Source organism: Arachis hypogaea, chromosome 13 (genome assembly GCF_003086295.3).
Source record: "Arachis hypogaea cultivar Tifrunner chromosome 13, arahy.Tifrunner.gnm2.J5K5, whole genome shotgun sequence".
Taxonomy (NCBI): Eukaryota; Viridiplantae; Streptophyta; class Magnoliopsida; order Fabales; family Fabaceae; genus Arachis; species Arachis hypogaea.
This window is the reverse complement of record NC_092048.1, coordinates 30033499-30105360: the sequence shown is the minus strand read 5'-3', so window position 1 is coordinate 30105360 and position 71862 is coordinate 30033499. Positions and strand designations below refer to the sequence as shown.

General features: G+C 34.2%; 5 protein-coding genes, 2 non-coding genes and 1 pseudogene across 9 annotated transcripts; 4 read left to right on the top strand and 4 right to left on the bottom strand.

Annotated features, from left to right (window-relative positions):
- The first annotated feature begins 14098 nt into the window (after positions 1 to 14098).
- On the top strand, positions 14099 to 14206 carry LOC112739387 (small nucleolar RNA R71). Its single transcript, XR_003170325.1, has one exon. It is a non-coding gene; the product is annotated as a small nucleolar RNA R71 (small nucleolar RNA).
- Positions 14207 to 30413: 16207 nt separating this feature from the next.
- Positions 30414 to 36395, top strand: LOC112737901 (protein WHAT'S THIS FACTOR 1, chloroplastic-like; annotated as a pseudogene).
- Positions 36396 to 37933: 1538 nt separating this feature from the next.
- Positions 37934 to 40478, bottom strand: LOC112737902 (DNA-directed RNA polymerases II, IV and V subunit 8B). The gene is made up of 4 exons (XM_025788052.2): positions 39860 to 40478; positions 39075 to 39232; positions 38563 to 38651; positions 37934 to 38238 (listed from the first exon to the last, which is right to left on the bottom strand). Exons 1-4 carry the CDS (start codon positions 39933 to 39935, stop codon positions 38127 to 38129), a joined length of 435 nt encoding a protein of 144 aa, XP_025643837.1. The 5' UTR covers positions 39936 to 40478; the 3' UTR covers positions 37934 to 38126.
- On the top strand, positions 40140 to 44007 carry LOC112737903 (uncharacterized). The gene is made up of 4 exons (XM_072211562.1): positions 40140 to 40187; positions 41756 to 41917; positions 42084 to 42232; positions 43588 to 44007. Exons 2-4 carry the CDS (start codon positions 41776 to 41778, stop codon positions 43663 to 43665), a joined length of 369 nt encoding a protein of 122 aa, XP_072067663.1. The 5' UTR covers positions 40140 to 40187; positions 41756 to 41775; the 3' UTR covers positions 43666 to 44007.
- A 1558-nt stretch (positions 44008 to 45565) lies between these two features.
- On the bottom strand, positions 45566 to 45638 carry TRNAA-UGC (transfer RNA alanine (anticodon UGC)). Its single transcript has one exon. It is a non-coding gene; the product is annotated as a tRNA-Ala (tRNA).
- Positions 45639 to 45943: 305 nt separating this feature from the next.
- Positions 45944 to 49592, top strand: LOC112733276 (pentatricopeptide repeat-containing protein At2g20710, mitochondrial). Of its 2 annotated transcripts, none has more exons than XM_025782181.3 (3): positions 45944 to 46304; positions 46936 to 47609; positions 48156 to 49592. In XM_025782181.3, exons 2-3 carry the CDS (start codon positions 47259 to 47261, stop codon positions 49344 to 49346), a joined length of 1542 nt encoding a protein of 513 aa, XP_025637966.1. In that variant the 5' UTR covers positions 45944 to 46304; positions 46936 to 47258; the 3' UTR covers positions 49347 to 49592. The 2 variants fall into 2 exon arrangements, with proteins under 2 accessions (XP_025637966.1, XP_072067661.1); XM_072211560.1 differs by having other exon boundaries at positions 45998 to 46335.
- Positions 49593 to 53338: 3746 nt separating this feature from the next.
- Positions 53339 to 60560, bottom strand: LOC112737900 (pentatricopeptide repeat-containing protein At2g20710, mitochondrial). Of its 2 annotated transcripts, XM_072211561.1 has the most exons (5): positions 59937 to 60560; positions 57152 to 57565; positions 55567 to 56976; positions 54840 to 55446; positions 53339 to 54107 (listed from the first exon to the last, which is right to left on the bottom strand). In XM_072211561.1, the coding sequence occupies exons 2-3, from the start codon at positions 57446 to 57448 to the stop codon at positions 55702 to 55704; spliced, it is 1572 nt and encodes a 523-aa protein (XP_072067662.1). In that variant the 5' UTR covers positions 57449 to 57565; positions 59937 to 60560; the 3' UTR covers positions 53339 to 54107; positions 54840 to 55446; positions 55567 to 55701. The 2 variants fall into 2 exon arrangements, with proteins under 2 accessions (XP_072067662.1, XP_025643836.1); XM_025788051.2 differs by lacking the exon at positions 59937 to 60560 and having other exon boundaries at positions 57152 to 57631.
- Positions 60561 to 64068: 3508 nt separating this feature from the next.
- On the bottom strand, positions 64069 to 66115 carry LOC112737899 (pentatricopeptide repeat-containing protein At2g20710, mitochondrial-like). The gene is made up of 2 exons (XM_025788050.3): positions 65696 to 66115; positions 64069 to 65512 (listed from the first exon to the last, which is right to left on the bottom strand). Exons 1-2 carry the CDS (start codon positions 65990 to 65992, stop codon positions 64202 to 64204), a joined length of 1608 nt encoding a protein of 535 aa, XP_025643835.1. The 5' UTR covers positions 65993 to 66115; the 3' UTR covers positions 64069 to 64201.
- Between the last annotated feature and the right edge of the window lie 5747 nt (positions 66116 to 71862).

The window sequence follows — 71862 nt, the reverse complement described above, 5'->3', positions numbered from 1 at the left end:
AATGCCAAAAAATAAAAATATAAAGATGTTGATCATCTTGAACTTCATATTATCAATTATCTCTGCCATTCTGATTATGTAAGTTTGTTTTTTAAATTTTTTTATATTTCAGAATTATTATTAGTATTGTTAAAAATTTAAGAACATATGTTTAAATGATATATGTTACAAAATTATACCTATTATTGTTAAAAATTTAGGAATATATATGTTATAGAATTATTATTATTGTTAGAAATTTAGGAATATATGTTTAAATAATAGTTTGAAATATATATGTTTAGATTTAGTTAGTAAATATTTTAATCAATGATAATGTTTGAATTAGACTAATATGATAGATTACTAAAAAATATATGTTTAGAATTTTTTGTAATAATTTTGGAAATTATAATTAATTAACTTTAGAGTTACGTTAATTGTTGTATAATTTTTTGTAATAATTTTGGGAATTATGATTAATAATTAGGTTTTGTAAAATATAATATATTTTTGTTCCGGTAATAATTATTTATTTATTGTTAGATATTTAATTGACATAAATATATTATTGTAGTTGAGGTTTTAATAAAGTAAAATATTATTAGTTAATTAAGAATTGGATTTATTTATTAGTTATTATTAAAAGTAAGTTAGTATTTATTATTAGTGATATAGGAATTATTCTCCAGCAAACTATGAATAAATAAATAAATAATTATGTAAGAAACAATTGAATAAAATTTAGAAAACAGTTGAATTATTAATATTTTGGAGTTAAATTATTAGTATTATTAATAATTATTATTATTCTAGATGTAAACAGTTGATTTATTAGTATTATTAATAAAATTTAGAAGTTACACGAGTATTATTCTGGAGTTTAGTAAACTGAATTTAGTAAAGTCAATTTTTTTTTTTTTTGGTATTTTCAATAATTAATGATTATGGTTAGATACTTAGTTAACATGTTTTGTGTAGTTAAATTTGGAAATTTTTTAATAATGATAGTTAAATAATTGGTAGGTTAGTTGTATTTATGCATGCATGCTAGTTACTAAATTAGCTAAACCTATGGTAAATTTAGCAATAGTCTAATAAATTAGTTACTATTATTAGAAAATTATTAACTTTTAGTAGTGATTAGTAATTATTATTAATTTACTAATAGTTTGTTATATTTTTGTAGAGTTCACGGAATGTGACATGTAACCACCTACTGTCTTCGGATTGGTACAATCATGTTGTGGAGGAGCATTTACAGTTTATTGGTTTTTATCATGTTTTTCAGATTGGAATAGTTCAATGTCAGAAAGTACTGGTAAATGCTTTAGTCAAGAGGTGGTACCCAGACACACACACATTTCACCTTTCGGTTGGTGAGTGTGCTATGACACTGGAAGATGTAGCTGTTATTCTTAGTCTTCCGACAAACGGTCTTCTAGTGATATGAGTGACTATGAGTAGTCATGAAACCTTAGAGGTTGAATGTTTACACCATTTTGGGGTTGCACCTAGAAAGTCAGACTATAAAAGAAGCTTCATAAAATTGGTGTGGCTTCGGAATTTAAAAGAACGTTTACAATTGATTGATGAGAATAGCATTCAGAGGTACGTGAAGTGCCACATTATGTTATTATTTGGGACGATCTTGTTTAGAGACAAGTTTGGGAAAGCTGTGCACTAAATATTTCTGCCTTTGCTTCGTGATTTTGGCAGTATTGAACAGTATAGTTGGGGATCCGCATGCCTAGCACACTTGCACAGGGCGTTATATAGGGCATCTCGTTTTGAATGCAAGGAAATCGATGGTCCACTGACACTTCTGCTAGCTTGGGCTTGGATCCGTCTACCACATCTTGCGCTGGTTCCTAGGCAACCCTGCAGTTTTCCGCTTGCGAAATAGGTAACATTATCGACTTACATCGTATCTTCATATTTAGAATCCAATTGTGTTAATGAAATAAATCATATTAGGTGGCATAACTGGGAGCGTGGAGATAGACGCTATAGATATCTTAGTCTTTCTCACTTTAGGAAGTCATTGGATGATCTTCAGAAAGGTCAGGTTTGTTTTCATTAAAGACGTATTTGTTTCGGGTTTAGTGTAATTATTATTTGACTTGTAATCATTTGTTTATTTTATTGTGTGTAGTTTGTGTGGGAGGCCTATGGTATTGATCACATTGAGCCAGACATAATTCCTACAGACATCTACATGCACTCAGTTGTGTGGAGCGCTATGGTGCCACTGGTATCATTTGAATGCATTGAGTGGCGTGCAACCAATTGGTTTAGGCAACAGTTTGGTTTCATTCAGGGAGTTCCTCATCAAGAACGAAGTCTGGACAAGGCATACAGGAAAGTCCTGACTGGTCCTAAGAATCTTGACTAGGCCACAGCCACGACTCATTCATTTTGGGTGATGCAGTGGACAAACAGGTATAATCACGTTCTTACTGAGCTTCCCGTGCCTCCACAGCATCCCTTAGAGATTAACATGTATTGGTACCGTACAAAATATGGCAACCACTTGAACTTTTCGGGTCTTGTGGTGCAAGAGAATAATGAGGGTAATCCAGTTAGGGATGATGACAATCAAGAGCAGGAGCCACAGTCACCACCACCTCCACCTCCACCTCCACAAGAACAACCACAGTCCTCGATCCCATATGTACCTCAAACACAGTTTACCCTGTCATACCCATTACATCAGCAGTATTGGAGTACTCCACAGTTTGACACAGGAGATGGAGCTTCTTTTAGCCAGTTACTTGGGTTCATGGCTGATGGAGGTTCACAATCTAGCCATCAGCCTGATATGATGACAGGTAGGTATTCCTTGGATGCGAACCATCCATGCTGCACTTCCTCGGGTACTTCTAGAGGGCTAGTATTTAGAGACTCTAGTAGGAGTGACGGTGGTCAAGGAATTCTTAATAGTCAAAACCCACGACGTGTTTCAATGGTCTAATTGAAGAAAATGCTAAGGCAATTAAGCAAGAGACTAATGACTATCTAGTAGAGCAACTAGATAATGAGGATGACGAGGAGGATAAAGATGAGGATATGGATGAGGATGAAGAATCCCACAATGATGACTCTGATCATGGTGATCATGCAGGTCCTAGTACATGTTTACTATTTTTGTCAATTGATTATATTATATTCGTATTTGGTAGCTCTGTTGATTGATTATATTATATTCATATTTGGATGTTTTGTTGTTTCATTATATTATATTCATGTTTGGATTGTCTATTTAATTAAATTATATACAGGTGAGGCACGAACTCCAGATGAGACAGGCAAATGCTACAATCTTAGGGTTGATCCGTCACATCGTAGTGCTAATCGAGTCACCCCGTCTGTGTTCAAGAGGGCTGCCAAAAAGTGCAAGAGTTTTGTGAAAGATGTAAACTGGACAATGAGAAAGTAGTTGTGGTGCACTTAACGTTTTTTGTGTATCATTTAACTTTTCTATATCTCATTTAACTTGTCTATGTATCATTACTATGCATGTGATAGAGTACTTGATAAAGTCACAAATGTCATAGAGTAATTTGATAAAATACAATGTTTCAAATATCATAGAGTGTTTGGATGAAATATAAAGTCGCAAATGTCATAGAGTAAGCAAGATGAAATGTCATGGAGTACTTGGATAAAATGTAAATGACATAACTCTACTGAGCATTATTGCCGGCACTTGCACCTCCTGATTGACGGCATCTAGCTACTACGGCTGTGGCCCTCAGCCCCACATTGCCTACATCGCCTAGGAACACGTAACATACGTGTGTCCATCTCTTTCAAGAAACACTTCATATTTGGGCGACCTTTGATAACTCGTCTCAAGAACGGATTTAGTATAAATCGAGGACCGTTGTAAGCAGGCCATGTAGTAGGATTCCTAAACCTAGCTCGGTATATCATTCGAACTTGGTCCATCTTATAAATATCATGAACATACACTTGTCAATCTAGCCGTTGATTTGCAAAATATGCAAACACATGTCGACATGGAATTCAGTCAATCTGGAACTCGCCACAGTCACATCATTGTCGACGGAGGTCAATGGCATACTCCACTCCACTTGGCATCTCACGCACTTCAAATACTTCATTCTGCCTGCGAAGTAATTAACCTGGATGTTTCTTGATGGAAGTTGATTTGCATGCAATTTAGAGGTCACAAGGTTGGAAAAAACATGTCCAGCATTAATCCAAGCTTCCGCTTCAGCTCTTTTTCGGGTGAACAACTCATTAAACATGTAGAATGTTGCTTTGACAAGTGCAGTGATAGGGAAATTGCATGCACCCTTAAAGACTGAGTTGATGCATTCCACTAAGTTCATGGTCGTGTGACCCTATCGGTAACCACCATTGAATGCCAATGCATATTGTTCGTGGGAGATTCGGTTTAACCAGTTAGTGTAAGCCTCATCCCGTTCTCGTAACTACTAGTAACGCAATTCGTACTCGCGAACCATCCTCGAATATCCTGTGCAATAAGAAAAACAAAGAGAAAAGAAATAAATGAGAAATACTGTTTAAAGGTAACTTTGTTAATAATGAACTTCGAATTACTCAACGTTACCTATATTGACGACAAGCATTTGAAGGTATGGTGCCTTGAACTTTCTCAAAAAATTCGACTCTATATACCTGATGCAAAACATGTGAAAAGCTTTACGAGGCGACCAAGATCCGTTACTGCGGGCCACAGCTGCATTGATGGATTTGTGTCGGTCAGAGATCAGTCCCACACCATTCCGAGTCACCACATGTTGTCACAGGTTACTAAGAAAAAAGTTCACCCATCAGAAGTCTTTCCCTCCACAATAGCAAATGCAATTGGGACGATATTATTGTTACCATCCTATGAAACTACAACCAACAAACGACCCTTATATTTTTTATACAAGTGAGTCCCATCCACCTCGATAACTGGTTTACAATGTCTGAATGCTCTAATGCAGGGGTAATAACTCCAGAAGACTCGATGCAATACCCGGATATCAGTTACCAAGTCATCGCCTTGATATGCAGGCATAGTCTCAAAATGGATAACTGTTGATGGCTCTTTATGACACATGGCCTTAAACCATATGGGCAAAGCTTCGTACGATGCTTCCCAACCTCCAAATATTTTTTTTCACTGACTTTTGCTTAGCTAAGCATGTTTTCCAATAGCTGATGGTGTAATTGAACTTCGACTGGACTTCCGTAATGAGTGATTTCACCTTTATCGAAGGGTCGATCTCAACCATTGACTTTATTGCTTCTGTAATTGTGTTTGAATCCAACTTCGAATGATCCTAAGAAATGGTGGCTCTGGTACAAGTGTGACTACCATTAATACCTCCTTACAACCCAACAGTACTTTCTGCTGATCATGCTAACCCTGATCAGCCAATCACAACCTAACCCATACTGTGTACACTACTTGGCATAAAATGTTAACAGCTCCGACTCATACACCCGGTAGTCTACACCTCTTCGGATGGTATAATCTTTCATCACTATAATAACAGTTTTCTTGGAACTAAATTTCATTTCCACGGCAAATTCACCATCTGCGACAAAAGAAATTTCTACCACAACAACAACCATACCATAAATATTTAATAAACAAATATTTACTAAGTGAATTAAAAGTAAAATCTATCTATATCTTATAAACGAATCATATCAAGAAATCAATACTAACATAACTAAATATTCATATGTCGAAGAAATGTTCACAATATTAATATTTATTTTAATATTAATATAAAAAATAAATACTCACTACATCAATATTAATATAAAAAAAAGTTTACATCAAGTTATTATCTCAATTTTAATAAAATAAAAGCATAAACACATAAATAAATAATAATTAATAAATACTAATTAATAGTTAACTAAATAAACACATAAACAAATGATAATTCAGTATATTTTCACATGTCACGTAACTATTAGGTCCATCGATCAATATAAATTATTACAAAATTCTAATCCTTCGTATAAATATAGGCAATTACATACCTGCATTCATATATTTCGGAAACTCCGGAGCATGCATGGCTTCTAAATTAAAAGTTCGCATGAAAGATGGCTCCTCAAACGGATGTTCGTTTCCAAGTACATTTGCCACGTCTATCACATTTGCCTCCATAGTGTCGTTACCTTGATCTTCGTCTCCGTCTGGACCAACAATTTCATAATTGCTTTCAAACTTTTTCCCACTGTCAATATTGTAATCTTCCCGTTCAATATTTCGGTCGGCTTCAGATTGTTCGAACTCAATATACAATTTAATGAACGATATTTGAGTGCGAATTTTAATGTACATTGAAAACATCTCTTGCATGCTCGCTTCATCAGTTATATATTTGGTTTGAAATTGAATGAATCCACCAAATACCGGTATAGGATACTGATGAACGGACCTTTGTGTGGTCTAGAATTTTACAATAAATTCTTGTTGCAAGTATAGTTTCTAAACCAACAGTAATCCTTTCATACAAAAGTTTGGTTGTCACAAGTAACAAACCTCTAATAAAATTGATAACCGAAGTATTTAAACCTCGGATCGTCTCTCAAGGAATTGCAGGGAAGTATGCTTATAATTGGTTATAGAAAAGTATGTTTTGGGGTTTTGGATAGGAAACAGGAAAAGTAAATGGCAATGAAATTCAATTGATAAAACGGTCTTGGCAAGGTTTGGTGGTCAAGGATCTCTATCCTTATCACTAACCACAACATGAGAATTGGCAAGAATTAATCCCATTAAATCATCCTCTAACTTAGTAAAGGAAAGTTAAATGAGCTATATCAATCCAAGCCTATAAATCCTAGCTCTCCACTAATTCAATTAGTGAGAACTAGAATTAATGGCTCCAATCATCAATTACTTGGACATTAGCAACTCAAGAGTTCCTAAGTTACCATCCCAAGCCAAGAGCATAAAAGTCTAAGTTAAAATCCTCCCAAGCATTTCATCAAACACTTGGAATGTGCAAAATAAAAACATAGGAAATCAATAAGAGAATATTATATCTAAACAGCCAATCTCAGCATCAATGAAAGCAGATGAAGGAAGAAGTAATAAACATGAAATACCTCAAATTGCATTAAAAGGGAATTGAATCTAACATGGAGAAATTCATAAACCAAATTGGGGAATTAAACACTTAACAAGAGAAATGAATAAACTAAGATGCTAGAACAATTAAAGTAGAAGAAACCTAGATTGAAGCAAGGTAAAATTCTGAAATTGAGAAGAATTGAATCTATAAACCTAAGACCTAGAGAGAGGAGAGAGCCTCCCTTTCTAGAAACTACATCTAAAACCTAAAATTATGTGAATGAATGATTGAATGATTGAGTGATGCCTTCCCCCTTCAATCCTTGGTCATTTTAGCCTTTTTCTGCAAAGATTAGCCTTAAAACTGGGCCAGAAGCCTCTTTGAAATCGCCAGGTGTGATTTTATTAAAGGAGTCAGCGCGGGCATCGACGCGTACGTGTACAGCACGCGTACGCGTCCCTGGAGTAGTGCGCGATCCACGCGGATGCAGCTGGTGCGCGCGCGCGTCCATAGGTGCATCCAAAATCCTTGGTTTTTCATGATTTCTCTACTTTGCATGTGGTGCACGAAATCGTGATCGTTCATTCCTTGGTAACGGCACTAAAAACTTCATGCGTACGTTCATAATTTTAGTTCTTTGTCACAACTTCGTACAACTAACTAGCAAGTGCACTGGGTCGTCCAAGTAATAAACCTTACGTGAGTAAGGGTCGATCCCACGGAGATTGTCGGCTTGAAGCAAGCTATGGTCACCTTGTAAATCTCAGTCATGCGGATTTAAATGGTTATGGTGAATTGATAATTAAAATATAATTAAAATATAAAATAGGATAGAGATACTTATGCAATTCATTGGTGAGAGTTTCAGATAAGCGTATAGAGATGCTTTTGTTCCTTCTGAACCTCTGCTTTCCTGCTGTCTTCATCCAATTATTCCTACTCCTTTCCATGGCAAGCTGTATGTTGGGCATCACCGTTGTCAATGGCTACATCCCGTCCACTCAGTGAAAATGGTCCAAAATGCGCTGTCACCGCACGGCTAATCATCTGTCGGTTCTCGATCATACTGGAATAGGATTCAGTAATCCTTTTGCGTCTGTCACTACGCCCAGCACTCGCGAGTTTGAAGCTCGTCACAGCCATCCCTTCCCAGATCCTACTCGGAATACCACAGATAAGGTTTAGACTTTCCAGATCTCAAGAATGGCCACCAATAATTCTAGCTTATACCATGAAGACTCTGATCATAGATCAGGAGGCTAAGAGATATGCGTTCAAGCTTTTTTGCATGTAGAACGGAAGTGTTTGTCAGGCACGCGTTCATAAGTGAGAATGATGATGAGCGTCACATAATCATCACATTCATCATGTTCTTGTATGCGAATGAATATCTTAGAAAAGAAATAGACTTGAGTTGAATAGAAAAACAATAGTACTTTGCATTAATTCATGAGGAACAGCAGAGCTCCACACCTTAATCTATGGTGTGTAGAAACTCTACCGTTGAAAATACATAAGAACAAGGTCCAGGCATGGCCGAGAGGCCAGCCTCCAAAACGTGATTAAAGGATCAAAAGATAATCCAAAGATGTCAAAAAAGATCTCTAATACAATAGTAAAAGGTCCTATTTATACTAAACTAGTTACTAGGGTTTACAGAGATAAGTAAATGATGCAGAAATCCACTTCCGGGGCCCACTTGGTGTGTGCTTGGGCTGAGCATTGAGCTTTCATGTGTAGAGACTTCTTTTGGAGTTAAATTCCAGGTTGTAACCTGTTTCTGGCGTTTATCTCTGCTTTGCAACCTGTTTCTGGCGTTTAACTCCAAAATAGGGCAAGAAGCTGGTGTTGAACGCCAGTTTGCGTCATCTAAACTCGGGAAAAGTATGGACTATTATATATTGCTGGAAATCCCTAGATGTCTACTTTCCAACGCAATTGAGAGCGTGCCATTTGGACTTCTGTAGCTCCAGAAAATTCACTTTGAGTGCAGGGAGGTCAGAATCCAACAGCATCTGCAGTCCTTCTTCAGCCTCTGAATCAGATTTTTTCTCAAGTCCCTCAATTTCAGCCAGAAAGAACCTGAAATCACAGAAAAACACACAAACTCATAGTAAAGTCCAGAAATGTTATTTTTAATTAAAAACTAATAAAAATATACTAAAAACTAACTAAATCATACTAAAAACTATGTAAAAACAATGCCAAAAAACGTATAAATTATCTGCTCATCACAACACCAAACTTAAATTGTTGCTTGTCCCCAAGCAACTGAAAATCAAATAGGATAAAAAGAAGAGAATATACTATAAATTCCAAAATATCAATGAAACTTAGCTCCAACTAGATGAGCGGGACTAGTAGCTTTTTGCCTCTTGAATAGTTTTGGCATCTCACTTTATCCATTGAAGTTCAGAATGATTGGCATCTATAGGAACTCAAAATTCAGATAGTGTTATTGATTCTCTTAGTTTAGTATGTTGATTCTTGAACACAGCTACTTTATGAGTCTTGGCCGTGGCCCTGAGCACTTTGTTTTCCAGTATTACCACCGGATACATAAATGCCACAGACACATAATTGGGTGAACCTTTTCAGATTGTGACTCAGCTTTGCTAGAGTCCCCAATTAGAGGTGTCCAGTGTTCTTAAGCACACTCTATTTTTTCTTTGGACCTTGACTTTAACTGCTCAGTCTCAAGCTTTTGGCTTGACACCTTCACGCCACAAGCACATGGTTAAGGACAGCTTGGTTTAGCCGCTTAGGCCAGGATTTTATTCCTTTAGGCCCTCCTATCCACTGATGCTCAAAGCCTTGGATCCTTTTTATTACCCTTGCCTTTTGGTTTTAAGAGCTTTTGGCTTTTTTTGCTTGCGTTTTCTTTTTCTTTCTTCTTTTTTTCTTTTTTTTTCACAAGCTTTTGTATTCACTGCTTTTTCTTGCTTCAAGAATCATTTTTATGATTTTTCAGATTATCAAATAACATTTCTCCTTTTTCATCATTCTTCAAGAGCCAACAATTTTAACATTCATAAACAACAAATTCAAAAGACATATGCACTGTTCAAGCATTCATTCAGAAAACAAAAAGTATTGTCACCACATCAAAATAATTAAACTAATTTCAAGGATGAATTCGAAATCATGTACTTCTTGTTCTTTTGTTTTTAGAACAGTTTTCATTTAAGAGAGGTGATGGACTCATAGGACATTCATAGCTTTAAGACATAGACACTTAAACACTAATGATCATGTAATAAAGACACAAACATAAACATAAACATAAAGCATAGTAAACGAAAAATAGAAAAATAAGAACAAGGAGATTAAGGAACGGGTCCACCTTAGTAAGGGTGACGTCTTCTTCCTCTTAAAGAACCAATGGTGTTCTTGAACTCCTCTATGTCTCTTCCTTGTCTTTGTTGCTCCTCCCTCATAGCTCTTTGATCTTCTCTAATCTCATGGAGGATGATGGAGTGCTTTTGGTGTTCCATCCTTAGTTGTCCCATGTTGGAACTTAATTCTCCTAGGGAGGTGTTGATTTGCTCCCAATAGTTTTGTGGAGGAAAGTGCATCCCCTGAGGCATCTCAGGGATTTCATGGTGAGGAATTTCCTCATGCTCTTGTTGAGGTCTATGATCTCTTGTTTGCTCCATCCTTTTCTTGGTGATGGGCTTGTCCTTATCAATGAGGATGTCTCCCTCTATGTCAATTTCAGCTGAATTGCAGAGGTAACAAATGAGGTGAGGAAAGGCTAACCTTGCCAAAGTGGAGGACTTGCCAGCCACCTTGTAAAGTTCTTGAGGTATAATCTCATGAACTTTCACTTGCTCCCCAATCATGATACTATGGATCATGATGGTCCGGTCTACAGTAACTTCAGACCAGTTGCTAGTAGGGATAATTGAGCGTTGAATAAACTCCAACCATCCTCTAGCTACAGGCTGAAGGTCCGGTCTTCTCAATTGAACCGGCTTGCCTTTTGAGTCAACTTTCCATTGAGCTCCTTCTACACATATGTCCATGAGGACTTGGTCCAACCTTTGATCAAAGTTGACCCTTCTAGTGTAGGGGCGTGCATTTTCTTGCATCATTGGCAAGTTGAACATCAGCCTTACATTTTTCGGACTGAAATCTAAGTATTTTCCCCGAACCATGGTAAGCCAGTTCTTTGGGTTTGGGTTCACACCTTGATCATGGTTCCTAGTGATCCATGCGTTTGCATAGAACTCTTGAACCATTAAGATCCCGACTTGTTGAATAGGGTTGGTGAAAACTTCCCAACCTCTTCTTCGGATCTCATGTCGGATCTCCGGATACTCATTCTTTTTTAGCTTGAAAGGAACCTCAGGGATCACTTTCTTCTTGGCCTCAACTTCATAGAAGTGGTCTTGATGGACCTTTGAGATGAATCTCTCCATCTCCCATGACTCAGAGGTGGAAGCAATTGCCTTCCCTTTCCTCTTTCTTGAGGTTTCTCTGGCCTTAGGTGCCATTAATGGTTATGGAAAAACAAAAAAGCAATGCTTTTATCACACCAAACTTAAAATATTTGCTCGTCCTCGAGCAAAAGAAGAAAGAAAGAAGGAGAAGAAGAAGAAAAATGGAGAAGAGGGAGAGAGATGTGTATTCAGCCAAGGGGAAGAAGAAAGGGTTGTGTTGTGTGAAAATAAAGAAGGAATGAGGGGTTTATATAGGAGTGGGGGAAGGTTTAGGGTTCGGTCATGGGGTCGGGTTTGGGTGGGAAATAAATTTGAATTTGTAGGTAGGTGGGGTTTTCGGGGAAGAGTGGATGGATGTGAGTGGTTAAGGGTATTTGGGGAAGAGGTATGGAGGTGATTGGTGAAGGATATTTGAGGAAGAGAGTTATGAAAAAGTGGGAAGAGGAGAGAAGAAGAGGTGGGGTAGGTGGGGATCCTGTGGGGTCCACAGATCCAGTGGGGTCAAGGACTTAGCATCCCTGCTCCAATTAGGCGTGCAAAACGCCCTTTGTATGCAATACTGGCGTTTAACGCCAGACTGCTGCCTATTTTTGGTGTTAAACACCCAAATGTAGCCTGTTTCTGGCGTTTAACACCAGGTTGATGCTTGTTTCTGGTGTCAAACGCCAGCTTGGTGCTTGTTTCTGGCGTTAAACGCCAGACAGATGCTTGTTTCTGGCGTTTAAATGCCAAGATGCTCTTCCTCCAGGGTGTGCTGTTTTGAATGCTATTTTTCATTCTGTTTTTGATTTTTTAGTAGTTTTTATGACTTCACATGATCATCAACCTAAAGAAAACATAAAATAACAATGGAAAATAAATATATATAATTAAATAACATTGGGTTGCCTCCCAACAAGTGCTTCTTTAATGTCAATAGCTTGACAGTCAGCTCTCATGGAGCCTCAAAGATGTTCAGAGCATTGTTGGAACCTCCCAACACCAAACTTAGAGTTTGAATGTGGGGGTTCAACACCAAACCTAGAGTTTGACTGTGGGGGCTTTGGTTGACTCTGCAGTGAGAGAAGCTTTTTATGCTTCCTCTCCAATGTTACAGAAGGAGATCCTTGAGTTTTAAACACAAGGTTGTCCTCATTCAGTTGAAGGACCAACTCTCCTCTGTCCACATCAATCACAGCTTTTGCTGTGGCGAGGAAGGGTCTTCCAAGGATGATTGATTCATCCTCATCCTTCCCAGTGTCTAGGATTATGAAATCAGTAGGGATGTATAGGCCTTCAACCTTTACTAACACGTCCTCTACTAGTCCATAAGCATGTTTTCTTGAGTTGTCTGCCATCTCTAATGAGATTCTGGCAGCTTGCACCTCAAAGATCCCAAGTCTCTCCATTACAGAGAGTGGCATAAGGTTAATGCCTGACCCCAAGTCACACAGAGCCTTCTCAAAGGTCATGGTGCCTATGGTACAGGGTATTAAGAATTTACCAGGATCTTGTTTCTTTTGAGGTAATTTCTGCCTATCCAATGCATTCAGTTCATTGGTGAGCAAGGGAGGTTCATCTTCCCAAGTCTCATTACCAAATAAATTGGCATTCAGCTTCATGATTGCACCAAGGTACTTAGCAACTTGCTCTTCAGTAATGTCTTCATCCTCTTCAGAGAAAGAATACTCATCAGAGCTCATGAAGGGCAAAAGAAAGTTAAATAGAATCTCTATGGTCTCTGTATGAGCCTCAGATTCCTTTGGTTCCTCAAAAGGAAACTCCTTATTGGTCAGTGAACGTCCCAGGAGGTCTTCCTCACTAGGATTTACGTCCCCCTCCTCCTCTCTGGGTTCGGCCACACCAAGTAAGGTTATGGCCTTGCACTCTTTTTTTGGATTCTCTTCTGTATTGCTTGGGAGAGTACTAGGAAGAGTTTCAGTGACCCTTTTACTCAGCTGGCCCACTTGTACCTCCAAATTTTTAATGGAGGACCTTGTTTCATTCATGAAACTTAGAGTGGCCTTAGATAGATCAGAGACTATATTTACTAAGCTAGATGGATTCTGCTCAGAGTTCTTTATCTGTTGCTGAGAGGATGATGGAAAAGGCTTGCTATTGCTAAACCTGTTTCTTCCACCATTATTAAAGCCTTGTTGAGGCTTTTGTTGATCCTTCCATGAGAAATTTGGATGATTTCTCCATGAGGTATTATAGGTGTTTCCATAGGGTTCACCCATGTAATTCACCTCTGCTATTGCAGGGTTCTCAGGATCATAAGCTTCTTCGTCAGAAGATGCCTCTTTAGTACTGTTGGATGAAGCTTGCAATCCATTCAGACTCTGAGAAATCATATTGACTTGCTGAGTCAATATTTTGTTCTGAGCCAATATGGCATTCCGAGCATCAATTTCTAGAACTCCCTTCTTCTGAGGTGTCCCATTACTCACAGAATTCCTTTCAGAAGTGTACATGAACTGGTTATTTGCAACCATGTCAATGAGTTCTTGAGCTTCTGCAGGCATTTAGGTGAATGGATCTACCTACAGAATGGTCCAATGATATCTTAGCTAATTCAGACAGACCATCATAGAATATATCCAGGATGGTCCATTCTGAAAGCATGTCAGAGGGACACTTTTTAGTCAGTTGCTTGTATCTCTCCCAAGCTTCATAGAGGGATTCACCTTCTTTCTGTCTGAAGGTTTGAACATCCACTCTAAGCTTACTCAGCTTTTGAGGAGGAAAGAACTTGGCTAAGAAAGCCGTGACCAGCTTATCCCAAGAGTTCAGACTATCTTTAGGTTGAGAGTCCAACCATATTGTAGCTCTGTCTCTTACAGCAAACAGGAAAAGCATAAGCCTATAGACCTCGAGATCAACCCCATTGGTCTTAACAGTATCACAGATATGCAAGAATTCAGTTAAAAACTGAAAAGGATCTTCTGATGGAAGTCCACGAAACTTGCAATTCTGTTGCATCAGAGAAACTAATTGAGGTTTTAGCTCAAAATTATTTGCTCCAATGGCAGGGATTGAGATGCTTCTTCCATGTAAGTTGGAATTTGGTGTAGTAAAGTCATCAAGCATCTTCCTTGCACCTCCACCATTATTATTGGTTTCGGCCATGTCTCCTTCTTTTTCGAAAAATTATGTCAGATTTTCTCCAAAGAGTTGTGCTTTAGCTTTCCTTAGCTTCCTCTTTAGAGTCCTTTCAGGTTCAGGATCAGCTTCAACAAGAATGTTCTTATCCTTGTTCTGTTCATGTGAAAAAGAAGAGAACAGAAAAGAAGAGAAATTCTCTATGTCACAGTATAGAGATTCCTTTATGTGAGTAGAAAAAGAAAAGAATAGAAGAAGAAAAATTCGAACACAGAAAAGAAGAGTGGGTTCAAATTTTTGAGTAGAAGAAAAGTGTTAGTAGATAAATAAATAATTAGAAGGAGATGAGAGAGGGAAGAATTCAAAAATCAAATAAAATAAAATAAAAATATTTTTGTTTTTAATTTAAAATTAAAGTTAGAATTCGAAAATTAGAGAGAGAATTAGTTAGGTAGTTTTGAAAAGGATATGATTGAAATAGTAAACTTTTAAAATCAAACAAAAAGTTAAGGGGTTAATTGAAAAAGATTTGAAAATCAAATTTTGAAAAGATAAGAAGTTAAAAAAAGATTTTTGAAATTAAGTTTTGAAAAAGATATGATTGAAAGATATGATTGAAAATTTAATTTGAAAAAGATTTTTTAAAAAAAAGAAATTAAAAAGATTTGATTTTTGAAAATTAAAGCTGATTACTTGACTAACAAGAAACTAAAAGATAGGATTTTAAAATTTAAAGATTGAACCTTTCTTAATAGGCAAGTAACAAACTTTAAAATTTTTGAATTTAAATGCTAGTAATCAATTCGAAAATATGAAACAAAAATAAGAAAAAGATTTTGAAAATCAATTTGAAGTTTTCGAAAATATGAAAGAAAAAGTGAAAAAGATTTGAAAAAGATAGAATTTTTAAATAGAAAATTTGACTTGATTCATAAGAAACAACTAAATTTTAAAAAGTTTTGAAAAAGTCAACTCAAATTTTTGAAAATTATGAGTGAAAAAGGGAAAGATATTTTTTTGATTTTTGAATTTTAATGATGAGAGAGAAAAACATCAAAAAGACTCAATGCATGAAAATTTTGGATCAAAACAAATGATGCATGCAAGAACACTATGAATGTCAAGATGAACACCAAGAACACCTTGAATATCAAGATGAACACCAAGAACTTATTTTTGAAAAATTTTAAGAAAAGAAAACATGCAAGACACCAAACTTAGAAATTTTTAATTTTTTAGACGCTATGAATGCAAGAATGCATATGAAAAACAAAATGCAACACACAAAAAGAAAATGTGAAGATCAAACAAGAGGATTCATCAAGAACAACTTGAAGATCATGAAGAATACAATGCATGAATTTTCGAAAAATGCAAGAGATAAATATGCAATTGACACCAAACTTATGACTTGACACTAGACTCAAATAAGAAACACAAAATTAATTTTTTGATTTTATGATTTTATAATTTTTTTGGATTTTTTCGAAAAATATTTTGGGAAAAACGAAAAAGAAGAAAAAAAATTTTTTTTGTAATTTTCGAAAAAAAAAAGAAATAAAAAGCTTAAAATTAAAATAAAATTACCTAATCTGAGCAACAAGATGAACTGTCAGTTGTTCAAGCTCGAACAATCCCCGGCAACGGCGCCAAAAACTTGGTGCACGAAATCGTGATCGTTCATTCCTTGGTAACGGCGCTAAAAACTTCATGCGCATGTTCATAATTTTAGTTCTTTGTCACAACTTCGCACAACTAACCAGCAAGTGCACTGGGTCGTCCAAGTAATAAACCTTACGTGAGTAAGGGTCGATCCCACGGAGATTGTCGGCTTGAAGCAAGCTATGGTCACCTTGTAAATCTCAGTCAGGCGGATTTAAATGGTTATGGTGAATTGATAATTAAAATATAATTAAAATATAAAATAGGATAGAGATACTTATGCAATTCATTGGTGATAGTTTCAGATAAGCGTATAGAGATGCTTTTGTTCCTTCTGAACCTCTGCTTTTCTGCTGTCTTCATCCAATCATTCCTACTCCTTTCCATGGCAAGCTGTATGTTGGGCATCACCGTTGTCAATGGCTACATCCCGTCCTCTCAGTGAAAATGGTCCAAAATGCGCTGTTACCGCACGGCTAATCATCTGTCGGTTCTCGATCATACTGGAATAGGATTCAGTAATCCTTTTACATCTGTCACTACGCCCAGCACTCGCGAGTTTGAAGCTCGTCACAGCCATCCCTTCCCAGATCCTACTCGGAATACCACAGACAAGGTTTAGACTTTTCGGATCTCAAGAATGGCCACCAATAATTCTAGCCTATACCACGAAGACTCTGATTGTAGATCAGGAGGCTAAGAGATATGCATTCAAGCTTGTTTGCATGTAGAACGGAAGTGTTTGTCAGGCACGCATTCATAAGTGAGAATGATGATGAGCGTCACATAATCATCACATTCATCATGTTCTTGTGTGCGAATGAATATCTTAGAAAAGAAATAGGCTTGAGTTGAATAGAAAAACAATAGTACTTTGCATTAATTCATGAGGAACAGCAGAGCTCCACACCTTAATCTATGGTGTGTAGAAACTCTACCGTTGAAAATACATAAGAACGTCCAGGCATGGCCGAGAGGCTAGCCTCCAAAACGTGATCAAAGGATCAAAAGATAATCCAAAGATGTCAAAAAAGATCTCTAATACAATAGTAAAAGGTCCTATTTATACTAAACTAGTTATTAGGGTTTACAGAAATAAGTAAATGATGCAGAAATCCACTTTCGGGGCCCACTTGGTGTGTGCTTGAGCTGAGCATTGAGCTTTCATGTGTAGAGACTTCTTTTGGAGTTAAACACTAGGTTGTAACCTGTTTCTGGCGTTTAACTCTGCTTTGCAACCTGTTTCTGGCGTTTAACTCTAGAATAGGGCAAGAAGCTGGCGTTGAACGCCAGTTTGCGTCGTCTAAACTCGGGAAAAGTATGGACTATTATATATTGCTAGAAATCCCTGGATGTCTACTTTCCAACGCAATTGAGAGCGCGCCATTCGGACTTCTTTAGCTCTAGAAAATCCACTTTGAGTGCAGGGAGGTCAGAATCCAACAGCATCTGCAGTCCTTCTTCAGCCTCTAAATCAGATTTTTGCTCAAGTCCCTCAATTTCAGCCAGAAAGTACCTGAAATTACAAAAAAACACACAAACTCATAGTAAAGTCCAGAAATGTGATTTTTAATTAAAAACTAATAAAAATATACTAAAAACTAACTAAATCATACTAAAAACTATGTAAAAACAATGCCAAAAAGCGTATAAATTATCCGCTCATCAGCATACTTTCTCTTCACTCCTTTGATCCATTCCTAGTCCTTTCCAATCTGAAATCACTAACAAAATACATCAAGGCATCTAGTGGAATCCAAAGAAGATTGAAATTATCAATTTAAGGGTCTAAAAGCATGTTTTTATATTCAGGCACAAATTAGGGAACAATCACGAAAACCATGCTATCTTATTGAGTAATGTGAGAAAAGGTTGGCAAAATACTCTAAATTTAACACAAGATAAACCCTACAAATGGGATTTGTCAACCTCCCCACACTTAAACCTTAGCATGTCCTCATGCTAAACCAAGAAGAAAACAAGGGGTATGACAATTATTCAATGCAACTAGACTATATGCAAACTACCTAAATGCAACTACTTATTATGGATATAAATGCTTAGGTCAAAACAAATCAACTTTTCAAGAGAACAAATGTAAGAATAAGGGCTAAAGCAATAGGAAGTAATTCCAACCCACAATTGTATTGAATTTTCAAAAGGTCTCACAAACTTGCAAGAATATAGAAGATAGTGGTGAATACATGTGATTGAGCATTCGAACCCTCACCGGATGTGTATCCGCTCTAGTCACTCAAGTGTTTAGGGGTTGATTCACTCTAGTATCCTCTAATCATATCTTCTAAAACTTTGCTCTTCATCTAACCAATCAACAAATACCTAGTGTACTAATGCAAACATCATGAGATCTTTTCAAGGTTGTAATGGGACTAAGGTAGGGGTGAGGATATATGTATGGCTAAGTGAGCTATAAATTGAACCTTTGACTAACTTAAGTTCTCACCCAATACATACACACACTCTATATGCTTCTAAAATCATGCCTAGCTACCCATGATCTCACTTTTGTATTTTTCACATACTCATGTATTTAAATGTTCTTCTATTTCATCTCGTATGCATTGATCTTTTTATTGAACTTAACATGGGGTGGTTTTATTCCCCTATACCAAAACATTTTTTTATGCATAGTAAATCAATGCATATGTTTTTCATAATCTCACATGAGTAGCACCCAAATTTTCAATATATGTCAACAAAACAAACCACACTCTCATCAACCAAAGTTCCCACATTTCTCCACACTTAATTGACACACAATCTCTATCTCAAGCTAACCAAAGATTCAATTGGGGTAATTAATTATTTTTCTACCTAAGGCTAGTGATGTGGTGACATAAAGAACAATTGGGGGTTAAAAGGCTCAAAGTGGCAAACAAAGGCAAATGAAAGGGTAGGCTATTTGGGATAGGTGAGCTAATAACAATTGATGGCCTCAATCATATGTATGTATGAATATACACTAAACAATGGACATATAGAATGAAGCAAAGCAAATATTACATTCCTAGAGAAGAAAACACACAAGAAGAAAAATCATGGTTAAATAATGTAACCATATAATCAGGCTCAAAATCTCACAAGTTGTGTGTTCTTAGCTCAAAACATGCTTCACAAAATATAAAATTCAAGCAAGTTCATCAACAGTTTCATCAATTGGGGTGATGCCCTATAGATAAATTCCTTGAGAAATCTCATTGTTTGACTAAGCTGTTTCTAAATGCAATGTTGTGATTGAGAATTTCTAAAAATTCCTTAGTTTATCCATTTTTTTCAATCAGAACAAATTTCATATATAAAAAGGGTCAACTAAGTCTCAACAATCCAAAATATATTTCTAATCACAACCAAAAGGCTAAAATGACTATATAAGGTAAAAGTGCAAATCCATAAGCTAGACAAAAGTATCCACAATACTAGTATATACAATAATCCATAAAGTGCAAAACAAAGCAAAATAACATAAACTAAAAGATAAGTGTCTGAAAAGAAAAGAAAAATGTTCACCACAATAGAGCTATCCACCGACGGCGACGACGGTGACCTCCCCACACTTAAAATAAAGCATCGTACTCGATGCTACTGCTCGGGCTCAGGAAGGGGGTCAACTGCTGCATCCGGCTGGGCAATAGGCTGTGGCTCCTCCGGGGGCTACTGAGTTTGAGGCTCCGCAAGGGGCTGCTGAGCCTCTAGAAGGGCCTGTGTCTCAGGAGGTGCCTCTGGATGAGCTGGCTCCTCCTCGTGCTGCTCCTCTTCAGAAGCGGAAGAGTCGGGGAAAGGGGGAAACTCAACGCCCAGCGCCACAAACATCTGGTCGACGCGGTCCAAGCGTCACATGATGTGGCGCTCAGTGTGCTCTATGAAGCAGAACAGATGCTGGACCACAAGATATGTCGACTGGGGTGCTGGTGGTGGTGGTGCTGCTGCTGGTGCGGAGGGTCGTGCTGCTGCGGAGGAAGAAGAAGGACCGGCTGCTTGTAATGCTCTGGTTCGGGCTCTAGAAGCACGCCGAGATGAGGGCTTCTCATGCACCCACGTCCCCCACGGAATAACGTCCTCCTCACCGTCATTCGGGGGTGGTGGTGATACGTCATCCTCTCTCCAAGGAGTACCGGCTAGCTCAGCCATCCTAGTGATCAGAGTGGGGAATGGGAGTAAGCCACGGATATGTGCTCGCCACATATACCTCCTGATCAATCTGGGGAAGTACACCTCCTTCCCCTCCATAACACATCCGATCAGGATGAGCATGTCGACCGGGATCCCAGTGAAGTGTGTGGTAGGCATGACATAGGAGGCAAAGATCTGCTGTCATGTCCGAGCCTCTCTGGATAGATGAGCAAACAGCATCCCCTTGGGTTTCTTATTATCGACATCCATCAACCAAGGGGCATCTGAGGTGGCAATGACACACCTCAAAGCCTCATCATCGAAAGTCATAGAATGTAGGGTGACCTCTGCTTGCTCATAGGCATCTGTGGCACCAGCCCTAGGTAGACACTGGAGGGCAACCTCAATAGCAGCCTCCGTAACCAAGATCTGACCGCCTCATAGGTGAACCGACTCAAGGATCGCTCTGAAGAAGTTGCAGTAAAATTTCTTGACCCAGGAGGTGTTCACCCGACCCAACTCTCTGTCAATGAAACCGAGACCCAGCCCCTGAATGCGGGCCTCAATGGGTTGCCGGAGGTCTGCGAGAAGGGCTAATTTCTTCTCAATGTTGAGGTTCTTCTTCCAATAGGACAGGAAACAGAGCTCACAGTACAGGTTAGGAAACCTGTCTGTATCAGTAGGTAGTAGCTGCTGATCCGCTTTATCCTTCTCTGAAAGCTTAGCATAGTAGGCAAAGGGAGAAGGAGTGGAGGTTTGAGGGTGCTTCCTTTTTCTAGAAGTAACCTTGGTCTTTCCGCGGTCAGCCATCCTGAAAACAGATAGAGCAGGATTGATAAACCGGTTTTTTATGGTTTATCTTGTGCTTAATTTAGTAGATTTTATCTATTATTCTCACACGTATTCATAGAAATCGCATGTTTTATATTTTCCTTCCTAATTTTGTGCTATGATTGAAAACATGCTTCTTTGGCCTTAAATTATTAATCTTTAATTCTCTCTTACTACCATTTGATGCCGTGATATGTGTGTTAAGTGTTTTCAGGTTTTATAGGGCAGGAATGGCTTAGAGGATGGAACGGAAGCATGCAAAAGTGGAAGAAATACAAGAAATTGAAGGAATTGCTGAGTTATCAAGCCTGACCTCTTCGTACTTAATTGACCATAACTTGAGCTACAGAGATCCAAATGAGGCAGTTTTAGTTGCGTTAGAAAGCTAACATCTGGAGCTTCGAAATGATATATAATTGTCCATGGTTGCCATGCAGATAGGCGATGCGCACGCGTGCATCACGCGTACGCATGCATTTGCGAAAGTTCAGCGACGCGTACGCGTGCATGACGCGTACGCGTGCATGAACCATGTGCTGGACGTATCAAAAAATACAGATTAAAGGCTGCAGAGTGGAGGAATCATGCATACACTTCTCATTCACATAATTTTAGGTTTTAGATGTAGTTTTTGAGAGAGAGAGGCTCTCTCCTCTCTCTAGGTTCTTGGGTTTCTAGGTTTATTTCTTCCCAATTCCAAGTTCAATATTCCTTTAATTTAGTTCTCTTATACTCTTATTTATTCTAGTACTTTGGTTTATCTATTCCTCTTATTGATTCTCTTCTTTTCCAATTTAGTTTATGAATTCTCCATGTTAGATTCGATTTTCTCATTAATGAAAATTGAGGTATTTTATGTTTATTGCTTCTTCTTTCATTTGTGTTCATTGATGTTTGTAATTGGTTGTTTAGATTTAATATTCTCTTATTAATTTTCTATGTTTTTATTTTGCACCTTCCAAGTGTTTGGGAAAATGCTTGGTTGGATGCTAGAGTAGATTTTTATCCTCTTGGTTTTGGTTGAGTAACTGGTGACACTTGAGTTATCAAACTCCTTTGTAATTGATAATTGAAAGTTGCTAATTGATTTGGATTCCACTAAAGCTAGTCTTTCTTTAGGAGTTGACTAGGACTCGAGTGATCAAATTGATTCGTCCACTTGACTTTCCTCCATAGTTAGAGGTTAACTAAGTGGGAGCAATGAACAATTCTCATCGCAATTGATAAGGATAGCTAGGATAGGACTTCTAGTTCTCATACCTTGCCAAGAGCTTTTCCAATTGTTAGTTTACTTCTTTTGCCATTTACATTTCTTGTTTCCTTATCCAAAACCCCAAAACATACCTTTTCATAACCAATTATAAGCACACATCCCTGCAATTCCTTGAGAGACGACCCGAGGTTTAAATACTTCGGTTATCAATTTTATTAGGGGTTTGTTACTTGTGACAACCAAACTTTTGTATGAAAGGATTCTTGTTGGTTTAGAAACTATACTTTCAACGAGAATATATTTGTGAATTCTAGACCACACAAAAATCCGTTCAGCAGGATATAAACAAAGAAGGCAAGTAGATGCAGTCATTGATGATTAAATAAGAATTTGTGCATAAAAGCATATAAGAGAGAAACAAGTCATCAACAATGCCATGGTTACTAAATGTGCGATAATTGGTGTTGCAAAAATTAAAATGCATGTTGTGTAACTAAATCAAGTTAGGAACCAAGTTGAATGAAAAGGGTTACAAAAGTGGAGTCTATCAATCATTGCAACAGAATGAGCCAAAGTCAAGGTGCAAAGCATATCACGGGAAACAAAACAGACATGGGAATGCTGACCAAAGCAGCCTAGGAACTGAGCTTGGTGTAAGATAGGTAGATCTCAAAACAAAAGTGCAAGTTCAAAGCCTAGGGTGCAAGTTGAAGAACAAAACAATTTCTAAAAATTTGGGCAGCATTCCAGCTGTAAATTGGATGGTCCCGAAAAATAAAAAGCAGCAAAAATTATATATGAGGCATTAAAGCATAATATCAGGCAGCAGCAAGTTCAATTTCACAAGTAAAGCGCAGCAAGCCAGCATGGAAAAACAGCATAGCAGTAACAAAAGGAACACAGGACATGACCACACAACAACCAAGTAACTGGCAAGAAGAAGGTAAACAGGAATGGAGCACTTATCAGACCTAGAATCCTCTAACCACAACCTAACTACCTAACAGCGTGCATTTCTAGCTAACCTAACAAGCAGAATTAATCAACTAACTAAAATTAATTAAGCAAAATTAGAGAAAAAAGAAACTAAAACAGAGAGGCAGTGGCGAGGCACGGAAACCTGGAATGCAGAAGTGGAATTGGAAAAGGGAAGGAATGAGGTGGCAATGCCGCCCAGCAGTGGTGGCAATGACGACTTCGCGGCGGCGCAGGGGGCTCGACGGCATGGACAGACACGGAAGAAAGAGGGCGGAGGAGGGTTGGGTGAAGAGGAGAGGGATTGTGATGGTGATGTGGGAGGGGCGCCGGCGGTTGTGGTGGCGCAGCAGTGATCAGAGGGGGTGAGAGGGAGATGGGCAGTGAGAAGGAAGAGAGAGAGAGGGAGAAAGAAAGAGAGGAGAGAAGGGAGAGGGGTTGCAGCGGTGATTGGCGCCGGAAAGAGGTGGCGGCGCGGTGGTTGCAGAGTTTTGGGGCGGCGGTTATGGAGGGAGGAGGGAGGAGAAGGGACGTTGGGGGGAGTGGGGGTGAATGAGGGACGCAGCTGCGCTAGGGCTCACGTCCCTGGGTTAAGTCATTTTGAATCCACGCGTACGCAGCTTGTACGCGTGCGCGCGGGTAGGCATAAGGGAGGATGGACGTCGACGCGCACAGCACCCCTAAGCGCGAACGGGGTTATACACATGGATGCGGACGCGCAATGTACGCGTCCGCGTGGGATGAGTGTGTGCGAAACGCACGCTTCCAGTGCCGTTTTCGCGCAACTTTCTGTTCTGATTGAAAGAGGGCAAAAGGTGCTTGCGATGCATGCGCGCCAAGCACGCGCACGCGTGGTGTGCCAAAAGTGCAATGGACGCGTGCGCGTCAAGGACGCGGACGCGCGAGGCTGATTGTTCCTCTAGCACGCCGGCCGCACGATTCCACCAGAACTCTCTATTCATTGGATGGGGGAGCAGGACTGCAAGCGACGCCCACGCGTCGCTCGCGCGCACGCGTGGGTGACCTCTCTTTTTTATGCAGAGTGCAGAATGGATGTATTTGTGCGAGACTTAACACTGATGAAAATAACAAAGTACTAATAATAAAATTGAAAGATCATACCATGGTGGGTTGTCTCCCACCTAGCACTTTTAGTTATTGTCCTTAAGTTGGACATTGGATGAGCTCCTTGTCATGGTGGCTTGTGCTTGAACTGATCCTTGAATCCCCACCAACGTTTGTACTTCCAGTAGCGTCCGGGATCCCAAACTAGGCGCATAAAGCCTTCAAGCAAGTTGAAGCAAGTGACAAGGCCCCAAGAGTGTTGACTGGTAAAATGAATTTCAGGGTCCCAAACCTTGCTTTTGCACCCGTCTTCGCGTTGATCATCATTGTTCCAACCGGGTGGCAAGCAATCTGAATTCTCACGGAAGCGTCCAAACAACTTCATAGACCCGCTCAATTGAGCTCGACACCAACCGTTGTATTTAGACTTTGAGCTTCCAACCATAATGGACCTAGGATTATGTTGCCAACCGCTAACCATCTCTCTTTTACTCTTAAAGCCACAAAGAGCCGTAAGTTGCCCATCTGTCTCAAGCAAACCATATTCCAGTGGGATTATAAAGCTTAGAAAGAATAGGTTTACCCATTTGAATGAAAGGGTGGATGGTGATGGCTTGGGGAGAGGTGTTTCCAGTGGCCTTACAAGCTCCACTCCCTTGTGCCCTTCTTTGAATTCTTCCACCTCCTTGAAAGCCTCTTCAACTTCAACCGTGCCCTGATCGAACTCTTCGAATTCTTTTCCGTCACTCAGGTCATAAGTTGGAGGTTGAGAAAAGTCTACCCCGACATCGTCTTCAAATTCACTTGGGGAAGGTTCTTCAAACTCAAAGGGTTCAATTTCGGATGCAAGTTCATTGCTAGGGGGGCTTGATTCATGAGCATCATCACCAAGGAAACTTGCCTCTTGATCTATTCCGTCCAATTCTTCATAAGGAACATGCCTTGGAGGTTGTGCACTATCCTCCTCAATATCAATTTCAAGCTTATTGGAGGAATACTCTACAACTCTAGATTCCCATGGAGGTTCAGCATCTCCTAAGTCTTCAACCACTTCTTCTTCTTCAATAATTACGGCTTTCTCCAATTGTTCTAGTACAAAGTCATGCTCCCCGCTGTCCACTGGAGTTTCTAGTATCTTCTTCATGCTACGTTTTCCATCAGATTCTCCGCATGAGGCCATGGGAGTTCTTGAGTGTCCAAACATTGGGAAGCCAATCAATTTACCGCTCGCTCCAGCTGATGAAGGGTTGCATGAAATTGGTCCACTATTTCCTTGAGACGATCTCTTGACTCTTGTTCCTCTTGGATAACATAATTAGGATCACCTGGCTCTTGGATTGATGAGTATGGACAAGGTGTATATGGAGGTGGTGATTTTTGGGAGTAATTGGATTAGAATTAGGGTGGTTCTATATATGGTTCATATTGCTCATAAGGTGGTTGGTACGGTGTATAAGGGTTAGGATCATATGAGGGTGTTTGGTAGTAGGTGGCTTGTGAGTATAGGAGTTCAAAGCTATGTTGAGGATGGGGTTTATAGGTATATTGTGGTGGGTGATGATTGTCACGAATATGTCCACCATAACCATTGTGTTGGCATGCATCTTGGAATGACTCTTGCTCATAGTAAGTTGGTGGAGGTTGTTGCTAAGAGGGTTGATCAAATCCTTGTGCCTCCTCCAATCTTTGATTATTCCAACCATGATGCATGTTATCATTATAGCTTCCATTCCCTACAACATAATTTGAACCAAACTCGTAACCAAAAGGGTGAGAGTTCATAGTAGCACGTGAAAAAAAAACTAATAAAAATAAGCAACTAAGTCCTAAAGCTAACAAAACTAACAAATAAGCAAAAAGCAAATATTTACAATAACCAATAATAAGGCACACGTTTGCAATTCCCCAGCAACGGCGCCATTTTGATGAACGGACCTTTGTGTGGTCTAGAATTTTATAATAAATGCCCGTTGCAAGTATAGTTTCTAAACCAACAATAATCCTTTCATACAAAAGTTTGGTTGTCACAAGTAACAAACCCCTAATAAAATTGATAACCGAAGTATTTAAACCTCGGGTTGTCTCTCAAGGAATTGCAGGGAAGTATGCTTATAATTGGTTATGTAAAAGTATGTTTTGGGGTTTTGGATAGGAAACGGGAAAAGTAAATGGCATTGAAATTCAATTGATAAAACGGTCTTGGCAAGGTTTGGTGGTCAAGGATCTCTATCCTTATCACTAACCACAACATGAGAATTAGCAAGAATTAATCCCATTAAATCATCCTCTAACTTAGTAAAGGAAAGTTAAATGAGCTACATCAATCCAAGTCCATAAATCCTAGCTCTCCACTAATTCAATTAGTGAGAACTAGAGTTAATGGCTCCAATCATCAATTACTTGGACATTAGCAACTCAAGAGTTCCTAAGTTACCATCCCAAGCCAAGAGCATAAAAGTCTAAGTTAAAATCTTCCCAAACATTTTATCAAACACTTGAAATGCGCAAAATAAAAACATAGAAAATCAATAAGAGAATATTAGATCTAAACAGCCAATCTCAGCATCAATGAAAGCAGATGAAGGAAGAAGCAATAAACATGAAATACCTCAAATTACATTAAAAGAGAATTGAATCTAACATGGAGAAATTCATAAACCGAATTAGGGAATTAAACACTTAACAAGAGAAATGAATAAACCAAGATGCTAGAACAATTAAAGTAGAAGAAACCTAGATTGAAGTAAGGTAAAATTCTGAAATTGAGAAGAATTGAATCTATAAACCTAAGACCTAGAGAGAGGAGAGAGTCTCCCTCTCTAGAAACTACATCTAAAACCTAAAATTATGTGAATGAATGATTGAATGATTGAGTGATGCCTTCCCCCTTCAATCCTTGGTCATTTTAGCCTTTTTTCGCCAAAGATTAGCCTTAAAACTGGCCAAAAACCTCTCTAAAATCGCCAGGTGCGATTTCATTAAAGGATTCAGCGCGGGCATCGACGCGTACGCGTACGCGTCCCTGGAGTAGTGCGCGATCTGCGCGGATGCGGCTGGTGCGTGCGCGCATCCATGGTTGCGTCCCAAATTCTTGACTTTTCATGATTTCTTCACTTTGCATACTTTCTCTTCACTCCTTTGATCCATTCCTAGCCCTTTTCAATCTGAAATCACTAACAAAACACATCAAGGCATCTAGTGGAATCCAAAGAAGATTGAAATTATCAATTGAAGGATCTAAAAGCATGTTTTCACATTCAGGCACAAATTAGGGAACAATCACGAAAACCATGCTATCTTATTGAGTAAATGTGAGAAAAGGTTGGCAAAATACTCTAAATTTAACACAAGATAAACCCTACAAATGGGGTTTATCAGATACCTATATAAAATATATGATATTTTCCTTGACCTTTCAGAATCTATCTTTTCACAAATCACACTTTTTAGTTATTCAAATGAGATTGTGAATGGAATAATAATATCTAACGGATTTTTACCAATAAATTTTACTCCTTCAGATGTTTGTAATAAAATCTGACCAAAATAATATACTTTTAATAGGACTCTATCATCAATTTTTCTCACTCACATGAATATAAACTTCACTGTAAATTTTTTTACCTCATACGAAATGATAGAGATAGATCTGGGTGGAGGAGTTGAAGGAAGAAGAAGAAGAAGGAGAGGAGATCTGGTAACTCGTATACGACTTACACACACTTATTTATATATATAACAAATGAGACCCAACGATTTGTATTGACTGATTTAAATAAAATATATAATAATCAAATTGGACGGTCCGATTTGACTTTTTTGAAATAAAAAAAAATTTGTATTGAAATTGGACGATCCGATTAGATACACCAAAATTCAAAATTTTCTCTCCCACACAAATCAGATCGTCTAATTTGTGGGCCTAAGTTTTTTTAACAAAGAAATCGAATGGTCCGATTTCTTCATCCCACATTCATGTCTAGTCCATTCTCCATAACTACGCACAACACACACAAACTTTGCATATCCAAAAAAATAAACCTCAAAATGATTATTTATTTTTTAAAAAAATATTTTTAAAATATATTAAAATTATAATTTAGTATTTTTAATTGATACTACTTAAATTGTCTCAAACATACTAAAATTATTAAATCCAATCTCAATTTCATAAATCTAAAAAAATTCTTCTAAAATAAAAAATTAACTCAAATAATAAAGTAATACTTTAATTCAGCGATGGAACTAAGGGAGCCAGCATGGGCCATTGTGCCCCCTCCCCAAAAAAATTTAAATATATATGTAACATTGTTAATTATTTATTTTTAGATTTTTTAGTTTATTAACCATATATTTAGTATAAATTTATATAATAATTTTGTATGTTATACTAATCTTTTTAATGAGTGGTTGAATGATTATTACATAGAATATATTATTTTATTTTTGTTAATTTTAAAATAAAATTAAGTACTCTTTTTCATTCTATATATACAAAAAATATTTTGAAATTAGAATTGGCCTAAAAATATTTTATGAAAATACAATTTCTTTTATATTTTTAATGTAATAAATACATACAAAAATTTAAATTTTTTTTATTATTATACGGTTTAATTATTCTTTTAATTCTTATAGTTTTACCAAATTTATAATTAAGTCTCTATATTTTTTTCTTTTAAATGGATTCTACACTATTTTAAAGTTTATAATTAGGTTTTTTCTAATATAAAAATATTAGATTTAACTGAATATTTTTTTCATAAATTAAAGATATTTATAATTAAAAACGTAATATATCTTTGACCATATATATTTTGAGAGGAATATTCTATTAATTTTAATATTTTTGACATGAAAAAGTCTTAATTAAAAAATTAAAATTAGTGTAGAAACTCAATTAAATATATATATATATATATATATATATATATAAACTAAATTAAAAATTTAATAAAATTATAAAATTAACAAAATAATTAAATCATATTATACTCTTAAAATGTATTCTTAGAATAAATTCATTATAGTAAAAAAACTAAAACTAAAAATATTATAAATTGAATATCAATTTTAAAAATTGGCCCCTTTAATATTAAAATTTTGATTTAGCCACCATTTTAATTATATAAATTTGTAATTTCTATTAGGATTTAGCTAACATATACCTATATGCCTATTTTTAGACACATAATAAAATTATAAACTAAAAAAATGTTTATAAAAAATAATATAAAATTTAAATTATCAATACATTTATTTTATATTTATTAAAATAAAATATTTAAAATTTTCTATTATTAACAACCTTAACTAATGCCATTATCACACAGATTAACTAAACCGTTTTTATTATACATAGATTCCGCTATTTTACTTCAATTAAATCACGTCGTCAATATAGTTAGTGAAAGTTCATTACTTTTAATATTGCGCATCTCCTGCTCGTGTCATCCTCGCGCCCCCTCGCCTCTCTCGCTCCTCGTGTCTCTGCTCTAGCTTTGCCGTCCTTTGGGTGCTCGTCATCGGCGGTTTTATTCCCTATCGAGCCTTATATTCTGCCAGTTTTTTTGCGTTGTAAACATAAAGAGAATGACCGTTGCAGTGCCTCTAGCTTCTCCATACTCTTCTCGTTGGAGGACCACCGAAAGTTACTTAATTGGTCGAACGAGCGATTAACCGATAAATCGACTGAACCGAACCGGTTTTTAATCTCCCGGTTCGCTACCCAAAAAAAATTAAAAAAAAAACCGTCAGCCCAGATGCCAAATCACCCGTCCCCCTCCCCCTTGAATCTCTCACAAACGCTGAAACGCCCAAAGCTCCACTCACCAACCCTAACCCTATCAGAGCAAATCAGCAGAAGGTTGGCTCGTCCTCGTCGTCGGCTGCTCTGTCCTTGTCGTCGAGCCCGTGTCTGTCTTTGCCTGTGGAAGGTCTGTTGCTTCTCCTCGACCTTCTTCTCCTCGGCGTCGCACGGAGCTATTTCCGTCGCCCTGTCCCTCTTCGAGCTCTCTCTGTCTCTTTCTCACTGCGACGTCTCTCTCTGCTCGGCGGTGGAGTATTCGCCGTGCCGTCACCTCCCTTCCTCCCTCACTGCCGGTAACCGCTGCCTCAATTTAACAAATCCTAAACTCTCTCGCACTTTTGTGGACAATATTACAGAGTTTTATTCTGGTGCCCGGAGGGTGCATGGCCTTGTAACTCTTGGTCTCTCTCACTTTATTTGTCGCTAGTTATATCATCTCTATCCTTTCTATATCCCCTACCCTCGCCATGAAAGTTTTCGCTCTAACTTGCTTTCTTGCACCCCCAATTGTCTGCAATTGATTGAGAAAGCAATTTATATCAGTTTATTGTATTTTGTATGTGTCCCTGAATCACAGAAATCTGATTCAGAAAGCATGCAATTGATTGAGTAACTATTGAGTAATTATTGAGTAGCTATGGTACTTCACTGCATTGTTAAATTTTGTTAATTTTATTGATTCTGATTTCTGAGTTGTTGATTGCTGATTTTTTTAATTCTGAGTTATTGATGGTGGTACTGATTTGTTTATTCTGAACTTAGGGAGAATAATGCTGTGTCTGCTTCTGTTGTTAAGTTTTTGGTTTTTATAATTTTTTATGAAACTGGAATAGTTGTTGATGGTTGATTTGAATAATTTTGTTGATGGTATTTCACTGCTCTCTTAAATTTTGATGGATGATAGTTGATGATGGTGTTTTATTAAATTTTTTGAAGTAATTTTGTTGTTGATTGATATTGTTTTTTTTAAATATTTTAAATTTATATTAAATTTTTAATAATTTTATTTTATATTTAATTAAACCGGTATGATCGATTCAGTTCTTGCAACCTTGATGAAATGTAATTGATTAATTGCTTGGTTATGAATTTATGATGAGACTTGAATTTGTCAATTTGTTGAATGAGAAGTTTGCTAATTACTAATTTAGTTATCCTGCCAATTGCTGATTTTGGGTTGGTTTGCTAATTTTGAATTGGAAAGAAAATGTTATTTTGTGGTTATGATATTATGATTCTACTAATATAAATAATAGGGATGCACCTTATTTTCAATTTTAATTAGGAGGGCCCTGAAATTACCATTGTTAGAATTGATTGTTAATTGTCTCTAATTGATTGTTGATTGTTAATAGGCTTCGTTGCTACGATGTGATTGTTAATTGCCTAATTGGAATTGATTCTGGACCACGATGAACCCTATCGCAACTTCAAACCATTTGTCACATTCATTCTCGTCTCAATAGACCAAATCACATGCTCACAAGACTTATTCATCGTCGTGGTCCATTGATTCCGTCTTTACAACAACTACAATGTCTTTCTCTTCTCCACCGAACCTTCTCCCTGTGGTCCATGAAGAAAGATCCAGACCTCGAATCCGTGCTCTCCCGCAACCGCCGCTGGATTGGCAACAACCAGATCAAGAACATCATCCTCCACTATCCAAACCAAGAGATCCCCATTGCATCCCTTCAGAAGAAGTTGAAAACCCTTGACCTCAAAGGCAAAGCCCTCAACTGGCTCCACAAGTAGCCTTCCTGCTTCGACGTTACTTTCACCGGCGATGAACACCGCTGTCACCTCTCCAAGCGCATGATGAGCCTTGTCGAAGAGGAGGAATCTGTTAGGGAGTCTCAAGAAAATGCTTTCGTTTGCAGGTTAGCAAAATTACTTATGATGAGCGTCAACAAGAGGATTAATGTTCTAAAAATCAACGAGCTGAAAAGGAATTTAGGATTTCCCAATGATTACGTGATTAGGATTGTTGCAAAGTACCCGAATTTGTTCCGTGTTGTTAATGAGGGTGGGAGGAGGAGCTCTATGGAGATTGAATTGGTTCACTGGGACCCTGAATTTGCTGTATCCACAGTGGAGGCTGCAGCCAGGAGGAGCGGCAATACAAGGCCAACGTTCTCATGTTCTTTGCCTTTCAGTTGGGTGAAATCATGGGAGAGATTCCGTGAATTCGATTTGGTTCCTTACTTTTCGCCTTACATGGACCATAGGGAATTGGTGGAAGGATCGAAAGAGATGGAGAAGAGGAATGTGGGATTGGTACATGAGGTGTTGTCTTTGACTCTTTGGAAGAAAGCCTCAATAGTGAAGTTGGGTCATTTTAGGAGGGAGTTTGCTTTGCCTGATAGGTTGAATGTGTTGTTGCTCAAGCACCCTGGGATTTTCTATGTTTCCAACAAATATCAGATTTACACAGTTTTTCTTAGGGAGGCGTATGTTGGGTCTAAACTTGTTGAAAAGGATCCTTTGGTTGTTGTGAAGGAGAAATTTGGGGACTGATGCAGGAAGGGCTTCATGAGTACAATCAGAGGCGGCGTCTCATAAATATGGAGAAGAGGAGGAAGAAAGGTGTTCCTTTGGCTAGAGTAGATGAAGTAAGGTGTAGGAGGAGAAGAAGCGAAAATGCTGACTCAGATGATGATAAGGATGGAAACAATAAGCCGGGAGGTTTGTTTGACCCCGAGGAAAGGAAACGGTTTTATAAAGTTCTGTTTGATGATGATACTTCATGAAATTCTGAGCGGTATGTGTGTGATAATCTAGTTTGTGCATTTGGTTTATATAAATTTGATATCAACGCTTCCCTCCCTGCTACATATGCATACATACACAAGGTCGCACATATGGATTAAACCTTTTTTTTTTGGATTGATATGTCCCTTAAATTGGCATTTTGACTTTTTCAGTTTTCTGAATTAAATTTTGGTGTGGCTGGGTTGTGTTTACTTTTGCCTTATTGCTGATGATTCAACGGCATGTGTAAGCTGTACTTTCTATATATTAGAAGAGAGACTGAGCGCATAGTCCAGTTAAAACCTACATAACTCTAATATAAGATTCCTGCATCATTTCTCTTCATAGTTGCCGTTGAGTTAAAAAAGAAAACCTTATCTTCCCATGTTCTTTGTTATTTTCTTTGGATAATGGTCAATGGTGATTGCCCAATGATGCATAATTCAAAATGTATTGAGCAGTTTTGCTGTGGTGTTAAGTTGATCACTTGCCTTCCACCATTTCTCTCTCTCTCTCTCTGGCTCTTGCTCGCTCACTCACTCAACTCACATGCATGCATATATACATACACATACATATATTTGGCGATGATGATGATTATGATTGTGATCCTTTGGAAGGCTTTTGATGAACACCACTGGCTATGGAACTGTCTATGATTAGTTCTAAGCTATGAGATCTGAGGGCACTCCTATGTTTTACACTTTTACCTTCGGTTTGCCTGCTATTTGAGCTAGTTGGTTAGATTTGATTGTTTATATAGTAGTTTTGGGGTCATGTTTCTAAGGGAAAATTAGTGACTTAATTTATGAATGATGATGCGCCGCACTGAGCTCTGAGTTACTTTTATTAATTGACTGCATAATTAATAGTGAGGGTTTAGATTGGCTTTATTTAGAGGAAGAAAGTACCTTTTTTTATTTAAAAAAACATTGCAAAATTTTAAGAGCATTTGGATACAATTTTATTTGCCACATGCTTTGATCTGCAACTTCAAATTTTAAAGAATTGAAATCTGAGAAATTGTTCCAAATTAGTCTCCCCCTCCCCCCTTTCCCTCTTCTTTTATTTATTTGTTTATTTTTTTTAATTCTGCCCAATGATGGACAGACAATCTCCTGGCTAATAGGTTTTGTTCATAGCTAGAGCTGCACCAATCTTTCTCTCTCTCTCTCTCTCTCACTCGATAACTCTGAGAACTGCGATCTTTCATAATTATTTATTTATTTATTTATTTATTTTATTTCTTCCGGATGGTGCAAGAAGTCTGAATAAAGCTAGTGGCATAAGCTTTAGCTAATTTCTAGCTAGCTATATGAGATCTGAGGCCTCTGTTTTTCTGTTAGTTTTTCTGGCTAAGTGATTATATAAGTTTGCTTCCTTTTTTGGTGGCTATCTTTGATTTTTATTGATGTCATCTTCTTTAGTTACTATTTTTTTTTTTTTCATTTTCTCGGTACTGTAAGTGCTACTGCTACTTCACGCAGTGCTGTGTGAACTTACATTTCTGTATGCTGTGATGTTGTAGGGTTTAGGCCTTTAGGGTGATGTTCTAGCTTCAATTCAGTTCTACCCTGTCCTGCTCTATTAATATAACAACTACAATACTTCAGAAGTTTTCCTTTGTATTTAGTTTCACTAATTGCATAGGATAATGTCTGCATTGATGAAGTTTTTATTTTCCTTCTGAATCATAAATTTTGATTGTTTTAGTTTGCATTTTATACACATGCATAGTTAACTGCAAAATTTTTCTTTTCCCCTTTATCACGCATTATAATAATTCTGCTAAATGATAGAACATGTTTACTAATGAACAACTCTATGGATATTCTTCATGACTGGACATACATCACCTCCATTACCATCACCATCACCATCACCATCGTCACCACTACCATTATCATAATCATAATCATATCCGTCAATCAATTAATCTCTTTGTATATGCCTCGGTGGGTAAATGGCTAAATGGGACATTGAAGGATGAGAATGAAGCCTGTTACAAAAGCCATGGATGAGTTTTATTTAGCTATGAGATTTGAGGTCTTGTTTTTTATAAAAAAAAAAATGCTTACTAAGGGTTTAAATCAAAGGCACTTTCCTGGTCTTAAATTTTCATTACAGAAGCTGAAGAGAAACTGGTGCAATATTGTGGTTTCTAATTTTCTTTAGTCTTATCACATCATTGCTGTTTTACATTTGGTTTTGGAGTTTCCCTCACAATGTTAATATTAATTCAACCTTTGGAACCCATTGCATGGATATTATTATCTTGCTCTTTTTGAATAATATAGGTTTCTTCGCATTGCAGGTGCTGAGTAGATTGGTTCTTGAACTCCCTCCTTTGGTAAACTCTGGATCAAATCATATGCTATTAGTTCTTAATGTCAGTCTCATGCTCTCATTTATGCTGACTTTATTTTTCCCATTTCTTTTTTGTTGGCTAAATAAATTAACTGTTGCTTTTATGAAGAATGTGCTTTGTCATGGTATCTGTATAGTTCATGTTGTATTTTGATATGCCCTGTGATGAAAATTGTTGAAGCTGGAACTTTGAACACGATTCAAGCCTTTTCCATTCCTTCTGCCTTTCCTCTCACTGCCATCATTAACCGATCCTTTCCCTTGTGCTGCCATTACTTATGATGTTCCTCTAGACCTTGTACTTGTTGATGTTCCTCTAGACCTTGTACTTGTTCTTCGTCATCATCATCATCATCAACGTCTTCTTCTCTTACGCATTCCCTTTATCACTATACCTCCAATCATTGTTGTTATTATTATTATTTTCTTGCTGTCACGGCAATTGGCAGCGGGTAGAAATGGTGGAGAGGGGAGACAGGGCTGTGCACACTGCCTTTATTGATGTTGACAAAGTCCTAATCCCATGGTATCTGAGGGCACTTTGTATACTCTGTTCACTTATTTTATCATCATCATGTAACTGAATGATCCACTGCTTTGCATTCTTAGTGAATCTGTGGTACTATTGTAGATATTGATTCGTGTATCTTCTCTTGTATGTTAATACTATGATAATCTTTAGCATCATGTCTCACATTTGACAAAAGTTAGTTTCTTCCATGTCTATCTCATTATAGTTTTTGTTATCTTAATTAGGTTGGAAAGGAAACTCGACATTTTGGAGTATTATGTTGCGTGGGGTTCCAAATTTAGGTCTCATTGATCTCTTTCTGGCAATGATTCCCTTTATTTAAGCTCAGAAATTTCAGAAGTTAGTGCAGTGCACGATGTTGTATATAATCTCTGTAAATAATCTGACCTTTGTAATTTGAAGAGAAACTAATTCCTTTGGAAGAATAATGTTCAATCATAGATCTTCAATTAGATATTCATGGTTCCTTATATATAAATTTTACTGCTGTCAATATGGTCATAAAAAAAGTTATCTGAATTAAATCTTAAAACAGTACTAAATTTTGTTAAATCATATGTCTTTGAATAACCTGGCAGTTTCACTGAGTTCTAAGCTCTTAACGAATGTGGGCGAGTATTATACAATTCCACTGTAATTACCGTTGAATCTTGATCATAAAATAGTTGGTTTATAGAGAAGATGTTGATCATAAAATAGTTTAGTCACCAAAAAAGAAAAGAATATGTTAATAGTATGCACAAAAAATTATGCAGGTTAGTCAAGATATGCATTATAACAACTTTTGCTGTATAAATTTTAAGTAGGATAATGTTGTGTTTGATGACATTCTAAAGACTTGAACAGATTTTCAAATTAATTATTGAGGAACTACTGAAAGGATTGTGTTGTGCTATGAACTCATGGTTTAACTTATGATTTACATTAACTAGACACACATTAACAGGGGTCTAGAGCTGAAAAATTTTATTGATTAGTTTCATTTGTTCTTTCACCACAAAACTATAATATATATAGACCAGATTTGTTGCTTGATTGAATAGTGTATTAGTATCATGTTCTTTTGTTCATTTTATAACTTAAAAGAATTTTGCTTCAGAACGGTTTCTTGCAATTGACCTCTTGATTTATTTCAGTACAGTTCTGTTGGAATACCTATTATTTAGCTTATGATCATAACATTTAGGATATTCGGCTGATTCTAGTGATTTGTTCCCTTTGAGCAATAGATCTCAGGTTTGATTCTGAGTTGTTTAGACCAAAAAACAAAGGAGAGTTTGAGAGAACATGAATTTAGTGTTATCCTCTTGTCAAATAGCCTTAATTGTAAACTTAATTGATCAGTCACGATTCGGTTTCCAATATTGTTTGAGGATATAGATTCCCGAATTTTCTTTGTTTAACCGGTATTCACACGCTTTATGACAGGCATCATCAGGCACCAGGTTAGCAGAGGCTCGCGACATGAGAATGTTCAAATCTATTGTCAAGAATCTTGAAGCAAAGCTAGGGCCTATGGAAGTAACTCCCAAGAATGATAGTCATGAAAGTAGCACAGAAACACAAGGGCACTGAACAGAACACACAATAAGGAAGATGAAAGTAATGTAAATAAGGAAAATTGAACTGAGGGTAGTAATGCAGAGAATGTTAAAAGTTAAAACACACAGGATCTTAAAATTTTTTAACTTAGAAGGTGGAAAGAGTTTTGAAATGTTGCTTAAGTTTTCTCATAAGTGAAGACATTTTTCCATTTCTGTATGTAACTATTGGCATATGCAAAATTTTCCCATTTGTCAAGAGATTTGCAACATTCCTTACTATCCTCTGTCCTCCCTGCATTTCTTGTGCATCTTTTCTTATTTTTTTCACAGATAAACTTTTATGGAATTTGGATATTTTATCATGGAGATATTTTGCTATAAGAGAATCTTTTTTTTTTTTTTTAGATATATACACTTACAATGCACACAGATTAAATACCTATTAAAAAATACAGTAATACACATTTGTAGATAAATTAAACCAAATTATTCCATCATGTTCGGATAACTGGCAAACGTAGAGTTAACTTACAATCAATTCACCAAAATATTTTGATTTCCAAACATCTGGTCACAAGCATCACATTAACATGAACAAAATAGGTGGTTCTGATTATTACAACAAAGTTTCACTACATCCTCGTTGATATGCACTTTCAATTTTCTCAGACTTTCCTCATCAGAAGAAACAACCTCTGATCAAGCTCAAACTTGTTGAATTGAGAGGGTTCTCCCTTCAACATCATCAGAAGTCCACCAAATGAAATATTTATCTCCCTATAATTCAAAAACAATAAACCATATAAAGGAGGGGAAATGTAAAAGACTCTGCAACATTGAATTATAACTTAATTGGATAAAGTTCAGCTCTAACTATGGTGCTGCTACTTGGAAACAACATCCTCTACATGTCTCTCCATTCTTTAGAAAGGAAGAAAATACAAATAACTGTGTTCTCGGAGATAATGTCGTATATCTGTCCTTGGATCCAAACACATTTTTCTATCTCACAACTTTTATATTTGTGATTTGTCAATTACCAAGACAAGCAAACTAAGCAGGAATTATATTAATTATTAAAAGCATCTTTGTTAAACTTACGCTTTTTCACGCCCTGAACCCTCTGATACCCTATAGAGCTTCCCATACATGACATATTCAAAATTCTCGGCCAATGATAGCCGATTGTTCTGGAAAACAAAGAAAATCAAAGAATTCAGTAAGAAAAACTCAAACTAAAGATGATTGATTTTATCAGTAATGGGGGATAAAAGAACTAGCATGAGAACAAAGAAAACAGATGAATTATAAAGGGAACTATAGACTTTGTAATTAACTATTATTAGTCCACAAATATCAGATGTATTTAGGAGAAGAAAACATTCAAGAAATATACTTAGGAGAAGAAAACATTCTCTTGCCACATCAACTCTATTCGTGATCTAAATTCCAAGATTATGATGAACAAAAGCTCCAAACTATCAAACAGAAATCTAATGGCAATGTTACTACAACTAAAGATTGTCACACACTTTAGGATTTCAATGCTCACATTGTCTAATACACACGAAAAGATATACATTCATTGTTGGAACTTGGAACAAACCATTTACCTGAACATAATACCCAGTGTCTGGTGTTCCATCTGGATTAAGCGTTGGAACAAGCAGGAGCGCGAATTTCTGACCAACCTTTAATGGATATAACTCAGAATTGATGTCAAGGTGCATAAACATGTCAAACCTTTCACTCCTTGCTTCAATGCGAGTAACTTCAACATCACACAGAGCCAAGGTGTTGGAATCAAATACAGATAACAAAATCTAACAATAATGTCTCTAATAAGAGCAAATAATCCTACTCATCAGATAACATGCTTTTTAATGGAAATTTTGGATTTAAACACCACGAAAGAGGTCAAGTAATATAATAGTGGAGTGCAAATAGTTATTTTAAAAAAAATCAAAGTAAAATGTAATAGAATCAGCTAGCTTCACAAGAAAATTAAATTTAAAATAAATAAATAAAAATCTGTTTTACACTGGGACTCCCATTTTCTAGCACCAAAAAATAAATAAATAACACTCCACAATGCAATGAAATGCAGCTTATTAAAATAAACATATAAATAAATAAGAACAATTTTAACTGAAAAATTAAAACAAAATAAATATGCAATATTGCATTTTTAGTTTTTTTTTTTATATATATCTTGATAAAAAAAAGGTTAATCGTAAAAACACTGCAACTAAACAACAGTGTTTTAACACAGAGGTAGCGATCAGCTTAATAAATTCGTCTAAAGTTAAAACCTTCAACTCATCAATAATAGGAAGCAAGGCAACAGATTTATAGAGAAAAATTAGCAATAATAAAAATTGAATAATAACAATAATACCTTTGTCAAATAATTTTTTGTCATCAGGGTTCAATCTTTCAACTCTAAAGATATCTTCGAAGAGAACCTCCACCATCGTCGTAGTAGCGGTAGCACTAAGCCACTAAGCAAAATCCACCAACTCGTTTCTTCAACTCAGTTCAACTCTATGGACTCTGGCGTGTAATAAACTAATAATGGTTCGCTTTGACCGGTTTGGTCCGGTTCGATGATTTGGGTTTGAAATTTGGATTTGGGCCCACTAATATTTTGTGATGGATTGTCCGGTTCTCTTTGACGAGTAAGAAGAACCACCAGCAGCTTCTACCAGCGCCTCCTCAAAACTCAGGTACCTATGCTCTTAAACATTGCTAGTAATTCTTCATTTCCAGCTTCTAGCTATCGATTCTTTCATTTTGTTGTAGTAGTAGTAGTTGTTTGCATTTCTATCTTAGTGTGTGTGATTTTCATTTGTTCAAATCTTTGCATAGCCATTATTAATAATGATGCGACTTGTTCTTAGATAGGTGGCATTTAAATCGTGTTGAATATGCGTATGCAAATTTTGTAGTCGTTAATGCTGCAATATTGGCAACCTTGTTCTCCCTCCATAACCTTTTGATGTTGCTTTTGTTCGAGCAGGGTGGATACCGGCGTAAAGCATGCTATGAAGTGTGGGAGAACCGCGTAAGAATAGAAGGGATTAAGGGTTTCGTCAATCTACTTTTTAGGTTATTTATTTATCTATTATCTATTATATTTATCTATCTAGCTATTATCTATTATATCTAATTAGAATCAGGTTTTTGTAAACTCTAAATCCCTGAACTTTGTAAGACTGTAAAATGCTTTGGGGGAATTTTACCTTTGAGTGTGGTAAACGTGTGATGTTATAGATATCAGGTTCTGGGGCCTTGTTGGCTTTTGAGTTCAATGACCTGCAGATTGGCATTGTCCCGTTATAATTTTCTCTAATTAATTTGTTCAGATATTAATAGTAATATTAATGATGAAGTACCTGTGGGTATTGCCTTTTATATTTGAGACTGAGAGTTGTTTCATGAAACTATGGGAGTATGAGATTGTAGTTAATAATTTTGAAGTTTTGATTTTTGAATTTACACAGAGAGTATGCTTTTTGTTATTCTGTGCTTATTTATGGTTTAATATATTAATTTATTATAATCTGGTTATTCTTATTGAACCACGGTTAAACTAGTTAGACCTTTGAACTTTTGAATAGTAACCTAAACGATTCGATGTCTGGTTTAGTTTTTAGAACCTTGCTGATATCTCGTCTTCAACCACTGTGGCTGTGGCTTTATGTTGGTTTTGTTGCACTTTAAGCATAGAACCCCAGAATAAGGTTATTGTCATCTATTAGTTTTGATGTGTATCCCGAAAGAACTTCATATACTCTTAAAGTGAAATTTATGTCTAATAATGTGCCATTGCAATAAAGTAAAATTGATTTGTTACTGGACAAAAAAAAAAGATTTTTTATTGTGGATTATTATTATATATTGCTGTTGCTACTATTTCATTATGCTCTATCAATTTCTGCTGCTGCTTCGTTTTGTTGATGTTGTTTGTGGATTGTTGTTGTTTTTATTTGGGTAAATTGTTGCTTTATTTATAGGAAATGGATTGGAGAACGAATCGAAGGATGCATTTCCTATTATTACTTTATAATGAGAATGCATCTTGCAATAGATTATTAGATTTAGTGTATTTATGTTCATGTTTTATGATGGTTTATTTATGTTTAAGACTCCATGGCTTTTTGCCTTTTGATGCCTTGAGATTATGTTCTTATGAATATGTTGGTAGATTATTAGATTAAAATGTTATGTATGATACATATTATATATAGGTCCGCTTTCCACTATAAAGCATGGTGTTGTTGAATTGTGACAGGGGTTTTTGCTTCTTCGACAATGGCAACATGGTTGCAAAGGATAATTAGAACCAGAGCCTCTAGTTTTCCCCCAACAACACCAAAACTGCTCCCTCATCATTCTTCTTCTTCTTCTTCTTCTTCTTCTTCTAGATTCTTCTCCAAATCAACCCAATACATTGGTACGCTACCTATCATTTCCCGCTATATAGTATATACCCATCTGCATTTTCATCCTCAACGTAGGACTCTTCATATGTTTTTATTGTGTTTAGTCTCTCGAAAACCAAGTCTTTCAATGTAATTTGAATGATTGTTTGTTTTGTGCAACTGTGCTTGATTATGCAGTGAAGGTTGGAATACCAGAGTTTCTAACGGGAATTGGGAATGGAGTTGAATCCCATGTTGCGAAACTTGAATCTGAATTAGGTGACTTCCAGAAGCTTCTCGTCACTCGCACCCTCAAACTCAAGAAGCTTGGCATTCCTTGCAAACATGTAATCCTTTGCTCTTTACTTGCTTTCTTTGCTACGTACGTGTCCTATTATGATGCATCATAAACTGTTATATATAAATGGAAAAAAGTAAATAAGCTTGAGATTAGTTTCTTGAGGTTACCATCCTGCACCATTCTATTGAACTGGACAAACCTGCATTCATGTTGTAGAATAACAAGAAGATAAGAATTCTGATAAGAGTGGGACTTATAGGGAGGTAGAATTTCAGAAAGTGAAAGACAGACGAGGGGAATTTAAGAGAATTAACATACTATCGATACCCTTTCTCCATCTGGCACTTATTCTGATTTTCTCTCCTTCTGGACCGATGACCTATGTGTTGGAATAAATTAATTTCAATATCCCAGATCATCCATATTAAATCACCAAAAATATCTCATAATGCGAAAGCGTACCTTTCAGAAAATTGATGAAAGAATTTGGATCTTGTGGTTCTTTCGATCTTCCTCAACCAAAGCCTTCTTATTCCTAGGTGGCTGAAAGAGTAACAAAGACGGTTTTGGTATATTGGGGACCGAAACCTTAAAGGTCTATTTATATTTGAGCATGGCACCCATTAAACCCTTAAGCCCAAATAAAATAGTATCTAAAGCCCAAAAGATAATATATCTAAAATTCAAAAAGATAATTATCTAAGGAACAAAAGATAATATCCGGTTTTATTCTCATTTAATTCCAAATCAAAAGTAATAATGACTTATTCAATTAGCATTTAAAACAATAAATGAGATCATCATTATATAAGTCATTTAATTTGAAATAGCATAATTTGTGATTATAATTAATATATGTATTGCCACAAATAAGTTAGGAAATCAAATAATTTCCTAACACTATGGGCCCACCTCCCGTGCTAACTTTTCTAATTTTGTCACTTAACTCATGCAATCATGCTGATTCATCATATCGTGGTTGGGTTTTGTCGCTACCTTGTATATTACATATACACTAGCTAAAGATTAAGGGTGTGTTTATTATGAGTTTCATGTTTGAAGGGAAGGAAACGGAGGGAAGAGAGGGGGGTTTTGAAAATTGTTGTAGATTACGTTATAACAACTTTCAAGTTGACATTTTAAGGAGTTGTGGTTAAGGGCTGAAAGAAGGTAGGGATGAAATGAAGAAGATGGATGAGTGTGTTGTTGCTGCTGCTGCGGTGTTGGTGCCTTGGTGGTGGGTGGTGAGACTGTTCTCATTCGGTCAATCCTAGGACTTATTAATTGGGACTAAGATGACCCACTTTTTACCTTTTGTTATGATTGAAATACTGATTTCTTTTGTTCTTGAAACGTACAATTGTATAGTTCACTTTCTAAACCTAGTTTCTGGTTTTGCAGAGGAAGTTAATATTGAAATATGCACACAAATATAGGCTTGGATTATGGAGGCCACGTGCTGAGCCCATGAAAGCCTAATTAGTTTTGGAGTAGAAGGGTATGACCAAATCATATACGTTTTGTCGCAGTGGCATGACAGTACTCAACTTTGCATGAAATGATGAAAGTCATTGCCTTATCCATCTTTTTCGTGAGGTTGTTTCTTCTGGAAAAAAATATATTTGTTATTTCTTATCTTCAGGGTTGTCATGGCATTTTCCATGTTTAATCACAAGATGATTAGACAGCATGTTGTGCATGATTTATGTATGAATGTGATAACTTTAGATTTGGGGGGCTTGTGCTTTGTACAAATGTCATAACTTACCCAATATTTTAGATTTCAATTTCACAATAAGCAATGAAACCAACTACTAAACATGTTCCACCTTTTTTTTTTTTAACTTGAAGGGAAGGTAATCTACAAAATCTATTGTCATACATACACGACGATTATTTTATTTATTTATTTGAGTTAATGTGTGTTGTGCTAGTCTCTTTGATGTGATGAACAACTCAAGTCAGAAAAGATATGATGTAGAAAAACACTTCATGACGACATATTCATAATAGTACCTAATGTTAGAAAGCATTAAGCTAAATGTTGAAATGACGCACTTGGTGAAGTGTTAAAAATGATTCCGCTGTGGATGGATGCCAACTTTTTCAGGTGTATTCTGATGTGAGAAGTGTTTTTACTCGAGAGTTTGCACAACACGTGGAAAGAAAAATCTAGGCTTGATATAATTGGTTCTGGGAAGCTTTAACTATTAGATCATAAAGCAATTAGTGTTATATGATCATACATGGTTGAGTTAATTCGACATGCTCCTTTAGATAGAAATGGAACGTGAAGGCTTAGAATATGCGGCACTATTATAGACTTATAGTATAAAGTGTGTAAAAATATTTCTATATAACGTAGCATAATGTGTTTTTAAAAGTTCAAAAAGACTTTGAATTAGCCATTAGGTGGTCAAGTAAGGTTATATGTAAACATTTTCGCTACAAATATGATACATACTAGGACACAATGACGTTTGATTCATGTAGTTCATTTTCACTTAGTAAAATAAGGCTATGTTGTTGTTGCGCATAGAATAATCTTTTTCCTATTTTCAACTCCAATGGCAGTTTGGTCTCACAGTGGGCATTCTCCAACCATATTTTATTCTCCTTAGTACCAGATTCTGGTTATGAGATAGTTGAAGAGTCACTCATTGATGATGGGGATTTCATGGTTTCCAAGTCAAACCCATTTGAGATCAATACGAAGAAGTCGAAAATCCAATCCCAAAAGAAAAGATACTGAAGAGAATAATAGACTCACATAAGGGAAAGCTCTCACATAATTGGCCTATGGACAACCGGTGTCGGCTGTCGGGTTGGTTGCATGAGAGACTGCAACTAGTCCTGGCGCAACCTTGTATATAGTTATCATATGGATATAGTTTTTGTAGGTCTAAATGAGGAGAGGATCTGTTTAAGCTCTCTAATCCAAACTAGATTGAAACAATTAGCACTTGCTAATAATGAAAAATGTGTAAGAATCAGTAACATATGTTGTATAGTTATTATGCATCAACTTGCTGTGGGAAGGCACGTGCAATTTGTGTAATGAATACCATTAACTTACACATGTGTTACTTGATTACTTCTACGATAGCACTCAATGATAATATACAGCATACAGGACAAAGATGTGAAGCTATTGTTATATGGAGTCACTTTTTACCCTGTTTCAGATTATGGTTTGGTTTTAGAGATTAGAGATTTGAATTTGCAAAGAAACTTTGGAGACTATAGATTAACTACTAACACTGCTGTGAAGATTTTAGTGATTAGTCCCATGCTTTCCGTAACTGTGTATGCCTGTTAGAATGAATATATTTAAAAAAACAAAATCAATTAATAAAAAAATATGGAAATAAAAAAGATATGGAGATGCGGGGGATCGAACCCCGTGCCTCTCGCATGCAAAGCGAGCGCTCTACCATTTGAGCTACATCCCCACGCATGTTGAAAAGCTTTGACTGAAAATATAAGAGAGTGAAGGGAAGATGTTTCGAAGTAATGCAGTGAGTTACATCACTAAAATGTGGTTAGGAGTTTTTGCTTTTTACTCTGAAGTTTGTAATTTATAAGTACCTTTGAATAATTTTACAAACAAAATTAAATTTTGTCAATACAATTCAAACAACATTATTATATCTACTTTTGAGATAAATAAAATTTCAAAACAAATCATATTGAACTATTCAACCTAATTTCGATCAAAATCAGCATTACAAAATCATGGTCAAATTTATGTTTGCAAAGTGCAAACTATAATCTAAATACACCATGTATCTCATAATTTTTACTTTTCTTTGTTAAAATTTTTGCATGTTTTTCCTCAATTTTGTTTTCCAATTGAATCACGGTTAAACTGGTTGAACAAATAAACCAGTAAACCAGTTAAAACAGTTCGAATTTCTGCCCAAAATATTATTCTGAATTTATAATTCTAAGTTTACCCTTTTGCTATTTCTAATCAGGGCATCTCTGTTCTTCTCACCTCCCTCTCCTCTCAAATCTCAATCACAGGTCACCATCTAAGAGCTCCAGTTGAAGCCAAGCCCCTGGCGTCGCCACCAGTACCACCACCGCGTCACCGTCGTCGGACCACCGTGACCAAGGTTACTCGCCGTCACACCTTCATCTTCGTAGGCACGTTTTTCATTTCGTGTATCCTTGTCAAGCCAATGTTTCTCTTCTCTTCTCCTCCATGTTCACGTTTGTGTTGTCGTCTCTTCTCTTCTCTTTCGCAGCTTGTCTTCTCTTCCGCGTTCGTGTTTTTTTTTTTTTTTTTTGGTTGCAGTTTTATATGAATTTGTATGGAGTTATATGAATTTTTATTGAAAAGTTCTGCTGCTCTGATGAAGCTTTTGGTATATTTCAGCGTGTTCTTGTCTTCTCTTTCGCATTTGTGTTCTCTGTATTTGAGTATGTGATTAATTGTATATTTGAGTGTGTTTGAGTATTCTCAATTTATGGACTTCAATTTGAGTTAAATCTGTTACACAAATGCTTGCTATTTACTATTTGCTATTTGCTATTTGCTGCTGCTATGAATATGTCCAGCTGCCCCTGCTATATTACATTATTTTTCAGTTGATGTTTCATTGTATTGTATTTTATTTTTCACATAGATGATAGTAATGACATAACCATTGATGGGTGCATTGTATGAGTGTTATGAATTATAATTTCAGTAGAGTTAATTTATTATTTATGCTTATTTTGACTGATGATTATTTTGATATGAAGGAATGGAGCATTCGGAAATTGTTAAAGGATGAATAAAAATTCAAGATCGGTGAGAAGCTTGAACAACTTGGATGAATTTATCAACTAAACCCAAGCTTATCAACGTGGTTGCAGCCGCAGCCGTCGCAACACTGCCTCCTCCAGCTCCGGCGTCAATACTAGCCTCTGCTCAGCCACATCGGTTCTTCAGTGTTCCTTTAAACTGTACCAACATGTTCTCTTTCTTATTCCTCTCTCTCTCTCTCTCTCTCTCATCTTCCTCAAGCTTTTGTAGATGTTTCTAATTCTCCACTATAACCCTTCTTCCTAGGCTCTTAGATTAGATGAGTTATGCTACACAAATCCTCAGCATTTCACGTAAATCATTTCAATTTATAAAACGGTTTTCGTTTCTCGCAACCCCTACGCTTCCTTCACAGCCCTCCGCCACCTCCAACCTCTTAACAGTCAAGAAGGAACAAAGCGGCGTCGTTTCAGTTCCGAGGACACCATTTTTCCAGAAGCTTCCTTTGCGCGACTTATACCGTTGGATCTTCACGGCTCCTGAATCGACGTCCTTGGTGGTTCCGATAATCGAGAAGTGGATTAGAGGTGGCGGAACTGTTAACTACAACAGACTCCTATCTGTTATCAGGAAATTCAGATCACGCAGAAGATATAGAAACGCCCTCGAGGTATTGTTTTTGCTACTACTAATTACTTTTAATAGTTAATTAAATTATTTAAATTTGTGGTTTTTTTTTTTCCCTTCTATTCAATCATAGTATAGGATAAATTTTTATCTAGCTGCATATTCAATTGGAGCGAATATACAAGAAATTTGAGCATTATTAGTGAGATTTGAATTAGAAGAATTAGACATTACAATTTTGAAAGTGTTCACTGGGGTGTGTTTTGAAGGTCTAATCTTTGTTAAAAATGACTAATGAATTGCATTTTAGGGTGTCATTTCTCAGTGTTCAGTTGACAACTTTGTTCAACGATAGAAGAATGGTATATCTCTGTTTTGATTCCCTGGGAGTTGTGGGTCGATTTGATTTTGTGACTAAGATTCGAAATAATGCTTCTTTCTCTCAAGTTTTGGGATCTTTCTATAGCCTTATCTTTATTCTTCTGCTATTACAGCAACAAACTTTGCATTGTCCCATGTCGGTAGGTGTGTTGGCTTTTTTATGCCTTTTCATTTACCTTCTATTGGGTAACATGAATCATCTCTACAGGTATTGTCATGGATGTTTGAGAAAGGGTTTTCCAAACATAAATCTGGAGATCTTGCGATAAGACTAGACTTGATTGGGAAAGTTAATGGATTAGAAGAAGCAGAATTCTATTTTAATAGCATTCCAAAGTACTTACGAACTGGAGAATGTTACAGCTCTCTTCTTAATTGCTGTGCTCATGCTAGGGATGTGGGTAGTGCAGAGCGCATCATGGAGAAGATGAGAGCTTTGGGTTTTGCAGGGTCGATTTTGTCAAGAAATGTTTTGCTTAATCTCTACTATCAAACACAGAACTATGACAAATTGGAAAATTTGGTATGTGAAATGCAAGAAGAGGGTATTAATTTCAATAGCTATACATTTGGTACCCTGATTAGTGCTTATGCTGCCACTTCTAATACGGAAGGAATTGACAAGCTTATCGCACAGTTAGAGCATAATTGGATTCAGTACTGGCATTTAGATTGGACCGTTTATGCTATTGCAGCCAATTGTTATAGGAAACAAGGACTCTTTGATAAAGCTTTTAATGTCTTAAAGAAATCAGAGAGGCTCATAACTAACAAAAAGAGGAGAGTGGCCCTTACTTTCCTTATGACTCGATATGCAGCAATAGGCAAGAAAGAAGAAGTGATGAGGTTATGGAAAATTTTAACAACGGATGGGAAGTTATACAGTAGAGCTTATTTAGCTGTAATTGCTTCAGTTCTTAAGTTTGATGACTTTGAAAGTGCTGAGAATATATTTAAGAATTGGGAATCTAAAAATCTGGGTTTTGATATTCGGATTCCAAACTTGATTATTGGAGCTTACAGCAAGAAGGGCAATATGGAGGCAGCTGAATCTGTTGTTGATTGGACAATCATAAACAACGGAGAGCCAAATTTAAAGACTTGGTCCTATCTCTCATGTGGGTATATTGAACAAGGTAATTTTTCAATGGCTATTGAATACATCAAAGAAGCCATTTCTGTCTGTGAAGTGGGGCATCACTGGATGCAATTTTGGGAATCTTTGGCTGCCATTTTTGAATACTTGAAAAGTAAAGGAGATATGGAGGAAGTAGAGGAGTTGGTACGGTTACTTAGGAGCAAGGATCTTGTCTCCCTTGACGTTCACAAGAAGTTGATGAATTGGATTAAGGATGTTGAATCAAATGTGCATGTAATTGATGTGTTCTGTGGCACATAAACAAACAAATGTAGTTTCAAAAGCCAAAGGAATACAGATGCAGCAATGATAAGCAATTCTTGCAATAGGTCTTGCATTTGTTGTACACATTTTTGTATATGTAGGTTAGGATTATTAATTTAACAACCTAATGGCTTGCTGTCATTCAAGACCTATGCATGCATCTCTGTAAAATGCCAGGTTATTTTTTGTATAAACTCTTAAATTGATAGTTATCCATATAAAAAAACACTGAAATTTAAATATGTACGTGTTGAATATGATTTCCGACCAAAAAAGGTGTTGAATATCATTATAGAAACAGGAAAGATGATAAGGAATTGAATCCATATAAAATTTGTTAACTGGTGACATTTTGCATTTTTGTTTAGAGTAGTTTACCATGAGAAGGGGTTTCTGTGGAAAAAAAAAATGGTTTTTTTTTTGTCATTAAAAAAAAAACGGTTTCAGATGATTTAAAAAAAAATGCTTTGTTCAAATTTTGACAAAAACCGAAAAAAAGAAAACCCTTTATACAACTCTACGACTATGGGCTACGTTCATTTTCACATAGAGATTCACCTTAAAAAAAAAAAAGTAGATAATTTAAATCTTAAACTGTATTTTATTTAAAAAAAGTAGATAATTTAAATCTTAAACTGTATTTTAAAAAGAGTTATGTTAAGTAACCAATGATTTTTTTGAACAATATGAACAATAGATTTTAAATTTAGTTATTACTAGATATTAATTAGGGAAAATTATTCTAAAGGACTGTTAGGAAGATTTAATTATTAAAAATGACCTTTAATATCAAAATTATTAAGAAGGACCAAATCTTTTTATCTTCCTAAATTACTAATTATTTATTTACATTCATATATCCATACAACACATTAATTTCTACACCCTTCCGTGAATGACTCATTTAGCTACAGCTTTGATAGGATTTTTGAAAGGAAAAAAGAATTTCAAATGAGTTGTTTGCACTTTGAACGCAGGAAATGTATTTAGCATATTAGCATAATTGCTAATTCAATTAGTTATTGTGAACCAAAAGCAGGATACAATTTTGGGAAAATTATTGTAAAGGACCATTAGGAACATTTAATTATTAAAAAGAATTTTTAATATTAAAATTATTAAGAAAGACTAAATCTTTTTATAATATTTAAGAAGAAAAACCAAATCTTTCTATAAAGAGACAAATATATCTTTAATTATTTTTTATTTATTTTTTATAATTTTTCCTTAAATAATAAAAATTACTAAAATAATAATAAAAAATAAAATTTTAATAACAGTTTTACTAAATATTATTTTTAAAAATTAGTCATCTAAAATTTTAAATTAATAATTATTCTTCAGATACTTATACAATAATACTTATTTCGTGTTATGTATTATAGTAAATTGAGTTTATGAACTGATTCAATTTATCATGTATTTTCTATAATAATAAATTGAATTGGATTGATTAGATTTATTAAAGAATTTAGTGCAGATATAATTTTTCACTTGTTTTAATAAATTGAAATGGCCTAATTCGATTTATTTAGATATTTTATCTTATTAATAAATTAAATTTATCTAATTTAATTTATATAAATATATTTAAAACAGATGTGTAATCAAATAATTTTATGTAGGACATCTGTATAATTTTAATCTCTATTTATTAACGTAAATTACCTTTGAATTTATATCATATTTTATTATTATAATTCAATGGCTAAATTAACATAAATGCTATACTCCAAAGAAAATATAAAATGCAGAGTCTCTAAAAATTATAATCTTTATGTTAATAAATTTTATTTCTCTTAAAATTTTAATAATTTTTATTAATTATTTTTATTTTTTTTATTTTTGTGATCTTTACCCAAAGAGAAAAATAAAGCTAAAAGATCATAAAAGTAAAAAAATAAATAAATAAATAATAAAAATTACTAAAATTTTAGAAAAAAATTGTTAATATAAAAATTATAAAAAATAATTAAAGATATATTTATCTCTTTATAAAAAGATTTGGTTGATCTTCTTTAATATTATAAAAAGATTTGATCCTTCTTAATAATTTTAATATTAAAGGTCCTTTTTAATAATTAAATCTTCCTAACGGTCCTTTACAATAATTTTTCCTACAATTTTTCCAAATTTGAAGACTGTCAAATTGGGTAACATAAAGAGTTTGTGCAAAATATGAAATTCTGAAACTCATGAAAATTCTTTTGGCAAACTATACACTCTGATCATTGAGAAATGTGATGAATTGGTCCATGTGATTCCTCATAATATGGTTGGAAGATTGTCGAATTTAAGTTGTTTGAGGGTTACGAACTGCGAGTCAATCAAAGTTATATTTGAAGAAGCTGATGATGATAATAGAATGTATTCAAATGGAAGAAAGAAGTAAAATGGAGTGATCTCAAATTGTAAAAGATATATTTATTTCCTTATAAAAAGATTTGGTTCTTCTTCTTAAATATTATATAAAAAGATTTGGTCCTTCTTAATAATTTTGGTATTAAAAGTCCTTTTTAATAATTAAATCTTCTTAACGGTCCTTTAGAATAATTTTTCCTATTAATTACTCATGCCATTAATTAATTTTGAGATTAATTTATTTTTTTAACTTCATTATTCACATTGTTCAACAATATTGTTGTCTACCTATACTTTTTTATTTAGAAAATCCCAGAAAATTGCTTCACTAAAAAATTAGCAAAAAAAAAGTTATTATTATTATTATTATTATTATGAAAAAGAGGTAATTTTCATTTTTTCCCCTCTACAATGTTTAAAACACCATTGGCAAACCAACTTCCATTGCTAATGCTGTAAGTACCATTAGAAGTAGAAGCTCTTGAAAAATTATCGCGAACACAATACTATTTAAATTACGGAGTTATCTATAAATTAAAAAAGTAAATACTTTATGATTAATAAAAGTATTTTTGTTTACTTTTTATAGATGTTTAATAAAATTTAATATTTATTTTAATTATTTTATGCAATTAAAAAGACAATTAATTTTTAAAAAATGAACATAAAATAATAATAAAATTAATTAAATATTTTAGATTATATATATTAATTAGGAATATAATATATGCTTATGTAATATAATTTAAAAAACGTAATATATAATATATAACAAGAAACAGTATAATTTAGTAGTAGTTAAGTTGATTTTTATTTTTTAAGTCTCTTTTTTGAAACTCATTCAAATATAATTAAAAAACTAAAGAAAAAGATCTTATTTTTTGTCACAATTTATTTTCTATAAAAAATTATTAGAATACTTATTAACAAATAATTTATATTTATGAGACGTTTAAATAAGTTTTTATTTTAAAAACAAAGACTCTGAGTAAAAAAATAGTATAAAATAATCAAACTTAAAGATAAAATATGAAAAAATATTTTAATTATAATACATAATTAAACATATGTATAAAATATTTAATTTGATATTATATTAAAATTAAATTAAAAAATATATAAAAAATTTAATTATTTTAAGAAGAAAGAAAGAAAATTTAATTATAATGATGAGAAGATGTGGTTAATACATATAGTTCCTTTAGGTGATTGGAGTTTTAAAAATTGTACAGGAAAGGGGGAGGATTTGACATGTGTGGTGTGCAGGCTTAGAATAGATGTCAATTTTTGCTATTCTTCTTTTGCTACAAAATGCTATTTATAAACCGATCTCTCTTTTTTCAGCAAATTCAATTTTTTTACCTGGTCCTTCAAGAATCAAGATCCATATTATACTTTCACCACCTAAGAACTCTCCTACTTCCACACAATTAGTCGCTAAACAAAAATGATTAATATTCTTTGGGACATTTCGTACATAGCATTTAACGTTATACTTTAGGGTAAAATTTCAAATCTTTAATTTGGTAGCGCAACTCGTAAATAGATTGCTTTATGTAAACCCAACATACAAAAACAGAGAATTATTGATCGCATTTGTTAATACCTAATTCTGAATTCAGTCAATATGTGATTACGGATCAATTTTATATTTTGGCAAATAAACCACTTTGAGTACGAAAACATCTTCATAGAACCGCTGAATATCAACATAGTAACTATAAACCTAATCACTACAACTCGAGGTATTGGATGGCAAATTTACGTCCAAGCAACAAAATCGAAGCATAAGGAAAGTAAGGGCCACCCTCCTCTTTTTGTTAGTTATGACTTATGAGCCTCTCTGATTTCTTTAAGACATTAAAAGCTTTATCAGAGAGTCCTTGTTTCCTATAACAATTGGCTGCAATAGCATAAACAGTCCAATCTAAATGCCAGTACCGAATCCGATTATGTTCTAACTGTGCCAGAAGCTTGCCAATTCCCTCCGTTTTAGAAGTGGCAGCGTAAGCACTAATCAGGGTACCAAATGTATAGCTATTGAAATTAATACCCTCTTCTTGCATTTCACATATCAAATTTTCCAATTTGTCATAGTTCTGTGTTTGATAGTAGAGATTAAGCAAAACATTTCTTGACAAAATCGACCTTGCAAAACCCAAAGCTCTCATCTTCTCCATGATGCTTTCTGCTCTATCCACATCCCGGGCATAGCAATTAAGAAGAGAGCTGTAACATTCTCCAGTTCTTAAGTACTTTGGAATGTTCTGCTTCTTCTAGTCCATTAGCCTTCCCAATCAAGTCTAGTCCATTAACCTTCCCAATCAAGTCTAGTCTTATCGCAAGATCTTCAGATTTATGTTGGGAAAACCCTTTCTCCAACATCCACGACGACACCTGTAGAAATGATTCATGTTACCCATAGAAGGTAAATGAAAGGCATAAAGAAGTCAACACATCTACTGACATGCAAAGTTTGTTGCTGTAATAACAGATGAATAAAGATACGGCTATAGAATCCCATAACTCCGAGCAAAAGAAACATTATTTCGAATCTTAGTCACACAATCAAATTGACCCACAACTCCCAGGGAATCAAAACAGAGATATATCATTCTTCTATCGTTGAACAAAATTGTCAATTGAACAATGAGAAATGACACCCTATGAATGCAATTCATTAGTCCTTTTTAACAAAGATTAGACCTGCAATTCTGCAAAACACTTCCCAGTGAATACTTTCAAGTTTCAATCACACATATTATGAAGTAAGGTTCACTCTGTCTTTTATCCTGCAACCAATATCAACAAATTCCTCAACTTTGAGATAAGTAGATAACACTCTTACCCAAGACCTTATTTAAAGCTAACAAACAAGCCTCAGACCACTTGGATCAACAAATTTTTATTAGAGCCAAATCTATCATCAAGTAATATCTAAAATTCTTCTAGTTGAAATCTCACTAATAGCGCTCAAATTTCATGTATATTCTCACCAATTGGATCGCATTATGCAGCTAGATCAAAATTCATCCTATACTGTGATTAAATAAATAAAAGAATAAAAAATCCACAAATTTAATTAATTTAATTAACTATTAAAAGTATTAGTAGTAGCAAAAACAATACCTCGACGGTGGTTTCTATATCTTCTGCGTGATCTGAGTTTCCTGATAACAGATAGAAGTCTGTTGTAGTTAACAGTTCCGCCATCCCTAATCCACCTCTCGAAGATTGGAACCACCGAGGACGTCAATTCAGGAGCCGTAAAGATCCGACAGTACAAGTCGCGCAAAGGAAGCTTCTGGAAAAACGGTGTCCTCAGGACTGAAATGACGCCGCTTTGTTCCTTGTTGACAGCTAAGAGGTTGCAGGTGGTGGAGTGTTGTGAGGGATGAGTAGGGATTGCGAGAAATAAAATTCGTTTTATAAATTGAGACGATTTACGCAAAATGTGGAGGATTTGTGTAGCAAAACACATCTAATCTAGAGCCCAGGAAGAAAGGTTATAGTGGAGAAGAAGCAGCATCTGCAAAAGCTTGAGGAAGAAGAAGAGAGAGAGAGAGACAAATAAGAAAGACAACAGTGTAAAGTGACACTAAAGAAGCAATGTGGCTGAGCAGAGGCTAGTATTGACGATGGAACTGAAGGAGGCCGCGTTGCAACGGCTGTGGCTGCAACCACGTTGATAAGCTGGGTTTGGTTGAATAAACGGAAGTGGTTCTCCGTATTTGAGCTGAATTAAACACCGACGTAACAAAACAAATTATAAGCCAGTTGAATCTTATTAGGTTGTTAAATTTATTTTGAAATGAAGCATCTTAGAAAATTTAAGAGAGTGATATATAAGACATACCAACTTAGAAGCAGTCTTTTTGGTGAACCATTCACCTACATCAATTGGTCCTAAACCTCATTGTTGAAAAGATGTGTACACCGAATGTAAACCCTAATTCATGATTTGCCTAATTGACAGTCATCCCTTAACATTTTATTGATGGCTAAGGCAGAAGTCAGGGCTGTTTCTATCTTCCTCTGGCTCTGAAATTTCACCTGTTTGTTTATGAGAATCTAAACCCAGCACATCAATTGCAGGCACATTTGACTCCACATCCTTAATCCAACTCATCAGCTTGTTATGAACATCAAGCGAGATAATATTCTTGCTACTGAGTGACCTTATCAAATCCTCTGCCTCCTCCATATCTCCATTAAATTTCAAGTACTGAAAAATGGCAGCTAAGGATTCCAGTAGTGGCCTCCACTTACACCCCACTTCACAGATAGAAACTGCCTCTTTCATACATCGAACAGCCCTCGCAAAATTTCTTTGGGAAACATATCCAAACAAGAGCCATGACCAAGTCCATAAATTTGGCTTTCCTCCCTTCATGATTGTCCTATTAACAATGGCTTCAGCTTCCTCCATATTGCCGTTTCTGCTGTAAGCTGCTATCATCTTGTTCGGAATAAAGAAATTTCTGAAATACCGATTTCTAGATTCCCACTCCTCAAAGATACTCTTAGCAAGTTCAATCTCATCCACCTTGAGAAATGAACTTACTACAGCTGAATAATACTGTTTTTTGAGTAACTTCCCATCCATCATGTAAATATTCCACAACCTCATCACTTCTTCTTTCTTCCCTATTGTTGCATATTGAGTCATAAGGTAAGGAAAGGCCTCATTCCAGATTGTATAACTCAGGCGCTTCTCTGATTTCTTTAAAGCGTTAAAAGCTTTATCATGAAGCCCGAGTTTGCCATACCAATTGGCTGCCACAGCATAAACACTCCACCAATCTACATGTTGGGAATACGATGGATCATCTTCTAACTGTGCAAGAAGTTTGTCGATTCCTTCTATATCAGATTTGGCCGCATATGTATTAATCAAGGTGGCGTATGTAAATCTATCGAATTTAACACCCTCTTCTTTCATTTCAAGCAACAAATTTTCCACTTTGTCATAGTTTTGTGTTTGATAGTAGAGGTTAAGCAAAGAATTTCTCGCCAAAGTAGACCTTGCAAAACCCAAATGTTTCATCTGCAGCATGATCCTTTCAGCTTTATCCACATCCCTAACTTGAGCATAGCAATTAAGAAGAGAGCTGTAACATTCTGCAGCTCTTGAGTATTTCGGAATGCTATCAAAATAGGATTCAGCTTCTTCTATTCCCTTAGCCTTTGCAATCAAGTCCAGTCTTAAACTAAATTCTGCAGATCCAGGTTCAGAGTATCCTTTGTCAGACATCCAAAATGACACCTGCAAACACAGTTCATTTTCACAAAGATCCCAAAACTCAGCCCAGAAAAACATAGTATCTTTAACATTTGAATCGCATTTTGCAGCTAGATCACGATTCAACCTAAAGTTCGAATAAATAATATTTTTATTAATTAATTAACGACTAATTTATAATTAATGATGATGACGATACCTCGAGGGCGTTTTTATATCTTTTGCGTGACCTAAGTTGCTTGATAAGGAATAGCAGTTTATCGTAGGTAAGAGTTTGGCCATCCTGAACCCACTGCTCGAGAATCGTAACAACCGGGAGAGTTGGATCGGTCACAGTGAATATCCGACGGTACAAATCCTGCGGGACATAAACGGCGGCGATTTGATTCCTCTTCGCCGGTAAGAGGTTGGAGGTGGAAGAGGCAGAGGTTGCGTAGGTCACGGAAGAACGAGGAAGAAGATGTAAAGCGGATTTCAGACGAGTGAGTACTACCATTTCTTATTCGGAATTAAGAGATGCAAGATGCAAGTTTTGTTCTTCAGCAATGGAGTTGCAGAGTGAGCGTTTGGAAGAGTAGCGGAATATTGTGAATACTGGATACTGCGAATTGAGCTGTGAGCAACAGCATTTGGTCTCAGTGGCAAAGTACATACCCTAATGGCCTAAATGCATAAATCTATTCAGAAAAATTAATTTTATAAATCAAATATCTAAAAAATTTATTTAACAACATTACGATAAATATTCAGTAAAGTAAATGATTTATCATATTTAAAATAAAAAAATTTAAGTTTGAAATAAAGACATAAAAAACATAATAAACATTTTAAAAAGTAGACGTTTTTTATAATAATCTCATTATTCATGAATGTATGTATTATTTAAAAACTAAGAAGACAAGAAATGATAAAATTGGATATGAACAAAGCTTATAATAAGAGAGAATGGAAGTTCTTATAGTTTATCATGGAGACAATAAGTTTTGTCTTTAGATAAATTTTTTATTCTATTCTAGTAGAAAGTCAACTATTTAGTTTTTTTAGGCCAACAAAGAGTATTCGTCAAGAAAATTTTTGTTACAGTATCTTTTTTTTTTTGGAACAAAAGATTTCTCCTATCTATTACATAAAGCAGAGCAAAACAGGACTATTCAAAAGATCTAAATTCATAAGAGAAGTCCAAGTGTTAATCACTTATTGTTTGTCGTAATTCTATTCTTTTTTGTAAGGCTTTAGAGGAGACATGTTCTAACCTTTTGACTCTACTATATGACTATGAAATAACTACTGGACAAAGTTAATTTCGATAAGTCTGCTATCTTTTTCAGTCGGAACACACCTACCAACGCTCGATGGGAATTGGCTACTACTCTTAATATTAAACATGTGGATGCCCAGGATAAATACCTAGGGCTATCATCAGTGGTCCAACGATCGAAGAAAGCGACTTTTAGGATCATTAAGAATAAAGTTCAAAAGAGGTCCAAGTTTGGAAAAGAAATCTCCTATTAACAGGTGGACGGCATGTACTCATTAAAGTAGTTGGTAAAGCAATTTCGGTATATACTCTATCTTGTTTCTAATTACCAAATTCATTATTGGAGAAGATGCATAGGATATTGATGCAATTCTAGTGGGATCGAAAAGGTTTAGAGCGCAAAATGGCGTGGATTAGCGAGGATATGATGTCCAGGCCTAAGAAAGAAGGAGGATTGGGTTAGGGGTGTACATGACCCGACCCGGCACGAAGATTTAGCCCGAGCCCGAACATTTTAGGGGCTAATTTGGTGTGATTTCACCAGGTATAGGGTTGGATAAATGTCTCAAAACTAGACCCGATCATTATTTAGGGATGGGTCTGGGTCAAGGTGAACCCGGCTTCACCTGACCCATGTGCATCTTAAGAGAACTAAAAAACATATATATGTTTTAAATTAATTCCAATATTATGTTATATTAATTATAAGCTTATTATTTTATTTTAAATCACACTTATTGAATTAGAAAATAGATTAAAAAAGCATCAAGTTAAAATTTATGGACAAATTCAAGTTCAAATATGGATATCAACTTCTCAATAACAAGTTTCTTTTTTATAAACAAGTGTATCATAAATACATTTCTTTATAAATTATTAAAATTTTAAAGGCCCGATTTTCACCCAATTTGGACTTGGTATAATTGTGGTCCAAAAATATTTGGGTTTCATCGGGTCTATGACTGGGTTATGATCTAAAAAAAATAGATCCGGTGTATATTTAGGGTCGAGTCTAGGTTATGACAAACCCAGTTTCACCCGACCAATATACACCCCTAGATTGGGTTTTAAATATCTAAGAGCACATAATTTGGCACTACTATGAAAGTAATTTTGGAGTGTCACTATGAAGTAACCAATTAGGTTTACGGCGAAACCTAGAAATCGATCACTAATCCAATTTGAGTACCTCCACAGGATAAACCTCAACAGAAAACTGAATCTTTATCAAAATATTTTTGCTTCACATTTCGGACAATTAGCAATAATTTTTCTGTGGACTTCCGGGAAAAATCGATTTTCGCCGGAATGAAAAAGACATATATGGTAGAATCATAATCATAGAATACGACCCTAATCGAAATGCATACATCTGTCTCATACACTATGGGGATGGTGAGAAAAGATATATTTTACACCCCAGAGGGGCTATAATTGGAGATACCATTGTTTCTGGTCCAAATTCTCTATTGGCTCGAATGCTAAAAGAAAAATATTTTCGTTATGCAACCATACTGACAATTGATAAAGATTCACAACCTTTTTGGGGTTGATAAAGTCTTTTAAAAGGAAGAAAAGTTGCAGAAAAAGAAATTAGCTGGAGCATAAGTTCAAGTTCCAATGTTTGTATATGGCATGATATTTGGTTACCTTCTCCATACCTATTTATTTCCAATCACAGTAACAACACAAATACAAGAATCTACTGGGTCAAAGATTTACTTACAGTGATTTGTCAATGAAAGCAAGAACAGATAGAAAAAACTTTTCCTTCGAAAATCGCGACCCGTATCCTCTCCACCCCTCTGAATGCTGATGGTGTTGACAAGCTCCAATGAAACTGGAATAAACGAAAACAATATGATGTCTCTACTGAGTATGCGATAGTTTATGGTTTTTATCATGTTCCAACTGAGCAACTTTCTCCTTTGTTGCAAAATCAAAAAATTTGGAAGCAGATTTGGGCATTAAAAATTTAAACCAAGCTACAAATATTTACATGAGGAACTATTCATGAAAGGTTATCTATTTTGAATCTTATTCATTGCAGATTTGCAAACACCTCGTCTTTATGTTCAAGATATAAACTGGAAAATAAAACAATCATTTGCTGTCTCTTTTGTTGTGGCCTTGCTGTTATGGTCTGGAACTCTCTCTTTATTATTGGGACTGTTGCTCGAAATGGATCTCCTGATTTCCGGTCGTGGTGGCTACGGGTCACCGCCAATAACCAAGCCGACATTGCTGAGACTGCTCGAATTATGGTTGTTTGCTAGGAACTTTGAAAAGCTCGAAATAGAATAATTTTTGAAGGAAAGAAGACGATAGTAGAAAAGATAGTTGAGGCAGTGTCGCGATACCACGTATCTAAAGCTATGGACTAAACATACCTTTCCACGTTTAGCTCCGTTATCTCTTTAGCCATGTTTCTTTTTTTTTTTTTTCCAGTTAAGTCATACCTAGTGGAACATCCCCAATTGTTACTATTTGTCTCTCTTTAGACACTGTTATTTTTTTTTAAAGAAATTAAATTAAATTATCTTTGAAAAAAAACACAATAAACATTTATTTCACATTTTATAATTTATTATTCTTCAAAATATATTAAAATAATTAATAAATATTTTTTGAAAAATTAAATTCCTAAATTACACATTTAAAAATTTTATTTAATAACATTATAATTAATTATTAGTAGAGTAATTTACTACCAATATATTTTACCACCTAACAAAAGCTAATTCGACAATTAACTTATTTTATGTTACCAAAACATAATCTATTCTTATCATGAATGACAATACTAAATCTATAAAAGTACTCTAACTATAACTATATGCTTATTTATTTAAAAGAGAAAAACAACAACACTAACGTAAAAATCGATCGCCCCATGATGTGCCATGTCACATTCAGACAGTTGATATTATAATTTCGTGCATCTGAGAGTGCCATAATGTTCGAGTATCTCAAAAAATATGAAAAAAGCCGTCAAAAAAGGTAGTAATGAAGCAAAAAGAGTGAATAAAAAGGACCTTTGAAGTGTTGTAAACAACTTGCTCAAAGACGAATCCACTCCTATTGGTACGGGACAAATATCTCCACTACAATTTGGAACTTTATTGAAGAGTATATAATAATACTTATTTGTCCTCACTAAATTATTAAATTTGACTCCACAATAATTTTTTATTCAACTTTTGACACTTGATAATCAATTTGAAAATTTCATATTAGATGTCCATTATAATTATCAATTTTTAAATTTAAATAAGTTCGGTGTTCTTTTTTAAAAATTGATTCGAAAGAATATTATCTATCTATTAGTGTTTCTTCTTTTGAAATTAGCTTTAGTTTTTTCCATAACAACTACACTAATTGAATGAACTTTTTCCTATGAATATTATTAAGAGCTAATTGTATGAAAATTGAGTTTTTAAATAATTATTTAACGATATATATATGAAAAAGACACATTTTGATTATATTGTCAAAGAAAAGATTATTCAATCTTTTCAAAATATGAAATATAAAAATTAAATTTTAAAGTATATGTTATTATTTAAATTACTATTTTAATGTTTTAATTTGTAATTAGATATTTTAAAAACATAACAGAATATAATTATAATAATAATAATTATGCTACGTATTATATAGAATAAAACTTGAAATACAAAATAGACATTGAAAATAAGTTAAATAATATATATATTTATATACAAATTTATAATAGATAATATAATAACTAATTTTTTATGTAAACATAATATTTTTATTATAAAAATTATTATCATGTTATATATATTTTGCCCCCACTATTAAAATTTTTTAAATTCGTCACTGGACTTGCTTATATAGGCGTGTCTAAACTTTATCTTATTTATACTATAAACGAATTAAGATTGTACATATATCGTTTACCGTGTAAATAAGATAACCCACGTGTCACAACACGTGTGCAAACGTAATACGTGCAAGGCGATACGTGGCTTATCCTTTACACTGTAAACGATATATATGCAACCTTAATTCATTTATAATGTAAACGAAATAAATAAAAAGATACAAATTGGTAAATAAGCTATAAATAACATATGTCCATAAATAAAATAATTATATTATTTATTCAAAAGTTTCATGCAAAAATGAGGTGTGATTTATGTTAATATTATCATATTTTTGTGTAACAGTTAATATAAGAGATAGTTAGTGTAAATAGAAATCATGAGTTTAAAAGTAGAAAAAAAGCCAAATTGAAATTATGATTGACGAATCTTAAAAAATAAAACTCTCTAAAAATAATCTTAACATTTTTTATAGAGAAGAATCTTTGAAAAACATTGTTATCGGTAATTTTTTACTAGAAGAATTTTAAAATATTTAAAAAATACCCTTGTAGCTAATGATTTCAAAAAAACTTATCTATATATAAGGCGCTACGTTCTTCTCTTTCCATGCCACTTCTCTCTCCTCTAACCGTATAATTATTCTTCTTTGCCATAAGTAAATTTTTTTTTACTTTTTGTTATGTGCTTAGTAAAAGTTAGTTAAATTTTTGTCGTTAATTTAAAAATCTATTGTGATGATCAAATTTTATTAGAACACCTAAAGGTGTAATATTTATGTGTGACAATCTTTGTATTTTTGTCATTTCTCTTATGATATTGTTCGATGAGATTAAGAGTATTATTTTTCAAAATATAAATTTGTATAAACTATAAAAAGGATGACAAATATTCTATACATATATTCTATATTAGTATTCGGTGAGTTCATTCAATTTTGAACAATATACATCAATAATAATGCAAATTTACAAAAAATGTTCTCAATATACATTTAAATTCAATCACTGGTATTTATCGTTGAGCTGTATATAAAGTTAAAACAATTTTCTTATACTGTCGAAGAACTTGACTCGATCCGAATATCGATTGAGAAGATTATAATAATAAAAGTAAAAAAAAAAAAAAATTTAAAAACAACTATGAAATTGTTGATGCGAAGAGGTGTGGACTGCACGATGACACACTATACAAACAACTTCAATAGGAATCGTTAGTCATAATTCCCAAAGCCTTCATGTTATTTATCATCATTGGACAGATCATGGCCATTGATTAAAGCAACATTCTCCTTCAATCTTTTTTTTTAAATCGAAGCCATTCTTTTTCAATCTCTCTCTCAATACGGTCACATATTTAACCTTATAAGAATCGTTAGTAACTATTTCTTTAAAAGATTCAAACTACAGTAATCGTTGGTCACGTTTTTTAATTTAGATAAATTTCGGCATGATAACAGCGTATTACACTATTTTATTATAATACATAAGTATTACACCATTCCAACTTCGATATTAAAAATAATTTAAAAATTCCGTGATTTAACAAGGCTAATTATATGCTGTTTGAAAGTTATTAAACTATTAAAAAATTTAGTATATTTAGTAAATTTTTAATAGTAAAAATAAAAATATTAAAAAAACAAAATATTTATTTTTAAATATAACTTACACTTTTTAAAAGTTTTATTTATTTAAAAAAATTTAATGCAATAAATAATTTTTTTATTTTATTATATTTAAATATAATTGTTAAATTAAAAGATATTTTTACATAAAATATTTAAATGTAAAATTATTTATATTTCTTTAAAAATATATTTTTAAAAATTACTTAAAAGTATTACCATATTTTTTTTTTTTGGTAACATATTGTTTTCTATTTTGGTGGCTAAACTATTACCACGAATCAACCATCAAATATTTCAAACCCAAACTTCCTCAACCATAAGTTATTACTTAATACCGATGTCCCATCCTTTTACTTTTCTATCAATTTTGAAACGAAGCATCTTAGAAAATTTAAGAGTGATATATAAAACATACCAACTCAGAATCAGCCTTTTTGATGAACCATTCACCTACATTAATTGGTCCTAAACTTCATTGTTGAAAAGATGTGTACACCAAATGTAAACCATAATTCATGATTTGCCTAATTGACAGTCATCCCTTAACATTTTATTGATGGCTAAAGTAGAAGTCAGGTTGTTCCAATCTTCCTCTGGCTCTGAAATTTCACCTGTTTGTTTATGTGAATCGCCTCCCAGCACATCAATTGCAGGTACATTTGATTCCACATCCTTAATCCAACTCATCAGCTTGTTATGAACATCAAGGGAGATAATATTCTTGCTGCTGAGTAACCTTATCAAATCCTCTGTCTCCTCCATATCTCCATTAAATTTCAAGTACTGAAAAATGGCAGCTAAGGATTCTGGTAGCGGCCTCCACTTACAGCCCACTTCACAGATAGAAACTGCCTCTTTCATACATCGAACAGCCATCGGAAAATTTCTCTGTGGAATATATCCAAGCAAGAGCCCTGACCAAGTCCATAAATTTGGCTTTCCTTCCCTCATGATTGTCCTATTAACAATGGCTTCAGCTTCCTCCATATTGCCCTTTCTGCTGTAAGCTGCTATCATCATGTTCGGAATAAGGAAATTTCTGAAATACCGGTTTCTAGATTCCCACTCCTCAAAGATACTCTTGGCAAGTTCAATGTCATCCAACTTGAGAAATGAACTTATTACAGCTGAATAATAGTCTCTTTTAAGTAACTTCCCATCCATCTTATAAATATTCCACAACCTCGTCACTTCTTCTTTCTTCCCTATTGTTGCATATTGAGTCATAAGGTAAGGAAAGGCCTCTTTCCAGATTGTAGAACTCAGGCGCTCCTCTGATTTCTTTAAAGCGTTAAAAGCTTTATCACAAAGCCCGAGTTTTCCATAACAATTGGCTGCCACAGCATAAACACTCCACCAATCTACATGTTGGGAATAAGATGGATCATCTTCTAACTGTGCAAGAAGTTTGTCGATTCCTTCTATATCAGATTTGGCCGCATATGTATTAATCAAGGTGGCGAATGTAAATCTATCGAATTTAATACCCTCTTCTTTCATTTCAAGCAACAAATTTTCCACTTTGTCATAGTTTTGTGTTTGATAGTAGAGGTTAAGCAAAGAATTTCTTGCCATAGTAGACCTTGCGAAACCCAAATGCTTCATCTGCAGCATGATCCTTTCAGCTTTATCCACATCCCTAACTTGAGCATAGCAATTAAGAAGAGAGCTGTAACATTCTGCAGCTCTTGAGTCTTTCGGAATGCTATCAAAATAGGATTCAGCTTCTTCTATTCCGTTAGCCTTTGCAATCAAGTCCAGTCTTAAACTAAAATCTGCAGATCCAGATTCAGAGTATCCTTTCTCAGACATCCAAAATGATACCTGCAAACACGGTTCATTTTCACAAAGATCCCAAAACTCAACCCAGAAAAACATAGTATCTTACTATCTTTAACATTTGAATCGCATTTTGCAGCTAGATCATGATTCAACCTAAAGTTCGAATAAATAATATTTTTATTAATTAATTAACGACTAATTAGTAATTAATGATGATGACGATACCTCGAGTGCGTTTTTATATCTTTTGCGTGATCTAAGTTGCTTGATAACCACTAGCAGTTTATCGTAGCTAAGAGTTCCGCCATCCTGAACCCACTGCTCGAGAATCGTAACAGTCGGGTGAGTTGGATCTCTCACATGGAAGATCCGACGGTACAAAACCTGCGGGACATAAACGAAGGCGCTTTGATTCCTCTTCGCCGGTGAGAGGTTGGAGGTGGAAGAGGCAGAGGTTGCGTAGGTCACGGAAGAACGAGGAAGAAGACGTAAAGCGGATTTCAGACGGCTGAGTACTACCATTTCTTATTCGGAATTCAGAGATGCAAGTTTTGCTCTTCATCAATGGAGTTTCAGAGTGAGCGTTTGGAAGAGTAGTGGAATCTTGCGAGTTTGTGAATACCGCGAAGTGAGCCGTGAGCAACGGCATTTGGTGTCAGTGGCAAAGTTGTAATTTGACGTAACTTTACAAGGAAAAGGTGAATGATTTTGGAAAATAAATCTAAAAATATTCTTAGTATTAGTCAGAAATTATTTTTTATATAGAGATAAAAATAATATTTTGTTTAAATATTGATATTTGAAACATATTATAGTATTATAAATATATAAAAAAGGTGTTCAATATATATTTTATATATTGTAAAAATATTGACACGTGTTTAATACATATTTGTATATTGATTTTTCATCTACAAAATGTACCTACCTATAACTATACTAAATAATCTTATTTTTAACAAAAATACTATTTTTTTTTATAAAAAAAATAGCCAGTATTCATTACTTCCACACAATTAGTAGCAATGTAGAAATCTATTCAAAAAATTTAATTTTATAAGTCAAATATTTAAAAGTTTATTCAACCACATGGCAATATGTATCGTCCTTTTTGGGTAAAATATTTTGCTTAATTCTTAATATTTCTACTAAAAAGAATATTATGTAATATTATACTATTTAATTATTGAGCTTTTATATTGATATCGTGTTTTAGTTTTAAAAAATATTATAAAACTTTTGTTTTCATTCTTTAAAATTATGTATAAAAAATTTACAAATAATAATAATCACATAAATACTATTAGTAATACATCTTATACAAATAAATCCAAAATAAAATTTAGATTTAACATATCACATTTATCCTTCTATATAAAATAAAATCTTACGTATTAAAAGTAAAAGAATTCTAAGAAAGCAACTTATATTATAAATAAAATCTACTAATTGTCTATAGTTTGATATTGCATCTTTAAACATGTGTTCCTGAAAGAGTAAAAAATTTTGAAGTGAGAAATAAATCACAAATTTTCAATAGAGGTAAAGAATGTTATAAAAATAAAGAATAAAGAGAGAATACCTCACTTGACCCCTGACAATTATCACGAAAGGACAACGAGATCCCCAAGGAAAAAAACACCCAATTCGGCCCTTGATAAATTTTTTTAGAACTGATTAACCCCTGTAAAAAAAAACAACATTAATTTTTTTGGCACAGGGACCTCGTTGTCCTTTCGAAATAATTATCAGGGGCCGGATTGATTTTTTTTTTGTTAAGGGCCTCGTTGTCTTTCGAAGTAATTGTCAGGGGATGTTTTGGGTTTTATTCAAGAATTAAAATGCAAATAGTCTCATTAATTCCATAAAATTCTTTAAAATTATGTTAGAAGAATTGGTCATCAGCTTCAAGTTATATATCCCTTCAAAATCTTTTTTATTAAAAACACCCTTCAATCTAAAAGTAAATACATACGTAAACAAATCAGACAATACTAAATACAAGCAGACACGTAAACAAATCAGACAGTATTAAATACAAGTAGACAAATAGAATATAAACAGACAAAGCAAGAAATAGAATAAAAGCACAAAGAATATAACAGAGAATGATGTGCAAGTAAAATGATGCATGTCTAATCCTAGTGCAGGTCATGAGTTCATGTATCGGTTGTCTACCCGCATCTTGATATTATCCTGTCACAAATCCACATTAATTCGGATATGATTTTTCAACCCGTACACAGTCAAATAGTTACTCTTCTATGGCTGCCTCTGCTTTACTGTGGCAGAAAAATAAGTGGACGAAAAATAGACAATTCTATTGTGACAGTATCTGCTCTACCGTGATAAATATAGAACTTTTTATTCTAGTGTGACAAAAATCAAACAATTTGTTGCTGTGCTCTTCTGTGGTAGTATGACATAACTTTGATCAATACTTTATCATTCGTTTCACATTCTCATTCATTATCTCTTTTACAATTGCAATTATACAAGCGGGATAAAACTCACGTCCTTCTCAAATAATCATAGTATCACTCGTTATGAGCCTTACAGACCAACAATTTTCAATCTCAACTATCTTTTCTTAAAAGAATTATTTAAGTTATTATAATAGCTCTTACTCTAATATTCTCAAAATATCTAGTATTAATACTGAAATCCATTTCAATTTCTTTACAACTTTAAAAGTCACTTAAACCATATAGAAACTAACATTTTTCAAGCTTGAATTCATTACTTTTAAACGGAATAAGTTTTGTTTTTTTTACCTTTCAACAAACATCAAAACTAAATCAAGCATATAACAATAAGATTCATTTTTAACTTCATGAACCATGGCTATCACCAAAACATCATCGACATTATATCTTCTTTTCTACTATTAATATATCAAATGAACTTGGAATTACACATACATTGTGTTCAGGCGACCGCTTCAAATTAAGTTTTCTAACAAATAAAAAATTATAATTTTTTTATTATTCTTTCGAAAATAGAGGAAAAACCATACCTGCTCTGTAGTATTAAAAACCAAAAAACAGTAGCAATATCAACTTTCAAAATTTCATATAAAATTCAATGACTTTAAAATTTAATATGGTTCAAATAGACTCATTTAGGTTTCTTTTTTAAATTAGTTTCAGGTAAATACTATTTTTAATGAAGAAGTTATATGACTTGGAAGTTGAGTAATTTTCTGCAAAGTTCTATTTTAAAATTCAGTGAACATATCCTCTTCCAAATCCCATAACTCACTCATGAAAATATGGATAGTCCTGAAATTTAAGTTACACATACTAAACTAACTTAATTTTCACCACCAATTCGTTGTACTTCAACATCCATCCAAAATTAAAAGTTATAGGCTCTCAAAATTACTGATTTAAGAAAACAGAACCGGACTTTTATTGCATAATGTATTATATTTTAAAAATTCATATCTTTAAAACCACAATTCCAACAATTCTAAAATTTTATGAAATTAAAAAACTAATACCAAAGTTTCATTTAAAATTAATCCCATTTTAAAATTTAAATTATAACATTTTCAACTGAGCCAACAAATTACTATTGTTTTAAAAATTCTGCAGAAAAAATGAGATTTAACAACCACATTTCAAAAATCCACCATAAATCATATTCTTAACAAAAAGACCTTAAACTTTTTGGTCCAACTTTATACATTCTCAAGTTTAACCCAAACTTAGTCTCACACAATTCTGATAATCACAGAGTTAGTTGTAACCTTTCAAAGTTATTGATTTCATTTAAAAGTAATGTAGAAAATCAGATTTCACAACCTAACTTTAAAAATTTACAACTAATTGTTCAATTAATACGAACCCCTCAAAATTGAACCTTAACAACTATATTTATTGTAGTTTACTTAGCTTTTAATCTTATACCATTTCGATCACTATCGAATTACTGATTCGCTTTTAAAATTGTCATTTTATTTTAGAAATTAGATTTTCAACCAGCAGCTTAACATTTCAAGATTTAGACTTTCAACAACTCTCAAAATCAGTTTCAGTCAATCACCAACCAAGTCCACTACCATTACAATATATTGAATAACCGGCTCACCAGCAACCAATCCATCAAAGATTAGAATTTCAGTCAATTCATCGCAGCAATCAATAACTCAATCACAATTCACAACCACATCCAATTTCAATTATAATTCAGAGTAATCACATAAGCTAACTATTTTCAAACACATTTCAAGTCATTCACATCAATTAATCAACTCTTAACTATTATTAACTATCTGTAATTATCCAATTAAACTTTAAAAATAAATCTCCTACCTCGATGTCGCAATTAAAAAAATCGGAGGCGAAATTACAATGAAACAGCTGGTAGGACCACTAATAGCCACGCAACAGTTTCAGTCAAGATAGCATTGGTATTGCGTCTCAACACAACTGGGACAGCAGCAACATTGGCTCTCAGCCTCTCACAGCAGTGACCATGGGTTGCAGCGAAACGGAAAATTCAAATATAATACTGTAAAAATTACTTTCAGAACACATAAAATTTTATTTATCAATATATCAATGAGCTCAACTAATTACTTTTAATTTAAATTATAAAATGAACATATCAGACACATTTTTATAAAATATATTTTAAACCCAAATATCAATTGTAAATTAAATCATATAACTTTTCATTATTTTTTTCATCACCAGAATATTAATTTTAATTTTTATAAAATAACTAATTATAATAAAAATTGTACATAAATATTAATTAACTTAAACTTAAAGTATTTATAAAAATTAATCTAATTATTTCAAATAAATTAATCTCTAAAAGCTCAAATTAATAAAATAAATCATAATTTATTCATAATAGAAATTACTTAAATTAAATTATATAATGCTTCCATTACTAGATTTTAATTTCAAATTATAAAATAACCAATTATAAAAATTTACAGTAGAATATTAATTAACTTAACTCTAAATATTCATAAAACTAATTTAATTACTCTTAATAGATTAGTTTATAAATAAAGAGTTCAAATTAATAATAAGTCATAACTTATTTATAATAAAAAAATTTTAAATTAAATTGTACAATTCTTTTTTATTTTTTAATTATTATAATTATGTAAAATATTCAATTATAATAAAATTACATAAGAACCTTGATTGATTTAAAATAAAATTATCTCTTATTCTATTTAATTGTTTCTAATAGAATAATTTTTTGAATTATAAAATTTAAATTTAATAAGATAAAATCACAATTTATTCATATTTAAAATTTTAAAAATACGGAAGGTTACACAATAAATATTCGGTAAAATAAATTATTTACCATATTTAAAATAAAAAATTAAAATAAAGAAATGAAAAACATAATAAAATATTTAGTTCACATTTCATAACTTATTATTCTTCAAAATTAATTTCCTAAATCACACGTTTAAAAAATTTTATTTAATAACATTACAATTAATACTCACTAAAGCAGCTTACTAATAATATATTCTATTACTAAACAAAAGCTAATCTGACAATTAACTTATTTTATGTTACCAAAATAAAATATAATCTATTCTAATAATGTATAACAATATTAAATCTATTAAAGTACTCTAATTATAACTATATGTTTATTTATTTAAAAGAAAAAAACAACACTAACCTGAAAGTTGATCGCTTCCGCAATATGCCATGTCACATTCAAGTGGTTGATGTTATCATCTCGTGCATTTATATGCACCATAATGTCTGAGTATCTCAAAAATATAAAAAAAAAAGTTCGAAAGAAGGAGAAATGAAGCAAAAGAGAAAATAAAAAGGACATTTCAGGCGTTGTAAACGACTTGCTTATATAGGCATGTAAGCCTTATCTCATTTATCGTATAAACAAAATAAACCATGTATCACAACACGTGTACAAACATGATCCGTGCAAGGTGATATCTAACTTCACAACCTTAATTCATTTACAGTGTAAATAGGATAAATAAAAAGATACAAATTTGTAAAGAAGTTACAAATAACATATCTCCGTAAATAAAATAATTAAATTATTTATTAAAAAAATTCCTGCAAAAATGAGGTGTGATTTAGTTAAATATTATCATATTTTTGTATAATACGTTAATATGAGAGATAATTAGTGTAAGTAGAAATCATGAGTATCAATTTGAAGTAGGACAAAAAGCTAAAATGAAATTATGATTGATGAATTCTAAAGATAAAATTTTGTCTAAAAAAAACTTCACTAACGTTTTTTACAAGTAAAGAATCTTTGAAATTGTTATTGACGATTTTTTACTAGAAAAATTTTAAAATATTTAAAAAATACACTTGTGGCTAACGATTTCAAAAAAAAAACTTATCTATATATTTGCTATGTTCTTTTCT

Excerpts from the sequence above, each read along its gene's own strand:
- LOC112737902 (XM_025788052.2), bottom strand. The coding sequence starts at position 39,935 with ATGGTGGAGGTTCTCTTCGAAGATATCTTTAGAGTTGAAAGATTGAAC. Across the intron at positions 39,233-39,859 it reads CAAAAAATTATTTGACAAAG|TTACTCGCATTGAAGCAAGG; the intron begins GTATTATTGTTA and ends GTGATGTTGAAG. Across the intron at positions 38,239-38,562 it reads GGTTCAGGGCGTGAAAAAGC|GGAGATAAATATTTCATTTG; the intron begins GTAAGTTTAACA and ends TTTGAATTATAG.
- LOC112737903 (XM_072211562.1), top strand. The coding sequence starts at position 41,776 with ATGGCAACATGGTTGCAAAGGATAATTAGAACCAGAGCCTCTAGTTTT. Across the intron at positions 41,918-42,083 it reads CAAATCAACCCAATACATTG|TGAAGGTTGGAATACCAGAG; the intron begins GTACGCTACCTA and ends TTGATTATGCAG. Across the intron at positions 42,233-43,587 it reads TTGGCATTCCTTGCAAACAT|AGGAAGTTAATATTGAAATA; the intron begins GTAATCCTTTGC and ends CTGGTTTTGCAG.
- LOC112737899 (XM_025788050.3), bottom strand. The coding sequence starts at position 65,992 with ATGGTAGTACTCAGCCGTCTGAAATCCGCTTTACGTCTTCTTCCTCGT. Across the intron at positions 65,513-65,695 it reads GATATAAAAACGCACTCGAG|GTATCATTTTGGATGTCTGA; the intron begins GTATCGTCATCA and ends CCGTGTTTGCAG.
- LOC112737900 (XM_072211561.1), bottom strand. The coding sequence starts at position 57,448 with ATGGTAGTACTCACTCGTCTGAAATCCGCTTTACATCTTCTTCCTCGT. Across the intron at positions 56,977-57,151 it reads GATATAAAAACGCCCTCGAG|GTGTCATTTTGGATGTCTGA; the intron begins GTATCGTCATCA and ends CTGTGTTTGCAG.
- LOC112733276 (XM_025782181.3), top strand. The coding sequence starts at position 47,259 with ATGAGTTATGCTACACAAATCCTCAGCATTTCACGTAAATCATTTCAA. Across the intron at positions 47,610-48,155 it reads GATATAGAAACGCCCTCGAG|GTATTGTCATGGATGTTTGA; the intron begins GTATTGTTTTTG and ends TCATCTCTACAG.